We start from the raw sequence: 60,948 nt of genomic DNA, 5'->3' as shown, positions 1-60,948 counted from the left end.
TCTCTACGCAAGCCAGCAAAAAAATAAAAATAAAAAATAAAAAAGGATGAGTAGTGTCCAAAACCGTTCAGTGCTGGAAATCTCAAGCTTCCCCAAGATGACTGGTCAAAATAATTCCCGAGCCTTGGATATTGGCCACAATATTTGGCTATGAAGCCAATAATTTCATTTTAACCCCATACCAATAAATTTTTCCCCTACAAAGTGTACATTCTACCGAGGAGGAAAAGGCAACCCATGGAGAATTGTCTCCGAACATTCTCGCAAAGCAAGCTATTAGAGAGATTCCTCACATGGAGTATCAACTCTATTCTAGCGCTACCAAAGACTGGCGGTCTAAGTCCAATCACAAATTTGAAAAACTTGAACAAATTTGTAAGATACGAACACTTCAGAGTGGAACAGTTTCGCTTGATTACGGCCTTAATTTTGCCCCTCCAAAGGGTGCATATTTATCCGTATCCGTTCACCTTGTTCATCAAGCATAGTCTTTCGAATGGAAATACTACACTGTAAGTAGTATTTCACTGCATTCCTTCAGTGCCTTCCATCTGGCCTTAATTCGACCCCACAGAATTTCCTTAAAGTTACGAAACCTGTCTTTGCCTCGGTGAGTAGTGGCATTAGAACAATCACCTATTTCGATGATATCCATATTCTTTCTCACACCAGAGAAGAGTGTCTTGACAAAGCCAATGATCAACTTGTCACCCTTAAAGAGTTTCAGTAAGGATTTCGACAAATCCAGTTTTAACCCAAAGCACGTCGAGACCTTCCTTGGTTCTCATATTAATTCCCAGCAAATTTCGGGACTTTAATGCCTTCCACAAAGAAATTTACATTCTCGTCACTTGGACTAGAAAAAAAAAATAAATCAACTAATGCTCTGCGTAAATCAGAGATGACATCGACACGAAGTTTGGTGTCGTTATCTAGTCATGCGATACAAAACATTCTTTTGTGGTGGCTGTCTCGCAAGACAAAGAATTATTTCCACCTTCATTAGCATGATAATTTCAAGCGATGCTTGCATCTCAGTATGGAGAGTAGTTAATTCTGAACAATGACAATTCCTTTGCTCAGAGAGTCTGGAGTGCCAAACAGAATTCCCCGCATAGCAATGTGTGTGAACCTCTTGCAATTCAGAACGGTCTTGAAGCCCTGTGTGGCTCGTGTACAAAAAATGTGCTTATTCATAATTCGGTCAGACATTTCTACAGCTAGTAGTAGTAGCATACCTGACCCGAACGAATTCACGGCCAACATTGGGATTGGTGTCTAGCAATTGGATATCAGCTTCACATTCAACAGATGTAGATAATCCTGAAGTTTTCTGCTTGTCTCGCAGAGACATGAACAACTAATTACTATTTTACATGTTTTTCACCACACAATCCACAAACTCTACATATGGATTAGCAACACTCCTCATGTCAAATGGAAGCCAAGCCTTATTGCCCTGAATTTTGATGCCTTTTTTCTTACCCTAGAACGTGTTCAGTCCTCCACAAGCTTCAACTGAACAAGGTGACCTGAGCAATCCTCACTGCCCCAATGGTGGCGGCAGCCATGGGTCTCATTATCGCTCAAAATGCGAATAGCCCCACCTCTATTACTCCAAGAGAAAATTCTTGCCCCACACCCTCACCCACCGACGAGCCTCCAGCTCACACTAGCCGCCTGCATGGGTGCTCTCTGCTAGCGATGACAAATGGCAGACACATCGCAGCACATTGCAAAGCTTCTTTCATCATCATGGCGAGACAATACCAATAAACAAAACAAATGAGGGTGCTTGAAGACAGTAGCAATGTCTGTATTCTGAACAATCTTGTGATCCTTTTTAACCCGTCTACAGAACACGTTGTCAACATCTAAGCCTATAGATAGCATAGCTTTTCAACAAAGCCCACTCCACATTTTTTTTTTACTCATAGACCTGCTCGGTCTTCCATACTACCTGAAACCGAGAGCTATGACATAGGCAAACAGCCCCTATAGTCAGACTTATGAAGGGCGTATCTAACTCCGACCCTCGCAAGCCTAAATACAACAACACTTGGGATGTTTCAATTGTTTTGAATCACTTTTTATCGTTTCAAGATACCTATTAACTATAGATTCCTTCAGTGCCTTGAGCCAAAAACAAATTTCCTAGCTCGTTTCGGCAAAACGTACACAAATGCTGAGACATCTAGTTCTTATGACATTACCGGAAGATGATGCCACGTTTGCACATTAGAGATATGGAAGGTATATCTCTAACCAGGTAATTAAAGTGCCTTCTTTTACCTCCAACCCTAAACTCTGTGTTCCGATCAACTCTTCATGAGTATATTAAATGCACAGAACATCTCCAACGAGCAAGTTCAGAAAGCAAACCCATAATTTCTCCAAAACATCCCAACAAATCGGTGACGACAAGCATCTTGGAGCGGAGGCTGAAAGCCAGTCCCTCGCAGCTGCTTGTATAAACACTTAAAATATAACTAATATACTGTCAATATAGCTGTACGTATACATCCCTGTACACTGTACTGACTGCTGCATACAATTAGGTATGAATGTATTGTTGCTATGGGAACATGTACCGAGTTTGTTCTGTCTTCGAGATCAGTATAAAAGGGTACCACAGGACGTACCTCGTGTTCATATACATAAGGATTTGGGAGCACAGTCATCCCGCGTTCATCCCAGACTCTGGTCTGGTAAGACATCCACGGATGCTAATATGAAAGTTGTATCACATTCTCAGCTCATAGCTACAGAAGCGCCGCAACTTCTAAACTTTCGCGCATGAAGTATAAAGGTCATAATGAAATCTTGTCCACAACTGACTGGACGAACGCTGGTACATTTTGAACCTGCTACCTTCTAACAATTGATTCCACATTAGTTCAACAATTCTAAGTTCTGCTGAGTTAGAAAGATACATGTAAATTGTGATAGTATGTGTATACCTGTATATTAGTATCTCAGTTAAGAACAATGTCATAATACGAGTCAGATAAGACACAAGACCATAAATCACGTTACGTTGTGCATTGGAAAATGGCGACACATTATTCGGCCACTCATTTAGGAGATTCGGTCCACCAAACTGATGAATTTAAACTCTAATATCAACCCAAAATGCAATGGACTTGCCTCTAATTATTGCTGCAATATTACTATGCCGAGTATGAACTGGTTAATGTCTAATTCTTCCTTCAAATGTACATGAATATTAAGGAACATGATTAGGATTATGTATTGATTGGAAAATCGGTACAAGAGGTCCATTGTATTTGATTAATTTGTCTGTGCGCTATCATGCTTAATCCTGCTCCAGTTAAAGCACGCAAGATATCAAAATGATATCGTACTCAAAACCTATGCCTTGCGCCTTATACTAGTAGGTTCTCAAGCAAACTTTGCTCGAGTTCTTCTCTTGTTTGCGACAATGTGTGTCACCATCGATAGACATTCTCTATGCATGAGGAGTCATGACCAAAGTTTCAACCTTGTTGTGAAAACTGTCCATCATCCTTCTTGTCCTCTTGCCCTCACTCATGCCACTAGACTGACTTCTGTATGGAACTTTGAACATGCTAACCTCTGAAGACTTATACGAGTATTACGTAATAGAATTCCTAAATTATACAAGTAATAAGAAGTATAATTAGAATTCTATTAGTAATAATGAAGTATAAGTCGAAGAGGTTCCCACCCAGCATCTCATTTGATCGATACTCTTCAGTTCTGAACCCTCCCTTTACAACACTGTACAGAAGTCAAAACTGGTGGGCCCTTATACTGTATGCTGATGTTCTGCTTAATTGCTTGACTTGAGATGTCCATACGTATAAGAATGCTCCGTGCCTTTGGAACAGCAATGATTGTGCCTTATTTATTGCTTGTCTGTATAGGACCAGTGAGCTAATTGTCTGCATTGCACCCAATACTGCATGGTGTTGCTGGTCTGTCTATTTAAAGCCGTATTCTCTTTGAAAAGATGCTTACTGCTCACTGACACGGGTATTTATAGCCAACTGGGACTGCCTGGAATTTTTACTTACTTTTAATTTCATTATGTGACTTCACTGCCTTAAACACCTGGGAAATGCTAACCTCTTCGACTTATACTTCATTATTACTAATAGAATTCTAATTATACTTCTTATTACTTGTATAATTTGGGAATTATTGTGTTCTGTTTTCAAAGACGTTGTATTTGACTCATGCACAATACATTTTATCGGCTCCTGAGGAGCAGGATTACGAACAGTTATATACGTATAGCTAGAGTGTAAGCATACATTATACTGAAGAAGAAAAAACATGCATGTATTCATGCACACACGCTAACACATACACAGGCAACGTGTTAACAATATTGTGAAGAAGAGCAATGGATTTGGAAGACTGTCCTGATTTCATTATGTCCGCACGTGTTCACCAGGTCCTGTGGATACAAGATCCATAGTAAAACTTTTTACATTGACATCAAGAAGCGATGTCAATACTCTCCCAAAGTTGTAAGAATGTTAACAAAGATTTATATTATCATTGAGTCATGAATTTGTATCGTGCATTTTGTACAATTATCTGATTTTGATTTTAAAGCAATTTTCGAATTACTTCTGATGAGACGAATATTGTTTTAAAAACAACAACCAAAAATACAATACGTCATAGACCCTTGATGGAGATGAAGAACGAAGACGTGACACAAAGATGATTATATTACATTGCACATGGCGTTTTAGCACAACATTCGTTTGGCACATAAAAAATAGGAATATAAAATCATCATTCTACTCCAGTCAAAGCCGACTCATGACTGATATTCGTCTTATCAACATTAGTGCATACCGGTAAGTAGATTATTTTGAAATTTGCTTGTCACATTTGTTATATTTAATTTAATTCAATTTCTCATAGTTTAATGGACTGACATTGAACTACATGTATTGTGATTGATATTTGGTTATGATACATTTTGTGGACGACACTTCTACATGTAGAGACATTTGTAATTGAGCTACCTATGATGCATGTATATAGAAAAAAAAAATTGTTGGTTATATACGACCTAATACTGCGTGTACAGTATAATTACGTAAATAAATGTTTATTGTAAGAATATTAATTTACAGTTCTCGGAGAAATTTCATACAAAGTGTCTTGCAATGTGACTCTTCATTATCATTGTATATAACTCATAGGATATTGTCGCTTTTTGTCTATTTCCGCAATCATTTTTTATCAGTTTATATACTTATATGTATACTTACACTCATGTATTTGATGGAGCCTGTCTACGTTGTCGAGGATCATAAGGATGGTTTCCGTTGTGATGAGCTGCTAGTCCTGCTTCGGGATTAGACTCGCTCTTTAAAGAGTGGGCTGACACTACTATATCAAAAACTGTGACTTGTATGAACTCGAATCGAATCGAATTGAATCAACCTGATCATATCTACATGGGTCACGGAACACGATTCACTGAACACTCCGGCATTGTGCAGTCTGCTCGAGCAGTGGAATTGGGGTTACATACACACCCTGATCGAGAAATGATATTGAGTTGGCACCTTTCTCGCTTCATGAATTTGAGTTTTGGGCCTTGGCCTACTAATGAAATTAGGTTTGCACCCTGCTTGGAAAATGAATGAGTTTGAGCCTTTATCGGATATCTGGATAATATTCCCCTAGTGAAAAATAATTCTTATACCCGTCAATCATAGAATATTAAAATACACAATCTTGATAATATCTCAGTACTGCAGTTATATACGGTTCACCATTCCGATCAGAATACAGTAATACATTCTACATTATGCGTTGTTTGATTAAGCTTTGAATAACTTGTTTCGAGAATGCCTGCTATGGAATGTCCACGTTTCTTGAATTTACCGTTGGCGCGATGGTTATCGTAAGTTTGTCAATTTTGTATAGTGTTGTTGTTTAAAATGTAGAGGAAATAAAAATTCATGTAGACGTTTTATGTACGCGTGTATGTCTGTTATATAATGGGATTTGTATGATTTTCATGACAGCCTGTAAACTTTTATCACATGCAAAATTTTCATTGTCCCTTATTTTGTTGCTACAATCGTATTTCCGGATGTAACGTTGTCTCTCTTCAATGTATTTCCGAAATTCCTTAATTTTCATTTTCTTCTGCATATCCAAAAGCACACTGCACAACTACTTCCCGACTAACATCAGCCTGTACATTTTTATCACATGCAAAATTTACAGTGTCCCTTATTTTGTTGCTACAATCGTATTCCCGAATGTAGCGTTGTCTCTCTTCAATGAATTTTCGAAATTCCTTGATTTTCCTTTTCTTCGACTGCACAACTACTTCCCGATATTTGCAGGTCACTGTTTCCATATATACCTACCCCTCCCCCGCTCTCCCTCCCTCATTGTTTCCACGTAAATACGCCATGCCTTTAATCTGACCAACAGCAAGCTATGTCAATCTTTGGTCAAAATCTAGGTTGTGCCATGTTAGAGCAGAAATTATTGTTCTTTTTAATGAATTGCAAGACAATACCAAAAAGCTACCCATGAGTTATCAGAATGATTGTGCAGAGACCCAACCCCAAGCACCTTCTGATCTGGAGATTCTCCCGCCCGAAACCCCTAGCAAATGGGAGACTCCATGTTGATGTGTGCGAAGCGCGAAGTTCCTAGGGTTCTAGATATGTATTGTTCTCTGGTGCTATCTAAGGCTTATTTTTTCAACATACGATAGCAATAAGTAAAAAATCCTTTCCACCGGGAGACACAGAGCCAGGGCGGGAGAAATCAAATCTCAAGCGAGAGAACGGGAGATTTTGCAAAAATGGGCTTTCGGCATTAGATCTCCCGTCGAAAAGGGGAGAGTTGGAGTCTCCGATTGTGTGATGTATTGATATTGTCAATACACTTTCGATCTGAAGAGGCAGTACGTGATGTATTAATGTTGTCAATATACTTTCGATCTGAAAAGGCAGTATACCAAGTTGTTGTTGAATGAATGATTCCAAAAGGGATATGCGCCCTCTCGTGTTGACAATAGGACAACTGAAGAGTACATGCATTGTGTACTATGATTTTGGTGGAAGGACTCAAAACATAAGATTTGACCTTGTGGTTAGAATGCTTGGCTCTGTGTGATTTGTGGAAAAATGTTCCTATTACAGAATTGATCGGTGTTTACAGTATCTTAATCAGTGTTGATATGTGTAATCATTTACTGTTCAGAATAAGAGACAACTGGGTGGGGGGAATCAAAATGATACCAAAAAAAAAAAATCGAAGTCAAGTTTTGATAAAGTGGAGGCCATTATGGTACAAAATAATGTGAAAAGGCATTATTCTCATATAAAACACTAAATAATTCATGATTATGTCTACTTCTTTCTATTTTTCTTTTGATTTTATTTGTTTATTTATTAGTTTGTTCTTTCTCTATTAATCTATTTATTTGTCAGAATTCAAACATTCAGCAACTTACCTACCTTTCTGTGTATCTATTTATTTGTCTACCCATTATCTATTCATCTATCTATTCTTTCATTCATTTACATTAATCAAGTCCTGAAAAACATTTTGTGTCAGTAAAAGATAACATTGACTATGACTTTGTGTTACCTGCATGTTATGAATTCTACTAGCATAACTCACATAATGTACGTGAAGCAACTGTTAAAACTGTGATTCTTTCTTTCTTCTTCTTTCTGGTTCATCAGATGTCACTCTTGCTATTGAAGCCAACTTGAGCATGGTACAAAATTAGTTCAGTTATCAATCAAAATAAAAGAAAGGAAATGTAATTTGAGGGAAAATTTATTGAAGCAATTTCGCTCACTGTTTTATTGCTTTGTTTTTGTTTCGTTTTTTTTTTTTCATTGTTTCAGGAACAACCTAACTTTAGATAGGGTAGAGAGGGAAGAAGTCGGACAAAACTTTTGATTTCATGAATTTCCTCCTATAAAGTTATAGGAGGAAATTCATGAAATGATATTTAGAATGGGGCTCGCATGTCTTGGACCCAAATACTAATGATGATAGGCCACATGATGGGTTGTTACTTTTTTCCTAAGAGTCTCATAGCATTTATGGTATAAGACCTATTGACGGAAAAAAGGGAGGGGGCTTCTGATCGGTGTGAAGTGGGACAGTGGTCGGGTGAAGTGGGACAAACAGTCAATGACAGTGGATAGGCTACTGTATTCTAGACGATTATACAAGCACTATCATAATAATGTGTGTGCGTGTGCGCGTGTGTGTGTGTGTGTGTGTGTGCGCGTAGGTCCCATGTTTGTTTGAATATTCATACATGGAGAGTTTCATCGCAAAACATGATATAATATCCATTTATGATCCATCAGAGAGAGTTCCGTTAAAAGCACCCAGATTTTAGGGAAAATAATGACAAAATCTTTGATATTTTTATCATAACTTTAAATAGGCCTACAGGGAGAAGTGGGACAGTGATGCTGATCCAGTTCACCCCAGCACCCCAAAAATTTTAAAATGGGGGCTAACATCACAAGTTTATTTAATTGTTGCAAACTGTTTCAATGCAAATTATTTGAAGTCATAAGGCTTACAGAGGCATATAGCATGCTAAGTGACTACTAAAGAAACACGATGAATTCAGAAAGCACTTCACAACAAATGCTAAAAAAAAAAAAAATAATACATCAGGGATGCCAAGTTCAAAAAATTTCTATGAGTGAGATTTTCGATCATGACTCGGCATCTAAGCGTGCGAATGTGCGTGCGAGCGAGGGTACCTCCCACGGTATTCAGCTTTTTCAATTTTTAGCTCTTATGGTGCGATCAGGAAGTGACTTTTTTAACTTATTTTGAAAGACAAAAGGGAAGTATACCTTCAATTGCAACTATCACTTTAATCCTTTGGGCTATGCTCATTATGATAGGCCCAAATTGCAGACTTTGCCCAATGCGTGAGAAGAATGGATGCCATGTGTGAGATCGTGAGATGTCCCCTAAATGCTTGAGTCTCACTCAGAATGCGTGAGACTTGGTAGCTCTGCAAAATAAGTGTCCGAAAAAATTAATTCAAAATTAACTTTCCAGCAGCAGAGTTGTTGCAGAGCAATTACTATATTATGCTTGTGCTCTGATGCCAAACGCCTAACAGGTGATAAGACTTGAAGCTGATTAGTTGAAAACTTTCTGAGATATGAGAGGTGTCCCACTTCTCCCACTTCCTAGTTCATCCCCACTCTCCCCTAAAATGAAGAGGAAGGCTAATACTTTCTGCATGATGTGCATTAGGCCTATACGAAGAGTATAGAATTAAAAAAAAAATAGACTAAAAAAAGTAGGGTCAAAGTCCATCATCAGATAGAGCGAAATATTACTTTTCCAGTGATGCCTCACTTAGAACATAACAAGAACTATTTTAAAAGTTGTGATTAGAAAATGTCCCACATTTTGAGTTTTTTACAATTATTTCTCTTTTTGTCAGCAGCTTTAATTGGAAATGTCCCATTAAAACTCTTTGAATAAATCATGAATATGAATCGGAAGAAAAAAAAATGATAGGTTTATTATGGCTGATCATGAGGCTAAGTTTTGAAGGAAATACATGTGTAGTATTTTTTTTTTCATTCCTCTTTTGCGTCAGATGATTTGCAATTTCATAGGAGAAACAGTGCAATTTTTGTACTTTGTATTTCAAAGAGAGAGATACGATGTATTTTCATCGATGAACCCAGGTTCAAGATACAACTTTGTATTTGACAAGACAGGACACGCCCATAGCGTTCACTTCCATAATTATGACAACAATATTCCTGTTCGTGTTCGTGCAATGGAACCGAAGTGTTGTTATCCGCGGGTACGAGGCGGTGGTATCGACACACAGACGCCGGCTTTCGCTGGCGCCGTGAGGATTGTATTCTTGTATCGCGATGGACGCGTATTCGCGCGGGCATGGACCGCTGCGTCTTAAAATAATTTTATTAGGAGATGCCGGCACTGGAAAAACATCATTATTGAAGAAATACGCAAAGATGAATTCGAATGGAAACGGTGGATATGAAAATGCCTCGGACACCGTCATATGCAGCGTTCAACGAGATGATCAGCGAATAAACTTGGATATTCGAGACACAGCTGGTAGGTCTCTCAGTCCCACTTATCGAAATTTGTGTTTGTCTCTATGCACATGATCTTAGACGTCACTTTGCTCACAAGTCACAGCAATTTACTAGCAATTTGTAGAATTGTATGACGTTATGATTGCTTTATGGTAGCTTTGACACGCGCCATAAAAAAAAAAGAGTATTATAATCATTGTTGCATGACTAGGTCTAGATATTTTCTCAGTCAAGACTAGTTCTATCTAGCTAACGTTAGCTAAGTTAGATCTACAATCGTAGATAGGCGCAAATATTCATTATGAAATTATCTGAATGACGCGCCTTAAATACAAAAACAACAAAACAACGACTTTTCTAACGTTGGATTATACCCCGTTTATGCTAAGGAAAGAGGGGATTCTGAAGCCTACCATAGCAGCCTCGAGCCGCCTTTCAGCTCAGTATGTTATAAACAGACAGAATTCAGAAAAGGAGATCTGATCAGGTCGGGTTCTGAAACCACCTACGCAAGGGGAGGTTTCAGAGGCGGCTATGTAGGGTTGGGCCTGGGGGTACCACCTATCGTCACCCTAAGGATCTGTAGCTTGTTTATTCTAAAAATATAACACAAATTCGTCTAATTCTTACCTCAAATGTGCCATAAATACGGCAGTTTTGAATGTCGTGACCGTCTCGTTGATTATGAGTCTCCATTTTAAAATAGCGCAATTTTAGTGCGTGCGTTCCATTTTCTTCACGCAGCTAAAAAGGGTACCTTGCGATCGGCACCCCCTCCCCTCCATAGGAATACACGTGAATTTCACAGCATAGGTAATACACGTGAATTTCACCGCATATACACATGAATTTCACAGCCATGCGTCGTTACTGAGCGGATGTGTAATTTTTAGCTTGGTTTGTTTGAGTTTGATTTTCGTTTCTTTGTTTTTATTGTCTTTATAGCTAATGACACTTAATCCCACGCGTACCTTTTCGTTCTATACGCAAACAGCCATGATACGCTGGGTGCCGATGGGAAGGTGCCCTGCCGATAGGTGGTGTCCCAACCATACATTGTATAGCCGCCTCAAGGAGGTTCGACTGCAGTATAAACGCATAGGGGGTTCGAGAAGCTGCTTTTTGGCAGACCTGGAGGTAATTGCTGAAGGTCATCGCCTGCTTACATAAACAACCCAGCCATCTCAACCAATCCCCGCTGCAGAAAAAGCCTTTCAACTTGCACACTGTCACTCAAAAGCCCGCGCCATAAATCAGAGAGGAGGAGAAGGTTGGGCCTGCGCCTGCTAGGGCCTGCTATGGTCTACTTTTGGCGAGCAGTATAAACAGATGAGAGGCTGCTTTTTCAGAGTGGGCTTTCGAACCTCCACGAGGAGGCTCTGAAACCCGCTAGCAGTATAAACGGGGTAGGCCCTATTAGATTTAGAAAATTCTACTCCCTTTCCAACTTTTAAAGTGACTCGTTCGAAAAGTTAAATTAACTTATATTTTGCTTCCACACCATCAAAAACTGCAACATTGTAGCTCAGGGCCAGGGACAGGGTGTGGTTCATCCAAAATGATGTGAGAACAAATGAAATGATATCCTACACAGGGGCAGATCCAGGAATTCTGAAAAGGTTAGTCGCCTTTACAAAATGAAAGGGATTGAACGCCCCCCCCCCCCCCATTTTTTCCTTTTATTTATTTTGTTTTCACCAAAAAAAAAAAGAAAATAGAGGGAGTGCTACATCACCCTTGCTACTGGGCAGGGAAAAAAAAGAAAAAAGGTCTGATATTGGAGGAATGGCAAAATGCCTGACTTACAGAGCCCAGTGTAAAGAGAGCTCGAGAGTGCAGGAAGTTTCCTTGAAAAACAGTATGATCATGATGATGGGGATATGAAGTGCATCGTACTAGTTAACCAAAATAGCAATAAGATTAAGAGTGAACAGAAAGAGACTTTGACTCTATCAGGCTTAATTTTGTTTATTTAATTTCAATGCTTTTCTGGAATGTATATGTCTGAGAAGCAGCAAATAACCATTTGACTAGCCTACTGTAATTTGGAAGTTTTGGAGCTCTGTTAGTATGCAGGAAAACTTCAACTATCTTTAATTGCAATAAATAATTGCTTTTGCACAATTTGAAAAGAAAACAAAAATAGAAATCCTTGAATATGAATGTTTGATTTTCTTGGCATGATATTTTTAGGTGATTTCGATGTAATGCAGACAAATTATTGAAAATTGAAACAAACAAACAAAACACACACACAGCAAGGGCAGTCAGTACACATGTGCACTGTATGTAGTGCAGTAAAGCTAGCTACAATGTAGCATAGTTGTATGACGTCATTTTTTTTTCAAGGCTACCCAACCAAGCTGTGTACCAATCGTGTTATCATAGACATCAAATACTCTTCAGCCATCTGGTGACTACTGATGATGACTCACATGTTTGATATGATCAGTAGTGACGTCAATCCATTCTTTGAGCACATGGGATTGTACTACGTATTCTGTTTTGTAATTGATGAGAAAAAAATAAGAGTCAAATTTGTCGCCTGTGTCATGGCTTATATTTGGCACAGCCAATGAGCTGAAGTTGTTCTTTTTCTTTTAAATTCAGTACAAGTTCCCAGGCAGTAATAAACTGTAATCATCGCATCGCAGCACATCATCTAGTCAATCATGTTGAACAATCTTTAGGTTTCCATTAAAACAATTAAATGATGAGTACCATAATTCATGATAAATAACTATATCAATGGTACAAAGATTGCTATGGTGATCAAGGGTAACTTGAGAATTCATGGTGTAGATTATTATAAATTGAGAAGGAGCCTGCCCTCCACTCATGAGTAAAGAAGTACATTGTACATGTAGTCTCTCAATTTCAAGAGCCAGTTTATTACATGTAATCCAATGAAATAGCAATTGGGTTTTAAGACAACTTGTGTGTGTGTGCAGTGGCAGATCCAGAGGGGGCTAACCCTAACCCTAACCCTAACCCCCCCTTTTTTTTTCATTAAAACAAAAGAAAAAAATGAAATGAAACCTGGAAGTAGCACCAGAAATATTAGTTCCCCCCCCCCCCTTTTAGTAGAGCAGATAAGCCGAAGAATTGTGCAAAATTTGACTAAAGCATGAAACTTTCACCATTGTTAGTACATGCTATAAGATTAATTTTAAGATCGGGAGGTAAGTCTGAATTGACCTCTGATGACCTCTAGAGGTCAATGACCTCAAAATCTAAGAAAATTGATATTTTGCGTCATTGGTTAATGATAAACACAGTAATGATGTACTAAAACTTAATTTTTGTCACAGTGAAATTGTCTTTATGTTCCAAAGAGCCCTGACAGGTTTCTACCTTTGACCTCTGATGACCTCCAGAGGTCAATGACCTCAAAATGTCAGAAAATTGATATTTTGCATCATTGGTTAATGATAAAACACAGTAATGATGTACTAAAACTTAATTTTTGTCACAGTGAAATTGTCTTTATATTCCACAGAGCCCTGTCAGGTTTCTATCTTTGACCTCTGATGACCTCCAGAGGTCAATGACCTCAAAATGTCAGAAATTGATATTTTAATGCGTCACTCATAACTGAAACACGATAATTATGTACTAAAAACTAATTTTTGTAAGAGGAATTGCCTCAATGTTCAACTGAGCCTTTCGAGTCAGATTTCTACCTTTGACCTCTGATGACCTCAGATGACCTATGATGAGGCCAATGACCTCAAAATGTCAGAACATTGATATTTGGTGCAATTGGTTGATGACAAACATGATTTAGATGTTATATTCATTTGTATTACAATTGAATTGTTTTCCTATTCCACAGAGCAAGAGAAATTACTCACGTGTCTCTACCTTTGACCTCTGAGGAAGGTGACAGGTCAATGACCTCAAAATATCAGAATATTGATATTCTATGTATAGTCAATGGTCAACTTTGTAATACCCGATGTACAATCATTTATGCTATAATAGAAGAATCTTGTCATTCCATGGAACATTGGTCATTAGCCTGTGCATTATATCCAACTTTGACCTCTCAGGACAATGAGAGGTCACTGAGGTCACATGTGTAGGCTTACCTGTATTGATGTTTGGCTTCATTGGTGTAATCGTAAATGCTTAATCATGTACAAATCACGCATTGACGTTTTGATCAAAGTATGTATGCATATTCCACAGAGCATTGGTTTATAGTAACAGGTCTCTGGAATGTGAGAGGTCAATTACTTCAGAAATAAAACTTAAGTTTCTTGAGTGATGGCAGTGACTTCAAATATAACTGTTATGTTTGGGTTAGTTATGTAGACTAGCAAATATAGGCAAATATGGCCATTATCTCGACACTCGAGGAAAACAAGGCCCACGAGACTGATATACAGAGTGTTTAATCTATTCAGTGTAAGTCTCATAGATCTTTTCCCCCATTTGTCGGACTCATTATGGGACTGGTTTGCCTAAGTGTCAAGCTCATGGGCAATATTTGCATAGTTTCCAGCTGGTGGGCCTGTATTGGCCAGTGTAAAGCTGGTGGGTTGTTACAGTATGACTGCGATGAATGACTCATGGTCCTGGAGTATACAGTCCACAGCTGCGACATCATGGACCATCTTGAAAATTTCGACATACTGTGAGGCCCAACATGCATTCCACATGAAGCAATCCTGTGTATTGCAACTAGCTATTGCCATCCGAGACCTACCCAGGGAATAGATAAGCATTCATGGCAAACCATGGAGAAAGCGGATTGTGCAAAATATTTTGGAGTTCCAATAGGAGGCTCAGCTGGAATCAAATCGCCACAGCAGCTTAAAAAGGTTATACTTCAACCAAAGACTCTCTCCAGACGAAGATACGAGTATCATAAAGTTCAGGTGTTTTGCTACTCCATGCCGCTCAGGACTGTCCTGGAATATGCATGCATCATCTGGGATCCATTCACCCAGGTGAAACATCATGAAGTTTGGAATGATCCAGAGAAGATATGCACTCTTTAGCTGCAATGACCATCATATGCAAAACAAGCAGTGTTACAGCCACACTTGGAAAACAAAACAAAGCAAAACAAAACAAAACTACAATGGCAATCCCTGTAAGAAAGTACAGCAAGGCAAATTCAGCGATGATGTTCTGCATCAAGAACCCCACAATATCCACTCCGCAGGAAGTTGTGGCTCTATTGCTGCATTCTTCAAAAAGGGCAAATGACCAAAAATGTCAGGCATCATTTGCAAGAACACAAAGTAGGCCTACTCCCAAAAAAGGTGACGGCTACTCTCGGCCACTGTCTCTTGTATCTCTTTGAAACACTTCAGGAGAGAGATACTCAATATTCAGCTCTGTTATCAAAGATACATAATTATGTCTCTCTTTTTGTTTTGCATTTGTTTGTTGTTTTTTGCTTCATATAGCTCTTTGGATACCTTCTTTAACCAATTAAGAAAAGGCTCCATGGCAGAATATTACAAGATTACACAGTATAATGAAGAAGAAGAAGAAGAAGAAGAAGAAGAAGAAGAAGAAGGAGAATAGGAAACGAGATCTGCTGTCAATGATGCAGAGCCAATACCAATCAGTTCCATGGCAGATCTTAGTCGGCACTGCAAAGGTTTGGATGTCTCTCTCTCTGTTGACAAAGGATATTCTAAAGCTCCAAGTAAGTCCATGGGGTGGTTTACATTGTCTGGGCATAGAGGGTTGGGTTGGGTATATGAGGATATGATGCTTTGTTATAACATGTAGGTCTGAGATATCTGTTTTTTTATGTTTGTTTTGACCATCCCGCATGGATCTCCAACGAAAAGGAAAGATAATGTGTTAGACCCAGCCGCCACCGCGTTTTTTCAATAGATTTTGATATTACAGTGTAGTTGAGAAAAAAAGTAACCGCTCATTGTCCTAGATGGAAGTCAAAATTGAACTGTGTGTAGAATACTCTGCATACAATTTTGGACACACACACACACACAAAATGCATTTTTTTAAATATAATTATTATTTCATAAGCAGCTGGCCATTACAAACCAATGAGACCAGACATCAATATTCTTACATTTTGATGCATATCTTTCAATATCCTCCAGAGGTCAGAGGATCATCGCTAATGTTCATGTGAAATGAGTACACGCCTTTTGAATTGCTCACTTTTATTGCTATAGAAATACACAATATGTGCATCATGTCAATCATTAAATATTGTATCAGTTTCATTTTCAGTCTTGGATTATTTTTTCTATGTACAAATAAAATCGTGGCAAAGTAAACAACTTTCACATCAATATATAAACGAGAATACTAAAAAAGAAATAGATGTAATAACGTGCAAGGCAAACGTCTTAAGGTATACAGGTGAAGGAAATCACCTTATTGATAAACAATTTACTTGACTGGGATAGCGACCACTGAACAATATTGTTTCTTAAAACTCTCTCTTCTTTTCAACAAGTGGAATAAAACACATGCACATGCCGGGGCATCAGTTTGGAGGGGTGGGGTGGTGGCAGGGATAGTTGACCCCCACCCCATTAAATTCTGAGATGTGGACTATGTTTTGTTGTTGTTTTTTGCTTTTTGCTTTTTAGACAGAAAAGTGCTCAAGTTTTTCACTTTAAGTGTGCATCGGATTGTTAAAATTTAATTCTGAAATGCAAAATCTCCCTTCTGTGAGAGGGGATATCTCCTTTCGATAGACTCCTTCCCCCTGCTTGGTTTCTTCCACAGATATAACATACTTTGGGGAATGATAATTTCCCTTGTTCTATGAAAAATGTTTTTAAGAGATATTTTTATTTGAATTCCAAAGATGAAAAGGCTTTCCTATGTATGCACGATTGTTCATTTTGGAGGGCAAGAGGCATTTACCCCGCCTCCCGAGAAATATGGGAGGGGGAATGGTGGGGACATAAAACTTTGCCTCCAAGAATTTCCTGAGATGGAGATTTTTTTCTTCACTTTTTTGACAGAAAATGAATTGTCACTGAACATTTCAGCTATAGTATGCACCAGATTAAAAGGCAGAATCTCCTTTTCATACCCCCTCCCCCACACTATCTTTCGTTATGTCCCCTTCCATATACGCTCAGTGCTTTTGTCCCATTTTTGTTCTATATCATCACAAAGTATGTACTAGATCTTTAATTTCAGTTCCGACATATTAAAGAAAATCCCTCTTGTTGGAGGGGGTAGTGTATCTTTCAATTAACAATCCCTCCTCGGTTTCTACCCTTAGATTTGGTACACTCCTTTTACTGATAATTTCCCAAATATTCCATCATAAATGTGTATACTAGATTTTTTTTTTTTTTACATTTCTATTCTTACTGCAAAGGCTCCCTCGCATGGGAAGGATTGGGGGACAGCCCCTTTCATACCCTCCTCTCGCTGTATCAACCTCTCCTCCATGCATTGATTATGGCTACACATTTGGGTATGGACTTTTTTTTTTCAAAATGGTAGTTCAACCAAGAGTGGCACGAGATCACTGAATTGCAAACAAAAGAATGCAAAAGCTCCATAATGTGGGAGGGGGATACCTCCACCCACATCCTTCTGTCGATTGGTCTCCCTCCATAGATGGCTGACTTACTACACCTTTTTGATACACATTTCGAGGTATTCCTTCAAAAGTGCCTGTGTGCCAGGTCGTTGAATCTCATTTCTCAAAATACAAGAGCTCTCTCGAATGGGAGTGGAATACCCTACCCTCGCCAACGCTGCGCTTGCTGGGTTCCCCTCCATATAGACTTGGTACACCTTGGTGATCCATAATTTTCCAAATATTCCCCAAAACGTATGCATCAGATACTTAAAAAAAAAAAACAACAACTTTGTCTTTGGGAGGAGGGTAGGTGAGATGCGCCCACACCCCATCATCTTCCGTATAAGTGATGACGCACACATTAAACAAGAGCTACACTGAATCACTGATTTCAGGTCTAAACCTGCAAAAATCCAATCCCCCACCCACATCCCCCTCCCCCTCCGCTTCATTCCTTTGCACCATGAACTTATGCTTTTACATATTTTCCAAGTTCCCCCCCCCCCCACGTGAAAACAGATCGACACCCCTTGCTCTGTGCACATACCCGACTTAGATAATTACCTGAAAAGTTCTGTGGAATGAGTAGCCACTTTTTTGGTAACAGAAATGCATGGTTTGTAAGCCCTACATCATAAACAATTATTAACTATTAACTATCGCAATATCAATATTAACATCCTCACATTTCATTCGAGGTATTTGACCTTGTGTGATTTTTCATAGGTGAACGGTAATGGCTCGTTAATAAACAGGGCCTACGAGTGCTCTCTAGAGCATCATCATGTTTACCATTGATGATGCCAAACTATTCTGATACTTTGAGGTCATTGACCTCTCGAGATCATCAGAGGGCAAAGGCAGAAACTCGTCTGTGTGCCTTGGAATATGAAGACGATGTCATTGTACACAGATATGCTTGTTTTGTACATCTTTACCATATTTGACCTTTCACCAATGATGTCATACTTCAATATTCTGATATTCTGAGGTCATTGACCTCTCAAGGTCATCAGAGGTCAAAGGTAGAAACCTGTCTGCTCTGTAGAATATGAAGACAATTTCATTGTAAGACAGATATGCTTGTTTTGTACATCTTAACAATGGTTACCATTAACCAATGACATCACAGATCAATATATTTTGAGGACATTGACCTCCAAAGGTCATCAGAGGTCAAAGGTTAAACCTGTCAATGGTCTGTGGAATCAGGAAATGGTTTCCCTGAAGTATAGAAGCATGTTTAGTGAATCATAACCACATATATCATTCACAAATGTCTAAAAACATCGATATTTTGATATTTAAAGTTCATTGACCTCTGGAGGTCATCGGAGGTCAAAGGTAAAAACCTGTCAGTGCTCTGTTGAATCTGGAAATGATTTCTCTGTGGTATAAATGCATGTTTAGTGCAACATAACCACATACATCATTCGCAAATGTCTAAAAACATCGATTTTCTGATATCTAAAGTACATTGACCTCTGGAGGTCATCAGAGGTCAAATCAGACTTACCTCCCGATCTTAAAATAAATCTTATGGTATGTACTAACACTGGTGAAAGTTTCATGCTTTAGTCAAATTTTGCACAATTCACGTGATTTTGAGGGCTTATCTGCTCTACTATTTACAGAATTCCTGGATCTGCCCCTGGTGTGTGTGTGTGTGTGTGTGTGTGTGTGTGTGTGTGTGTGTGTTAGAGATACAAGTCAATCTATACTTGGAAGCATATAGGCCTACAGTAACTTTATTTTATATACAATAGAATGTGTACAGACAGAATATTTGCTTTTGATGTGACGAGCAGAGGGCTGTTTTATGTTGTACATGTACACTTTCCTTTGTACATGTATTCCAGTGCATCATGTCACCAGAAAGTGACTTTGCTCCCAAAATATGCATGAACACTGTAATTTGATGAGCAGGGTAGGGTCATACAATTATTGTACATGTATTGTACATAATGTACACGTATGTGGATATAATAATATACCCTGCCAAAGCAAATTTATGACCCACTATAGTACACTGTACTTAGAATTACAAGTGTCTTAATGGCAACTTCATCATTTCTGTGCAATATTCAGTTTGCACATGTATTATCCGTTGTCACAGAGTGCTTTCTTTACCAATTTGCAGAGATGTGTGGTGTAAACTTACAGCCAATGAATGAATAGAGTGTACCGGTAATCACACCTAATCCTCCTAAATCCCCATTGTGCCATTTGGCTTGAAGTCTTGTGGATTGAGTTGTTAGCTGTACATACATGTATGCTCACACAATAACTTGTAGACATGTTCCATAGCAAATTATCAATACCAGTGCATATTATGTATTGTTCATGTAGCCTTGTAGCTTCCACTGTAGACAGGTGAAATTGCTCTTAGACTACATGAAGGAGCTTGTTTACTTGATGTACATGTACAAGACCTGTACTTTAAAGGTAGGGAATCCCATTTGCATGCCTTAAATGAAGAGTTGTATAAATACAGTGGTATGTTGAAGAGAGTATCATTTTAGAAACTCCCATAAAGTATTGAAAGTGGAAGGTAACATTTAGTACATTTTTATTGACCGTTAGATTTTGAATTAAATTTTTTTCGGGGCTCACTGTAAATTCCAGTACATTACTAGGCTACCTTTGCAGACCCATGCACTGCATGTGTGTCCATCATGTATATTTTGTGAAGAAAGTTCATCAAAACTTACAAACATTTCACATTCTTGCCACACACTCTATATGTTAAATCTATCAGCTCTCATACTTTTAGATTTGTGTTTATAGATAAAAAAATACAGAAGACTGCAACAAAAAGGCTTAAGTGTGGCTAACACACAGAACTACTGAGTAGTTGAGTTTTGTGCATCATTCAATGTAGGTAACTGTTGACTTCCAAATTTCTCAGCAGTGGCCTAAACAAGTCCCCTGAGGTTCATATTTAATGTTTTGCTGCATTTTGGGAGGTCTGTATTAGGTATCCCCTACCTTTAAGTCCATTGGGTCACCATTTCATGAAAGTTGTCAACTCGGACAACCTGTCAGTCTCTGACAATTTCAGTAAAATCGTTGGTTTTGATTGGCTGAGATGCTCTGGTTACTGACTGTTACTATGGTTATTGTCAGAGAATGATAATTTTTGGGGGCTGACTACTTTCATGAAATGGTTTCAGTGGCATTCCGCATTTGTGCAAGGTAATTGTTCATGAATTTTTTAAAGTGAGAATAGTAGAATATGCAGATATTGTAGACTTTTGTTGATTCCTTCAATCCTCTCTCAGGGTATGAGAGTTCCTTAAAAACATCTTCATAGAATATGTGACCGTGCACCTCAAAACAAACATAAAGTCGCACACACTGATTTTGCGTGAGGACTGAAAATAAGTGAAATGGGTCAACCTAGCCGAACTTGACTTTTTCATATTTTCTGAAAGAGCGGGTCTTCTTTTACATTATGCTAAAATTTGGTATCATAAAATGGGCAGGAAAGTGTGTTTTTTTTAGCAGTTTATCTCGAACATTTTTGGTAGAATAGTGTGATTAGGTGTGTCTTTAGAATCCCTTTTTCATTTCTAAAAAAACCTTGTCCACACTCTTCACTTTCAACTCTAATAACTTTTGAAAGGATAGGGCTACTGATTTGAAAGTTGGCATTGATTATGGACAGAATGTGTTAATGAGGCATGCTTAATTTCAGTTTAATCTGATAATCCCTTCATTGTTGTTACTCTGGTGGTTTACATCCTGTTTATTGTCCCTTTCATCGCACAGCCAGCACGGTTTGGTAAAGATTAAGCGCTTGAATAGACACTGTACTTCAGAGCCTCTTTCCTCAGTTCACACTTTTCCTGAGTTTGTGCTTTCTTTCCAATATTTAGATAGGTTAGGAGAGTCCATTTGATTTGAGTTAGACATCAGAATATGGTCTTAACTAAAAATTCATGTCTGGCGACTTTTTGTTTGTTTTGAGGTGCAGGGTCACATATGAATAATCGGGTTCATAATACACACAATAGTTATTGGCATTTAGATCGTGCCTCAAAATTTAATTTTATTTGCTGCTATTCACACATTGCACCCAAACACCCAAAACTTGGAGTAAAGTCACTTGGGTCTCCACTATCTCACTCATCATCATCATCATATCTGTGGGCCAAGGTGTTGTAACTTCTGCTTGCATGGAAAACATTGTCCTTCAGGTCAAAGCAATGAGATGGGGGTGGGGTGGGGGAGGGGGAAGAGGCCAGAATTGTGCACATAAATACACTCTTTTATGCTCAGAAGGCTGTTGGCCCATATGAAAACGTGACTCATATTGTAAACAGATTTCAGCATCCAGTGCCCATGGCCAAAATGCTATTGTATGTGTATCTGGTTGATTGCAGCCAGCTTATTCCTTGTATTGAAAACAAATCTGGATTTGCAGCATTTCACAATCCACTATTTGTATAATCACTATCAACTTTCATATGTACAGTATTTGCAACATTTCACAATTCACAAAGCCTGCCATACACATGAGGCAGTACCACTCAATGGTGAATACATTGTAGATCGCCCTGTACACACTAAAACCAAAGGGTACATTGCAAAGCAAATTGGAGACTTGTGAATTAAACCACTAATTCCTGTTTTCTCTTTGCCCTCGCGTTGGCCTCTAGGTATGGAGAGGTATCGAAGCCTGACCAAGTCGCACTACCACGGGGCCTCGGGAGCGCTCATCCTCTTTGATCTGACAGATGAGAAGTCCTTCAACAATGTAATTCACTGGTAGGTATACTTTCAAGACATAGGCCTAGCTCTTGAGTGAACACTGTTACATTGTCACAGCCACAACAGCATCTTGAGATATGGACAGTGATGATAGGAAGGTGTATAAAGATAGCAGAGGTGTTTTGTTCTGTTGTTGTTGTTGTTTTGTTTTTTTCTTAGCTCAACGTACAGTCAATAATAATGTAATATGGACTGGCTTTGAGGGGGATACGGCATTTATTGCCCGAACTAGAAATGTACATTTACAATTACAAATACAATTGTAGTGAGGGCAATCAATGTAGTATCCCCCAAAAGTAGACAGTCCATATTATTATTATTATTGCCCATTTCAGGCATCTTCGAGCAGTAGATTAAATCATTACAATGTAAACTTCCCGATTTACGGTAACAAAATCCACTCGGCGCCAGGTCGAACCCTATATACACCACTGCGCTCAACTACACCCACATGCTTGCACACAACCCCTATGCACAGTAAGGTACTTGGCGTGCTCACACAGTCGCAGCGATCGTCCCCTTTTTTTTACATGCTAACGTTTGGGAATTCGCCCCAGTCGCAAAACTTGGGTATGCTGTGCGAGTAACAGCCAGCGCACACAGTCAGACACACGCCTACATGCGGTGCAGCGATGGTCTTGTAATTTTACGTGCTGACGTGTGGGAATCTACCCTTCATCGCGAAACCTCTCGTGGAGAAACTCTCACAACAGTGAATTTTCATCACCGGGAGCTCAAGCACCGGGATACTAGCGGTTTTCGATATTTTCTGTTGGTGATTGACCGGAGTGTTTACGTGTAAAGTTAATGGCCAAACCCGGAAGAAGGAAAATTCCCAATAATGTTGCTCGCTGTCTTTGATGACCAGTCAAAATAACAAGTAAAATTGCCTGGCAAAACTACCTCATATGGGTAATAATTTGTGTTGTAGCTTGTGTTGGAGAGTGGCACCAGGAACAAAGAAGGGAAAAGGGATCTTTTCCGTTGAAAGAAGGAAAGAAAATGTGAAGAAACGTTTGAAAAACAATCTAACTATTTAAAATTAAAATTGACATAATCAATGATGGAATTAGACAACAACGTACATTGCACAAATTTTCCAAGTGGGAACATTTAACAAATTTGTATTTGGGGTGATAGTGTAAGTACCTCTGCATCCTACTGAGAAAATTTGGAAGTAGTCTCTGAACAGTACAATTGTGTGGTTTTTTTTTCTTCTTGTAAAAGAGCATACTGCATATACGGATGCTTTGCAATAAACACCAAACATACATGTAGAAAGAAAAGAGACCAACATCTTTTAAGGATGTTTTAGCAATTGATGTGTTATTTATTTATTCTTTTTTTGTCTTGATAATTATTGAATGTCATAATTAATTCTACCTACACTGTACACGTACATCATGCATGTATTGCTGTTGATCACATTTCATTATGTTTTGATGGCAGTATTGTATCAGCTCCTATAATACATGTAGAGATGATAAATGGGCAACAGTGATTCCACTACTGTATAATAACCTGTTCCATCTCTGATTCATTCATTTCGTTTACCAATTTGTGCGGCTGTATCGTTTCCCAATGGGCGTCTGAATTGCATTTTTAAGGTTTATGATCTTGAACATTGTACCCTACTAGATAATTATTGGTTCTGACCAGATAACATGGGCCTCTCTAGGCCAAATACATACTTTAATGGTTACGCCATCCAAAGATACTATTAAATACAATCTAACTGGAAAAGAAATATAATTCATAGAAATTAAGATCACATGATGTGAGCTTGATAAGAACTACTACATGTCTAAATAGCTGTGGTATTGTAGATACATTGCAAATTTACATACAAGTAATGTATGACCTCTTTGATCTACAAGGTCAATCACATCTGGAGGCTTGATACATTTTAATGTATTGTACTGTGCTTTCCTTCAAAGTTTACCAGTAGTCTAGTGTGCATTTGCATGGGGGAAATTCCCATCCAAGTTTCTGAGTTAAGTAAACATTTTGCAGCATATTTGTATGTGCCATGATAACTTATAAATCTGACATGATCTCTGAAAGTTTTATGAAAGGAAAGGATGCCATTTGCTGGCATTGTAAAATTCTTCATATTATAGAGCTGTAGTTGATCTCTGAAACTCTGATAATTTCATTTATACTCTGTATGTTGTCAGTATATAAATGCAAAGCACTTTCATTAAACATAAAAAGTACCATTTTATCTTTTTGACTTTCCTTCATAATTATGATACCTTTCACACGAGTCGATTAGAGCCCCCCCCCCCCCCCCAATCAAGAAGAAATTGTACACTGTACTTCGACTCCATGCATATGCCATAGCAAGTGTGTGTTTATCATTGTGTGCTACTATAGTACTTTGTAAGCTATCAATTGTGACTCTCCGAACATTGCATACTTATACAACTTGTAGTCATCTATAGAAAGAACAATCTTCAACCCCATATAACATGTACAATTGTACTTGTATATGCTTTGGCAAGTTATAATCATTGTGTGCTGCGATGGTATTCTTTGCAACCCATTGCTAATTGTGACTTTCCAAACATAGAATGCTGGTAATTGTGGAAAGGGCAAGCACCCTTACATATTAGCTCTATTAAGATTGCAGAAATAAAGCCTACACATCTATAGGTAGCTGATTCTACTGTTTTCATACAGAAGTATGAAGCAAACTTGGAATCAGAGTACAATAATACAGAAGACTACACAACAGATCTGCGTTGAACTACAGTTCTTAAATCTGTGGAGTACCATGCACACACAATGAATACTGTAAAACGAGGAATGTTCGCGTGCATTTTAATTTTGTGAATTTCGCATGCGCCAATATTCGTGAAATTAAAATGCATGCAAAATTTCTTATCTACACTATATGCATTGAACGCAAGTGGCAATTCCCGAAAATTTCTTGTCACGAAAAAGGCCGTCGGCTCCAATTCGCGAAAACTTTGTGCCGCGAATATATCATGTTTTACAGTATACTGTACGAGCTGAAATTTTCGCGTACAGATATTTTCGCGAATTGGTACTTCGAGGACATTTTCGCGTGTTGTTAATTTCGCGGTTGCGAGGGTCTAACCGAACTTACTTATTTGCGCATTGTTATTTTCGCGATTCAAAGGCGATTCGCGAAATTCGCGAAAATAAAACCACCGCGAAAATTTCAGCTCGTACAGTACTGTATTGTAGATTGAACACGATGTACAAGGTACAGTGAACATGGTGGACATTTTCTTAATTGAAGCTAGCTGGCTTTAAATTGTTTCCATGTGCCACGTTCGCACGTCCGACTCAGTCGACCGCATGCCAACTTCGCATCATATACAAATGTATTCTGCTCAAACCCACAAATTCGCCCAAACCGATTGATAAATCGCTAAATGCCACAGTACAACGAAAGCTTTTCTCAAGCTTCTGTTCATCTCACAAGATATACAACGTACACTGTAGCTTGCATTTTATGTGGTGACTGACTATCAAGCAATGTTCCTTTATAGGTTTGCGTGTAAATTCTTAGTTTCTTTCACTGTTTTGTGTGCAAGAGTCATGCCTTTACTGTAATGTAGCTAATACTGGTCATTTCAAAGAGGACAGTGATCAATCTGTCATGACATTTTTATCAAAGCAAAGCTTGGTATTTTCTCTACATCTTCACTCACTACTTGTACATGTCCAACTGAACAGAAATCTATAGAAGTTACAAGGATTTGAAAAACAGAAAATGTTTTCTCAAAGTATGACTACTTTGGCATCTCAAAATAATGTGGCATACAGGGGGTTCCTACTGTTACATAGAGTTAGGCAATTCTCCATTACCTAACTATGTAATATAGTTTCCATTCGTGCTTTAGTCCTTTCCCTTATAGTTCAATAACCCCCTGCTATAACACAGTAACCCCAACACCTGTCCATCACCCATCATGTCAATAGGAGTCTTTATGTCAGACCACCAAGGTTAGTTTCCTTCTAACAACACTCCCATTGTGGTCAGAAAGTTATCACCCCTTGTCCAGTTCCCTTCCTGCAAATCCATCTCCCATTACCCTCAACACTGTTCCTTTGTTTCAGGCCCCAAAATGAGTAAGACCACACCCTACGTTTCCATGCCTACGCTGAACTGACCAATCATATTGTGTATGGACCATGTGCTTTTCAGGATGAGATTTCCCCCAAGTTTTAGAGATAGTTTCTAAAAGTATAATTGAGACACTTCTACTCCAGGCCTCAGCCAGATGAGTTAGCATTTCATCTGCTCCTTAAACATGTTGTGATTTATCTGTGTTACCGGCATTGGAGATACTTGTAACTCTTGCAACTCCTATGTTACACGTTTACTCTTTTGCTGTCTGAGTTTCGGGACTCAGAAATAAACACTTCAACTGCATATTATTGGACTCCACATCTCCTTTATTTCGTCGATGACTTCAGCGTATTAAATTGCATGTTTGAATCTGTACCTCTCCACAATATCATAACAACTGGCAACTTAAACGATCCCAAATGGCGCCTAGCGCGCCAATACACAACATGGCGGAGAACCCGGCTTAATTGGGACAGCTCTGACATCTGTAGCCGACGAAAACAAAAATATCTTCCTTGTCTCCTAAGAAGTCTTGGCAGCAGAACTGAGAGTTTGTTACATCTGACTGCATGATAAACTATGCCATACAACACCGTCTATTCATGCCATCAATGTCTTTATGGGACATCGGATGATAATGTGTTTTGACTGATGTGTTCTCCTCTGGCCCGACCGAACCAAGATGACTGATACCGACGACCTCGATGACGAACTACCATAAGAAGATCGACAGACTGATCACCCCACGGGCACCACTGACGACAACTGTCTGACATGGACACCGCCAACCAGCATTGCATCGACATTGACATACACCTGTAATCAACTCAACCCCAACAACGGACGACGACTATTTAGTGCAACCCACAGAAATTTCATAGAGGACATAGACACTTGGAATTGATGATTAATCCCTGGAACTGATTTTCTGAACGGTGACACTTTGATTCGAACACACTTATTTTTTTCCCTTCTTTTTTGCGTGAATGCTACCTTGTTTCGGCAAATCCTTGGCATGTTATCATGGTTATGTATCAACATTAATTTGTGAAACCCTGGGCTTCATCGTTGACCGGTAAGTGAAACACACTTGTCATTGTTCCAATTTGAAAGAGAGCGAGCATGAGAGTGGAATATGGAGTACATTATCTAGAATTTGGCTATGTTATTGGCAGTCTGCACTAACTTTTAAGATAGGCTATACCATTGGATGCTGCAATCACTAGAGATAAACTCAATGGTATAATAACTTTTTTACTCTTTTTTTCAACAATCAAGAGTTTTTCATTCTGTTATTATAAAAAAAAAAAAAAATCACTACCAGCATGGTTCAACAACATGCACAACTAATATCCTTTCATTTTCACTATGTAACAATGACAACAAAAATTCACTTTTCTATAGAATCATGAAAGAGCAATGGACCAACCTCTTTCAGAAAGCAGGGAGAATAATTGCTACCCTTAACATATGTCAATATCAAGTTGATGGAATTTGTAATTTTCATGAAAAATGGATTTTTGTAGAATTTTCTTTATATTTTCTTGGTATTGTTGTCCACTCATACGTCATAACCTCTAGTAGTCTCCTCATCCAGCGGTTCCAACACCAAAACTTTAAAAATTCATAACTTTTGCATCGATTGTCCGATTTTCTTCAAACTGTCACTGATGTGTTCTACTAATGTTGCTGCTTTCACTCAATCCACATTGCTCTTGGGGTTTATCTTCCCTTTAAACATGTTGTGATTTATCTGTGTTACCGGCATTGGAGATACTTGTAACTCTTGCAACTCCTATGTTACACGTTTACTCTTTTGCTGTCTGAGTTTCGGGACTCAGAAATAAACACTTCAACTGCATATTATTGGACTCCACATCTCCTTTATTTCGTCGATGACTTCAGCGTATTAAATTGCATGTTTGAATCTGTACCTCTCCACAATATCATAACAACTGGCAACTTAAACGATCCCAAATGGCGCCTAGCGCGCCAATACACAACACTACCATGGCACATAAAGAGTTAAAATAGCTCAGAACTTTTGAAGGAACAATACTGTCCAGTTTAATAGGTAGATCCTCTGATATGTATGTACGTATATCAGTACTATAGCTAATTCATGAAAGATCAGTACTCTGCATGCATCTCATAGTTAAACATACTGTACATGTAATCCAGATGCCAAACTCTCACTCAAGTTTTGAAGCCCTGTGCTAATCACAATTAATTCATGTAGAGTACTCCTGTAATGATGCAAAGAGCATTGCCATCAACAACCAGAAAAGATACTTGTGCCCAATGCTTGCCCAATAGAGCAACAATTTATTATTCATAAAAGCTGTGCAGACTCTATATGTTCTGGAATATTAAACCATGCTAGGAGAGGTGAGGTGAACAGTAAAAAATACAGTGTATTGTAGTCTGTAGGTACATGTACAATGTGTACGTGAAACACAATGAATTAGATATTATGGTAAAGAATATTGATAATGACTGTTATAGACGTTGCATCAAAATTATACCCTGCAGGATCCTGCAAGGTATAATTTCGATGCAACGCCTTTAGAATGTTACATTATTTTGTGTGTATGTCCTGTGAAAGAGGATCTTCCATCAAATTCAAACTGCCATCCAAGATCCCCCCCCAAAAAAAAACAAAACAAAAACAAAACAAAACAAAACAAACAAAACAAACAAAAACAGTCTGATTCAGGAACAATACATTACATGCCAAACATGCTGTCTCTTCTTTAGAACTTTGATGCATTCTTCCCCTTTTCAAACTCTGTTTCATTGGCAATTTCATAACATGCTGTCTAGAAAACTTGTACAGTCTCACATTTTCTGCTGGGCTTTGACAGCAACCCATGACTGCACACAAATTTTGTAGCTCGAGGGGAAACAACAAACTTGAAAGAACTGAAGGTAAAATCTGTGCTCCAATTGTTACATGCAATGCAGTCAGGCTGTGAACAACTACAGGTAGCTTTTTGTGCAGTATGTTTGTAAGCCATACTTCGTAGTCACATGAACACTGGCTGACAGCAAACTGGAGCGTGGACAATGCTAGAGAAAGATCCTGCTGTGCACAATACATGAATGTACATGTGGCCCATTCTCAGTAAAAGCGTTCAAATACGGAATTTTGGTGTCGCCGACATTCCATGAGAGTTTAGGGTTCCCTGAAACCTATTAGATACTATTTAAATGTTTATAATATATCACGAGGACTTTATTTGTTAAAAATAAACACGATCAAATGCGGTTGTCTGCCTTTTTGTATAAAATTTTGCTGTTAAACTTCGTTAAGACCCCCAAAACGCAGTGTCGCCGGCTATTTCAGAATTATGTTTTATTGCTCCTCTCCGTCCACAAACACACTTTCCAAATATCATTTTCATGGACGATGAGCATATCATATGTGCTAATCACAATACTCAAAAAGTTCCAAAATTTTTATTGACTTTTTTTTTATAGCCTTTTGAAACCTGTCGCCAAATTCACCGCCAGATACGTTACCAGTTTCTTTAGTGTTACAGCATTGCGAAAATAACAAGACTATGCAATGACCCTGTGTATATGAAACCCTGAGGGGCAATTCTGCAGTTAGGTGGACATGACATGGATAAAAGAAATGTGCCTCTTTATCTTACCCTTTGATCTAGGTATCAACTAATGCCATGGATGTTCACCACTCATTAGGGTCTTTCAAATTCAGTAGATTTTATTTTTCGTATTTATTGATTTTGCGAGATCTAAAACCATCATTTAAAATGTACATGTGGGACTGGGGACGCTGAAATTCACTTAAATGCAAATTACAGTGGGTTCCTTTGAAATTTTTTCCTCAAAGTTTTGCTAAAGGGTAAAAGATGAATACATTTAAATACTCCAGAAGTCATGTGACATTTTGTCAATTACAAAAGGGTGAAATGACCTGCGGAATTACTCCGGACAAATGTAACGTTACTAACCGTAACGTTACTAACCATGCTTTTGGGGGTCTAGCTAAAAAATTATCAGTCGAACTGCTAAAAAAATTTGCATGAACATTTGTCATGATGCAATAATTGAAATTAATGCAACACTTTGTTTGAAGTAACTTGAATTTTTGCACACTTTTTGTTACAAGACATTGATTTTTTTGTCATGTCCTTTTTTCGTAACGTTACTAACCAGCCCTTTAAGTTGCTATAGCTTTTCTAATATTTCTTGGATTGTGTTCATTCTTTTCTGTATCATAAACCTGGGAAGGATGAACATGTTTTTGACATAATTTTGACTTGAAATGAATAAATGGTAATTTAGTGGTAAAAACAAATATCTAAATTTGTTCAAATGTAACGTTACTAACCGCGGAATTGCCCTGAGGATATACTTCATACACTGCAAGTACTTTTTTTTGTGCAACAGCTCTCTATTGAGAATACTGTACAATGTTTGAAATATCGGTTTTCTACACTTTTATTTGGACAGATACGTTACATACTTTTCACGCCACCCACTGCGACAGATATTGCAATGTCAGACAAATTGTATATTATACATTACTCCTCGGAATGACGCATCGATTCAACATTAAAGTTTAGTACAAGTGAGAAATATTTGGTAGATATCGCTCTCATAATAATATGATCGACCATATACGTTACCACAGATACGTTACCCAAGATACGTGACCGAATTTTGCTCATTGGTCTTGTGCTTTCTGGGGATCAAATCTAGTCAAAATTCATCCCTACACATTACATGCTTCGTTTTATTGGACCTCAGGATTATATTCTTACACCAAAAGGACAGAGAGGTGAAAAAGAGCAACACTTCCACATGATTTTTCTTTGTGCGTCAGTGTCTCACAACTTAATGCCAAGTTTTCCAACAGATACGTTACCACATAATCAAAATGCTGAAAAGAAATTGTAAATGTTTTTACAAACAAATCGTTGTGTGCTCATAAACTCCAAAGTTCTATTCTATAAAACCCAGCCACTTTCATACTTCTATGCAACAACTTTGAACGTTTATTTTACAAGACGAAGCTAAGATTCAGCATATCAGTTTTTTGCTTTTCAGATTTAGCAGATACGTTACGTATAATTCAGGGCACCCACGGTGACAAATAATGTTATGTAAAACAAAGTGTTCATAAAACAATTGTGCATAGAATGACGCTTCCATAAAAGATTAAAGTTATGTTCAAATGAAGAATATTCAGTAGAAATTGCTCTGTAACTTCACTGACAGATTCATTTACAGTACGCCAGATACGTTACCAAACTTTGAAAGAGTAAAAAGTAGTTTATGAAACGCTTCCGAGAAAAGTTTCAGTGTTCTGTTTCATATTTATTCTAGTGTTTTTCAACATATGAAGAACTACTCAAGATTCATTGATAAGTTGAACAATTATTTATTCATTTTCATTAAAAGGGATGAGCCAAATACGTTACCGTAGATCAAACAACTGTTTAGCATATCAAGTTCATAGAGACTGTACCTACTTCCTTCTAAGTGCCTGCAAAAATATATTTTTAAACCTTGTTTGCATTATCCATCAAAACTTAATGAATATTTATAGTCAGATGGATGAATACAATCACACGCAAGATGAGAATATTCTGTGAATGAAGAACTCAGCTTTCACATTTAGGGCTCTTTTCCACTACATTTCATAGTTTAAATATTACGTACAATGTTTAAAATGGTTAATTTGGGCTTACATCATTCATTTTTACATCAGTTCATGAGGTAAATAATTAAACAGGTGATATTTATCAGTTCATACACAACTAAAATTATTACTTATATTCTACCAGATACGTTACCATAGGTGATTCGGTGTGTTTCAATAGTTATTTCCCCAGGAAAGCAATTCATATTTGTTTCCTGTGGAAATTCCAGATCGGATCGTTCCCTTTGTATGATTTGTGGGATTCGAAACTTTATTTGTAAGCGAAATTTGTTAAAAATACAAAGTGAATCTTAAGTTATATTTCATTCCAGCAAAAAGCATATTTCAACCTACCACACAGAAATAATTTCTACCAATTAGCAAGGGATGACAACATCTTTACCTCTTGAAAAACCCCAATATCTTTAGGGGGGAGAGATGTCTTTTCCTGAACAGAAATTGGATCAAAACAATAAATTTAATTCAGAGTTAGGAGTTCATTTCAACATGTAAATTTGCGGTAACGTATCTGATTGGTGATCAAAAATCATATATGATGCTCTATTTCAATTCATTTTTACTCAATGAATGGCCATCATTTAGAATGTTCCACTTTTTGTTTCGTATTTGACCGGTTTTGAAGTTTCCGAAAACACATCTTTGAATGTATTACTTTGTGGTTGATTTTTCGGTTTTACTCACATGGAATTGAACACTTAATCTGAGAATGGCCCATGTACTTTGTCTATAATGTAGAGGGCATTAGAGTACAATTCCACTCTGTGTTCAAAATGGCTGTGAATCAAGTAGAATAGAACCAGGCACACAGAATAGTGGAGTTTTGTTTTGTTTTTGTGTTTTTTTTTCAATATCAGACATAAGATTAGAGAAAGTTAGGGTATGTTTATAGAATTTGTCATCTACACACAAATCTTGACTATTAAAGCTTAGCTAAGTGAATTTCCTCATTAAAAAATGAATCAAAAGGAAAAAAATATTATGATTGTGTACACTTTGCATTAAATTAGTCAATAATGACTCTTCAAAGGGGTTCAATTTTCTACGGATGATTACCCAAAAACATAATGAACATTTTGTTTTTTTGTATCTTATTTTTGTTAGAAACCAGCTGGAATGTAGTGGGACCATGACATAATTGCCATCTAATTTGCATTAAATACCTGGTTGCATACATCTGCAACATCACTATAACATTCCATGAGCAACATAAAAGTTCTTTTATGGCTCTCATGTTTTATTACCCATTGTGATGAAACATTCACCATTATTTTTGTTTGGTTTGACTGTGTTCATCAAAGTCATCTTTAGCATACTGACATTAGGCTCCTTCATACACATTTACAAAAGTGCAATTCAAATCGTAATTCAAATCACATCGTTCTTTTGTGTTCCAGTGTACATGTACAAAAAATGTACACAGGCAAGAAGTAAAAAATCTCAATATCTGACTGCATGGGTTCATACAGAAAAGTCACTATTCAAATCACACCGGTTCAAGCGAGGCCCAAGAGCGGATGGATGAGTCTAAGAGTTTGACTGGGCTTTGATTTGACTGCTCCGCGCACCTTGCATCATGGGACATAAAATACTGCAATGCAATCTTATGAAACATTAATACACACTTTGCACCACAAAAAAAAAAAAAAAAGATTACAACTGTTAACCCGTTGAGGACGGTTTGATTTTGCTACAACACGCATTTCCCCGTAGACACCTGCCCGAGTATACTCGGGACTCGTCCTCAATGGGTTAAAAAGAAAGCGTGACTATTAATAGAAATATCAGACTTTTAGTGGTGTGCAGACTGTGATTTCGTGAATCTTAACTAGTTGCAACTATTACTGTAACTAAATGTGTACATACATTGAAAAAAAAAATCAAATCACGACAAATGATTGCAACTATTGGTGGCTGTTTAAATGGGCTTTATATTGCATCCTAAAGTGGAAAATTAGCTTCAATTGTGAAAGGAAGCAGAGAAATTAGAACAGGGCAGAGAAATTAGAACAGGGCAAATGGAAGGTGAGTGCACATATCATGCTACGTCTTGGGAGTACCCATTTTACAATTTATTGTTTGAAACTTCCAAAATCAAAACTTAAATATTTTTTATAGGAATTTGATCAAACTTTCACTTTCTTGCTCCTTTCATTTTCTTTTTCTGCTTTTATTCACACAAACTAATTTTCAGAGTGAACTTCCCCTTTAAATGTCAGGATCATCTTGACGTAACATGCCACCATTGCAGCCTTTTTTAACTTTAGTGGATATGAAGTCTTGAGAGTTTAAAAATAGAATCTTACATGATTCTTTGAAAAGCTACAAAGTGTTTGCAGATCAAACATGTCTTTCCAGACTCAGGGCGGTGCAACTTTATAGGAGTATCTTCCAAAATATTTACTTTGCTCTTGTGGGTATCCTACTTGTCAATGCCATACGGCCAATTAATGATTCTATTTCACCATTTCGCCCACTTGGAATTCAGTAGATGGCAAACAAGTGTACACATATTTACAAGGTATTAAGTCCCTACCGAGGACTCTTGGAAAAGAAGAATACAAATGTGGGGGATTTTTTGTGCTTGGCTAATGTACTGGGGGTCAAATGGGTTCATTTCTTAAATCTACATGTACTTCCGCATCCTGACATGCCTACATGGTACATTTACATTATATTGGATGGCAATTAATGGGATGCCAGGGCATTTTGGCCCAAATGATTGCAAAATTCCCTGCCCTAGTATTCCATGGATTAAAGCCATCCATATGTAATTACTATCATGTGTAATCATAGAAATGGTATAAGCTGTATATAAAAGTACCATACATGTACTTCTACTAGTATTTGAAGTTGACTCTGCACTGAAAAAGGAGCGACTCACACTTATTAGTTGCTACAATATGCAACTGCCTGTATACAATGTAGCAAAGTTCTACTGTAGAAATTTATATTTTCGCAGTGTTGAAGAATGCATTTTGTGCAGCCAGAAGTTGCAAGATTTGTAGTACGAAAATAAAAGCACATAAATATTTTTGCTTGCCGTAATTATGATCCAGTCCTTACTTAACTTACTTACGTAAGATACTGTCTTCAATCTGCTTTCTGCAGGTATTTCATCAAAGTCGTTTTCCCTACTTACTTTTAAGACAATGGTACAGCAAATCCAGAATATTTGCAGCATCAAATTTTTTGCGAATTTCGGCCGACGGCCTTTCTTTGTAGTATGAAATTTTAGCAAATTTCCACCTGCATCCAATGCATATCATGTAGACAAGAGCTTTATTTGGGGGAAACTTGGCTCTAACGAAATTCCCAAAAATTTAATGCACACTAAAATTTCTGGTTTTACAGTACAAAGTACGGTTACATGTAGATGACAGATTGTTCTGTGTATGTTTGGAAGAGAGCAATTTGCTGTCTGTGAGAGGTGTGGGTGTAGTGAAACATTTCATGAATACTGGCATGGTGAATGTAATGGTAAGGTCAAGCAAGCTGTTTCAGTTTTGTTGTTTGTTTTTTCTTCCCTTTTTGTGTCTCCTCCTAATGTGGTTTCAGGATGGACGATTTGAGCCGATACTCGGACTGCGCCGTGCAGACGCTCATCGTCGGAACACGGTGCCACAGGCCGGACCAGCGAGCGGTCAGCGCTGACCGGCTGGCGACCTTCACAGAGAACCTCGAAGTGGGATCCATCGAGGTCAGCGTGGAGGAAGGCACGAACGTGATGCAGGCCTTTGACCTCCTCCTGGACCGCATCCTAGAGGCGCGCCCGCAGCTCCTGCATGGCGAGCAGCCGCACTTCCAGTCAGCGCCCCGCGTGACGGAGCTGGAGCCACAGCAGGACCTGTACGCCAACTGCTCCCAGTGCTGCCCGCTGGGAAACAAGCCGAAGCAGACGGCGGGCGTACGATGACGACAACTATCTATGATCCATTCCACATCAATAAACTGTTAGTACCCCATGGGTAGAGACGGCCCGGATGTATGTACATCTGTGAATAGTAATGAAGCACGTCAAAAGGGAAACGGATGCCAGTGGAAGCATCACAGGATGGCTGTGAGGTGTAGCCAAGACTTTCGATGCTGGTGATAGTGTCTTTGAGCTCTGCAGCGATTCTGTACCTCACACAATTCAGGACCCAGATACAATACCTGTATGTTGGATGGTTAATAGCTATCAAGGAGTTTTGGTTACCCCCACTGGAATCCCACCCAGGGAGCTGACCATGCTGCTCTAGGTAGCTCTCTGCCCCATTAGAGGAAAAAATAATCAGCTCGACTGATATGCATTTAGTCTCAGACAGACTTCTGAGAGACATGGCCACTTCAGCTTTTTATCTTCTTATTTGATGTTCTTCCTTGGATATTTATGGCTCTTTCATTCTTTTCATGACCACTGGTAGTCATCTACAATGCATAGGGTGGACCAATCTTGGATGTTTTTACCCTAATTGTTTTATTGGAAGAGGTGTGGTGTCTCCTTCGAGGCGGAGAACATGGCTGTGTTTGACACTCAGTCCTGATTTTCATCTCTTGTGAAACCAATCATTCATTCGTTATTTTCAAATGTGATTATATATAATTACTGTTCTTTGTAAAAGTGTCTTCAGCACTGAAAGGAATATTCTCCATTTAGCTCGGATTATTCTTTATCAATCTTTATATCATTATTCTCTATCAATCTTTATATCATTATTTATTATCTGATGAAGTAGTGAAGTGCAATGGATTGGAAATGGTGATTGTGATAAGCAGACTCTTTTTAAACCATACATGCACATGGGTTATTCTTGCTTGCTATTGCAGCAACTCTTGGCTGTTTGTATCTTTTTGTATGCGTGCACAAGCCTACCGCATGTTGAAGATTTGCCATTAGCTATTGCGCCACGATTTGATGAACATCTTATCGAACCCAGTAGTGCCACAGTATGCAGCGTGCACCTGTCGTGCCATCGATGTGGTCAAGTGCGTAATTCCAGCTCAAATCTGAAGAGTGTACACAGAGACTCCAACTTTCCCGCTTTCGACAGTACGTAGATCTCCTGCTGAAAGCCCATTTCCGCATTTCTTGAGATATAATTTCTCCTGCCCTGACTCTGTGTCTCCTGCTTTCTCTCGCTTGAAGTGATCTTCTTGCTACCCAAACACCTTTATGAAATGAAGTTTTATTAAGCCAAAATAATGTGATTTTTAGTGTCATCGTATGTTGAAAAATAAGCCTGAGATAGCACGAGAGAGAGCATCTACAATGTAGAACCTACTGTAGCTTCTAGGGCCTTTAAGCGAGCCCTGGACCACAGCCTTCGCGCTTGTGATGTGCGCTTCCGCACATCAAGTGGGAGTCTCCAGTTTGCGAGAGGTTTCAGGTGGGAGAATCTCCAGATTAGAAGGTGCTTGGGGTTGGAGTCTCTGTGTGCATCATGTGCATCTGAGAAGATGCCAGCCAGATTTGTTCTCATACATTTGAAATACTTGAGTGACTGCCTAAAAAGTTGTGGTACGCACTGTACAGTACCTTTATTCTAATGTAAGGGAAACATGCATGATTTTGTTGTGAATCTTTGACTGTGCGTATTCCTTCATCTTCTCTAGTAATATGCTAGTGACTGTAATTTGCTAGTAATTTGCTAGTGACTGTGTATGAAATAAATAACCAGCAGAGATTCGAGTATGTGGGCAAGAGCATTTCCTTTGCCTAAAGAAAATTAATAGCTAGATGACGCCAGCAGACATACATGTTTGCTGTAGTCTTTCGTGAAATCATTGGAGAAAATGATGTATCGTAATATTTCTGCTTTAATTTCTGACTTCCCAAAATGATGCTCAGGCTTAACGTTTCAGGTAGTGAAGCTTTGTTTTGCCTGTATGATAAGACGTTTTAGTACTCTCTGTTGAAATTATAGATCAGTGAATTGTTAGCTACAAAAACTTCTTCTTCCGCAATATCCGAGGTACATTGTAAACTTCCATTTTCTTATGCCACCTGTAGCTGTCTGTATTTTGTTAAATGAAGGAGGATTCTTATAATTTTGCAACTAATTGACTTGTGTCGTGAAGTGGTGTGGTTGTAGAAATTTTGTGCCACACCTTTTTGCATGACTGAGTAATCTCGCTGGGCTAACACTGCAACAGAGGGACCAAGTCTCCCTCTCAACATTCTGCAGGATTGCAGGAGGCTCTCTAAAAAAAACGATAGAAATGCCAGATATTTTGAACTAGTGGACTTTCTTTTGTAGTGACTGCAGTTGTATTTAAATAGCCCCATGTACATTGTGTGTGTTTGGGGGGGGGGGGTAGCCCTTTACATATGGTTCCACTGAGCTATGAAAAAAGGAGAAGAACTCGTAAAAAACAAGAATGCGATTGTGGTGTTCAGTAGACAACCTGTTCAGATGAAAAAAAAAAAAAAATGCCACAGTCCCACACAAAGGCTATTGTGTTGTGCAAGGGCTTTAGAAGATCACCCCAGCATGTAATCCCACAAATGTCATGGAGAGTTGCTTGTGGGACGTCTTTGCTAATTGGCAAAGAAAGTAGGACATTATATATGTTGATCAACCTAAAGAGGTGCAGATGGGGTGAGAATTATCTATAAAGGGGGTGTTGCTGAGGATTTCTGGGTTCTGTTGACTCTGTCTCAGTTTAAAGTGAATAGCATGTAAGCAAACCAGTCCAGTTCAATATAGCCTAATCAAGGGACCATTCTGTCTACCAGTTACTTGATTGAAGATCCTTGTAACAAAGATCTTTGTCTGAAGTTTTAAGTGTGATAACTGGTAGTGATTTGATGTTGCTTGTGTCATATAACTCTTCTACTTCATGACAATTGTGATTTTTTTTTTTTTACTTTGTATGGGTTTACCCTATTGCAATTATTTCATGAGGCAATTTTATATTCAACGTAATGCGGGCCATCAAAGATATTCAGAGATGAAAATATCAACCCCTAAAGATAATTGTTCAAAGTCCAGAAAGTTGTTGAACCACACTCTACGTACATACTTAGAAGCCTTCAAGTGTCATATTTATCAAGAGATGTTGACAAATTGTGTTTGGGTGGCCCCATCGTTTAGCTTGTGATGAGTCATACCGTCACTACACCTCCATGCAGTCCTTAAGACCACTAGTCGTGACATTTCAGCGCATTGTGAAATGTCAGCCTTGCAGTCTTGATAATGCACTCACTTCTGTTACACAATTACTGTCAGCAATTATAGACATACTCCATTGCACATTACGACAAGTTGAGTATCAGCATGAAAAAAAAAAAACATTAATATTATGTATAAACTTGTGGATAGAGATCCATTTGCCTTTGTCTGTTTCTTTTGAAGCTTGACTGATTGCGCATTGCTGATTGTACTAGATTTCTTAGCATTTGTACTGTGTGTACTAAAATATGGATTCACTCATGCGTAGCAGAAAGCAAGTAGGCTCCAAAGAAACATTCTTGCCACAACATAGTATGACAATCTTGGGGTGAGGAGGTTTCTGTTACAACCAGAAGAAGAGTCAGAATGATCACATCCACTTCAAATACCCTGTTTGGTCTGAGAAAGATGCATTATTAAAGTGTACTCAGAAGAAGTTTTGAGTGTGGCACACTGCCAGAGACATGAATATTCCATTGCGCACTGGCAGAAATACCTGTAATACTGCAAAGCTTGACAGCTTGCCAGAGAGCGTTGAACCCCAAACATACTTTGATAGGAACTTCTGTGGCCGAGTACACAAACACACAGGCACACACACACACACACACACACACATGATGGAACCCTTCTCTGTCCACATCCTTATCTAAGAACTATCACATGTCAAGTGTGTGTCATAAAGCAACACTTTCATTTGATGTATATCCTTCATATAAGTGACACATTGGCTTGCATTCTTGGTAATTTTTTTTTTCCCCATCCACTTGTGTGAATGAAAGCACTCAATGGTTGGATGATTTTTATAGCCTTGTGGGTTTACTAGGAGACCCATCATCTCTTTCATCATAGGTTCTTACAGGTCATGGTTGGTGGCAATCATTATACAAGTCATTCCCTTGAATATCATTGATGTATTCCAGTAATATATTGTTTTCCTAGCAAAGCCAAGTCCTGCTATTTTAAAAGCTAATTACACTAAATCTTTGTAGAATTTTTTCCCTGCCTAGTTTTCACCAGATTGTTCATAACGTGTTACTCTGACAAAGTCACATCTTACATTAATTTCTTTAAACTGTATATATACATTTATGTAGTATGAAATACAACTTTAATGCATTTGTATTGCTGAGCAAGAGAAATTTGAAAAGTATGTAAAAAGTTAGCAAATGAAACATGTATATTTTGCTCCTTTGCTGTGATCATTTAAAATGCAGATGTTTACAAGCTCTATTTTTGTGGAACCATACTTTTATGCATCTAAATCATGTACATGTATTATAACTTATGTAGATGATATTATTGTGTCTTTGCAATGTACAGTTATACAGAGAATTGTTTTATTATAGTTGACTTGCAAACTGTATGCTAAATCCATTCTTTTTAATGCTCTTTGAATATGCTTATGCTTCCAACTGTATCCAGAAATCTCATTATTGTTTGCAAGTGAAAATAGGACTTCCAAAAATGGGCAGCTTACATTTGTTTGTTTGTTGTTCTTTTTCTTTCAGAAGTATACTTTTTTACTTTTTTATTTGTTTGTTTGTTTGTTTGTTTGTTTTCAGTCAAAGTAGGAAGTTGGGTGTTAGCTTGCCCATTGGCGGTGCCGGCTAAATGTAGCTGAGCATTGTGTTTTGAAAGTGGTCAAACTTTGGTATTACAGGAGTGGTCAATTAAACACCAGTGGTCTGTGCATCATGTTTCGAATCCAGGCTCCATGATTTTGTCACATAGTTCATGGAACCCACCCTGGCCACATACTGTACGAGCTGACATTTTTGTGGAGGTTTTATTTTCGCGAATTTCGCGAATCGCCTTTGAAACGTGAAAATAACAACATGCGAAAATAACGATGAGCAAATAACTATAGTTCAGTTAGACCCTCGCAACCGCGAAATTAACAACACGTGAAAATGTCCTCCAAGTAGCAATTCGCAAAAATATCTGTACGCGAAAATTTCAGCTCGTACAGTAGTAGCTTAAATATATTCTCAAGAGCAGACATATGCGCTTGTTGTTCTAAAGTCTAAAATTTGTTTTGTTTTGTTTGTTTTCAATTTCCAAGTGTTTGGAGCATTTTAGCTGGCTTTTTTTTTTCTATACCAAATACTGAGAGTTATCATAACTACACTGGTACACTGTATTATCGTCAAATTTCATGTCTACAAGAATCACAAGACTTATAACAAGTATCAGTACTGTATATTCTACACCAAAAACATATTTCACAGAACAGTTTTTGTTTTTGTGTGTGTTTGTTTGTTTTTTACCAGAATTTGGTGTGTATTCAATGAATCAAAATATAATCCTAATATTTCTTAGCATAGCAGTTGGCAGTCAGGTGGTCTACAGTAGTACTAGACTGTTTGGGAGTTGAGCATATTTCTGAGTAATCTGCTTTCAAGAGCACTGTATGTGCCATATATTTCTCAGGGGTTTTATTTCTGCAAATTTTGTGAGTCGAGTGCTATTTGTGCATTTAACAACATGCAAAAATGTGAACTCTAACCCTGATGCAAATGTGTCATTTTTGTGTTCATTGCTGTACTCAATGATCGCGAATTTATCCACTTGTGAAATTATTGGGAAGTCCTGATTCGTAAAAAATTAGACTCCCTAAATATATGGCATATAAAGTAACAGTCGTTGATCTATACAAATCATCATTCTTTGACTATTTTCAAACTGTATCACTTTAATATCTAATCTATATCTGACCCTCAAATTTGCAACACATTTCAAGAAATGTGTGTCTTCTAATCCTCTCTCAAATTGGCTTTTTCACATTTTTTCTGACTTATGTAAATCTAATGAATGTAATCAGTTCAATATAATTTTTATAAGAATTATGAATGATATAAATATTTAAGAATGGTCTCCATGTAGGGATATGCAGTGGACTTGAGGGTTGCCAATTTGACAAGATGACAATTTTCCCAAAAACTTTATTGGTTTTGAAAATAATTATTTACATTATTTTTCTCATTCTTTAGTAATCAAATACATGAGGATAATATATTCTTAAACTACCTCATTCATTAAAGGTAAACCCTGTAGAATGCAATTATGATGCCATGTAAAAAAAAAGAAATAAAATGGATTAAATTCATTTTTGTCCAGAGCCAGAATGGTCGTTAATACTGTACAAAATCTGTGGAGTCTATTTCTTGTTGGCTGACAATCAATGATTATATGCACCATAAAGGTGGAAGGTGTTGTGTGTGATATGTCTAGTTCCACCAAAGGGGAACTATGTACAGTGTACTTGAAATTGAAGGAATTAATATGCATGATTAAAATTCAACAACGTATATTGCTCAGCATAGTATCTTTGTTTTTGTTGCATTTTCTGTTGTGCTTTGTTGTCAATATGTATGGATTCTTTTTTTTTACACATTTTATCCATCTGCATACAGTGTGTAATTATTATACATGTATATGTATACATACATACAGATATATATTGTATGTGTGTGTAATACATATATATATAAACACACATCAAAGGTATATTATTTTGGGGGAGGGAGGTTATTAGCTTTATGCAGTACATTTTTTCATTTAAGTGATGTGTTTGGTGCCTGTATTGGAGAAGTGAATGCATTCATTTGATTACAAATAATACATTTTTTATTTTGTTTTTTTGTGTTAATTTTCTATATTTTTTTTATTTGATTTATGATTTTCAGATTTGACTGGTTTGATTTTTAACTTTTTATTATTTTTTTTACATGATATTGGTTGTTTCGTGGCGCTTGGCTAGCATGCAGTCAACCACTAACCTTGAACCATGTCGCAGAATATTCAAGTTGATATACAATCTGTAGCCAAGTAATGTTTGAAATCTAATAACTTCATGTACCATCAAGTCACAAGAGTTCATATTCAGTGATTTTGTTTGCTCTTTCATACCTTCCAACTGTGGTATTGTGACAATTTCCATTATTTAAGATATCATTTTTATATCAATCATCAAAATCTTCGTTTTTTTTTAAGAGCACAAAGAGAACAAAATTTATTGTTCCTCATTGTATTAAAAGAGCACAATAAATTGGTTTGCGTGCTTTGATAAACACAACCTTGCCTATATCGATTTTCCACAAGTTGAAAAATTAGCAAAGTAAAAAATAAAAAAAAAATGGACGTAAGCCTATGATAATTCTATTCTGTGAGTCAAAATTTGCGTATATTATACAAGTTTAAGGATTTTCTCCGTTCCCCTTTTGATTTGACAAAGGCTAGGTTGACTGTGTCTTTCTAGCAGAGGTCGAACACTTGACTCTGTTTGGTTGCTTTAAGCAGCATGAATTATTACTGCTCTGATGTGTGTATGGTATTAAGCAACCACAAGAAAGAGAAACACACTGTACAAGCCAGATCTACAAGTAAGTTCAAAGAGACTGTGCCCTATGCATGGGAATTGATTCTCACGTCACGGCAGGCTTGGTTACTCGTCCGCGGTATTACCTCGTCATCCCCCAGTGGTTTCCAGGGAGCCACCATCAGGATCACGAAATTCATTTGGCTTGTCACTGCAAGGTATGCACTGACGGCTGTTTTGACTCCGTTTCACATTTGTAAGTTTGCAAGTGGAAACTGAGCAAGGTAGAGTGCATGGTTAGATGAGAGAGGTGAGAGATAGCAAGGGAGATGGGGGGGGGGGGGAGATTCTCTAGTTGACAAAACATACCAACATTGCACAATGTACATGCATGCCTCTTGCGGTGTGTTTAATGTAACCACAACACTTGACATTATGTGATGTGCATTAAAGTGTACACTCAGACCTGAGCGGTAGATCAGTTCAGCATTATAATGTATTTGCACTGTGTCATCATTTCCTTCAAGTTGCCATGCAAAATTTGCCCAGGGCAAGCTTGCATGAGGTTAGGGACATCATGTTTTGGTTTTGGTTTTTCTTGGTGGAGGTAGGGGGTGGGGGAGGGGATTTCTATTTGGTGCTGCGGCAGGACTCAAAATGTAAAATGTCACTCAATTCTCCATTTTCACATTGACTTTAATAAATAGAGATAATATTGAACAGCACTGGTTAGGAAAGTTGTTTAATTTTTAGCTTTACATAGGACATAATAGCATTTAAGAGAGTTGGTGAGTTGAAAAGTTTTGGGCATAGATACAGATTAGATGAGGTTGGTAAAAATTTATGTTGGGCCACCACATTTATCTTTTGGTGGCCCGATTGGGCAACTATCAAGATTCAAAATGGATTGTTACTTTTGCTTTTATTCGGGCCACTATAGCACTACATATTTTCTTTTAACCCGTTGAGGACGGTTTGATTTTGCTATAACACGCATTTCCCATAGACGCTTGCCCGAGTATACTCGGGATTCGTCCTCAACGGGTTAATTGGGCCATCAATTTGAAGATTTCAGTGGCACAAACAGGCCACCGTGAGACAGAAAAGTCAGTGTCAAGCCTTGATAAATGTGTATGCACGTTCAAACAAATCTGGCTTGTGAGTTCTGAGTTGATTCTTTATATATTTTCATGTCTCACTGCGACTGCAGCTAGTAGTGAGTGTACTATTCATTTTTTTGGCAATGTAGTTCCACTATCTTAAAATACAATAAAATAATTGGGAAAATGGACGAAATACTGGCCCACTAACATTTTTTCAGTGAGATTCATTGAGGGCATTTCTTCATTTATATTCTTGGCTGCAAGGGATGAGCCACAAATGATGTCCGCACACTTTTAAGGGCATTATTTACCATTTTGCAGCTGAAACAAAAACCCAGCTTTAGTGCTTCAAAATAGCTCTATAGTGTGAGTTAGGATAGAAACAACCACTGTAAAAAATTTTAAGCAGTATACAGTGGCGGATCCAGAGGGGGGGACGCCCCCCTTTATTTTTCGTAAAAAACAAAAGAAATAAAAAGAAAAAAAATGAAATGAAACCCGGAAGTGGCACCAGAAAATAGCTGCCCCCCCCTTTACAGAATTCCAGGATCCGCCCCGGTATAATCAATGTTCAGTATTATTTGATATATAAAATGTGAACAATAATAAAAGTGCTTCTAGAATAAACCGTGTACCATTATGGTTTATTGAGAAAAATAGTGATATCTCCTTATATCTTTATAGGCTATATAGCAAAATTTGTTAATGGTAAGTTGTTTTTTTTCATACAACTGACCTAGTACATATATGCATCAAATGTGATACTGTAATAAAAACACGGTATTTTTGCAGCATTAAATTTTTGCGAATTGGAGCCGACGGCCTTTTTCGCGGCATGAAATTTTTGTGAGTTGCCTCTAACATTCTATGCATATAGTGTAGACAAGAACTTTACGTGCATTTTAATTTTGCAAATCTTGGCCTTTGTGAAATTCAAGAAATTAAAGGGTGTGTACAGTTCTGGTAGCTTTTAATGTTTTGCAAGATATTCAGAAACCACTCTATGAGATGTCACAGAGCATGCAATTCTAAGGGGTATCAAAAGTTTATTTGATGAAAATCGGTTTTGAAATGGCTGAGATATCCAAAAACAAGGTGAAACAAAGAGATCCTAATAAAAGGCGTGGCCTGTCGCCTTTTATTATTATCACTTTTTTTGATGTCTCAGCCATTTGAAAACCAATTTTCATCAAATAAACGTTGAATCCTTCTGAAAATTACATGCTCTTTCATATTTCATAAGAGGTTTCTCATTATCTCACTTAGGAATTTTCAAAACATGAATCCCCACCTCAACCAGTACTGTACATACAGTCCCTTTAAAATGCACACGAACATTCCTCGTTTTACAGTAACTCGAACATTTTTAAAATCACTTCCCCCAATGGTAGTGCCAAAACAGTACCTTAAGCATTCAAGTTTGCCTACCGACCAGAGTATACATTGCACCCACTGACCTTCGAATGAGGGCTGGTAAAGTCTGATAGTACTGTGTACATTTTGCTTGCGACTGAAAGGAAAGTCGAGATAGGCAGACAGAATGGGCACAAATCTATGTGCATCAAACAAACATAGGCCTTTAGGTCACTCTTGATGGGTTTGACAGCTGAAATATTTCCTATGATAGTAAAGACACAGTCCTGACAGCACGTAGGCCTGATTCCCCAGCAAAATAGCAATGCTCTATTGAATCATAAATCTATAATTCAAAATACTTGGATCACCTAACAATTGATTCTTGTGTTGAATTATTTTCATTTTGCAACTGATTGACAAATTGCCCTTCAAAAATAAATGCACACCAAATTGTTCAGTGCTTGTAAGTTAGCAAGGCCATAGATTGTGGGCATACATCATGTACTTAAGTGGGATTTGAACCCACGACCTTCTAATTGCTAGACAAGTGTCATATCCACCAGACTCCTGAGCTTCCACCTGACAACACATGTGACCCTGCACCTTAAAACCGACAAAAAGTCGCCAGACAGAGATTCTGAAAGAGTAGACTCTAAGCTTTAAAGTGATGTATAACTCAATTCAAATGGACTCTCCTAACCTATCTAAATATTTGAAAGAAAGCACACACTCTGGAAAAGTGTGAACTAAAAAAAGAGGCTCTGAAGTACAGGGTCTATTCAAGCGCTTACTCCTCAGTAAGCAGTGCTCCCTGCAGCAATGAATGGGTGCGTTCGAGCGCTCTCCTAAAGCGAACTGTACCGTACCGTACCCGCGCCAGAGGAGCATTCGAACGCTCCTAAAGTGTACCGTACCGTACTGTACCGAGCCAAAAGTGGACCACTTCCCGATGTGCTCCAAAAGCGTACCAAAGCGTACCAAAAGTTCGTTGTAAAGCATGCGCGTATCATGCGCATACGTCACAATGCAAAAACATCATTCTCTTTGTTCTGGACAGCTGTAAGTAGTTCAAGCGCCAGGGGTGAATGACATTCTTGCTACAAACAAGCGTGACCTTTCTAAAAATAAGTCGTGAGTACGCTTTCTCCACAGAGCGCTCGAACGCTCCAAAATTGGCATGGTACGGTACGGTACGCTTTAGTTCAGTTCGCTTTGGTTCGCTTTAGAGCGTTCGAACGCACCCAATGAGACAAAAAACAGGATGTAAACCACTGCAGCAACAACAATGAAGGGATTATCAGATTTAGCTGAAATTGAGCAGGCTCTATCAACACATTCTGTCCATGATTACTGCCAACTTTCAAAGCAGTAGCATTCATCTTTTCAAAAGTTATCAGAGTTGAAAGTGGAGAGTGTGCAAAGGATTTTTTTCAAGAAATAAAAAGAGGCCTCTAAGACATACCTGATCGCACTACTCTAACAAAAAGAGGTTGTAGAAAAACTGCTGAAAACCCATTTTCCCATTCATTTTATCATTCCAACTTCAAGAATAAGGTAGAAGAAGAATAGCTCTTTCAGAAAATGTGGAAAACTAAAAATTGACTTGGTCGACCCATTTCACCTTTTTTGAGTTCTCACATGTGTAAAATCAAGTGGTGTGACTTTTTGTTGGTTTTGTGATGCACGATCACATACATGATGGTTCTGATTCCCTTTGGCAGTGGGGTTCTACATACCACATGTGACCCTGCACCACAAAACAAACAAAAAGTCGCCAGACATGGATTTTTAGTTAGGGGCAGATTCTAAAAGAGCAGGCTCTAAGCTTTAAAATGATGTATAACTCAATTCAAATGGACTCTCCTAACCTATCTAAATGTTAATTGGAAAGAAAGCACACACTCTGGAAAAGTGTGAACTGAGCAAAGAGGCTGTGATGTATAAAGAGTCTATTCAAGCGCTTAATCTTTTCCAAGCCAAGCTAGCTGTGCCATGAAAGGGACAAAGAACAGGGTGTTAACCACCAGAGCGATAACAATGAAGGGATTATCAGATTATTAAATTAAGCGTGCTTCATTAACACATTTTGTCCATGATTAATGACAACTTTAAAAGCAGTTACCCTTTCAAAAGTTATTAGAGTTGAAAGTGAAGAGTGTGTACTGCAGGATTTTTAAGAAATGAAAAGTGGACTCTATTAGAAACATCTAATCACACTGTTCTACTATAAAGTGTTTGAGAAAAACTGCTAAAAACACAGTGTCCTCTTTGTCTTATGATCCCAAACTTTAACATAATGTAGAAGAAGACTTGCTCTTTCAGAAAATATGAAAAACTAAAGATTGGCTAGGTTGACCTATTTCACCTGTTTTCAGTCTTCACACAAATTCACTGTGTGCGACTTTTTGTTCGTGTTGTGATGCACGGTCACATAATTAATGGTACTCATTCACATTTACCGCTGATTCTTGCATTGAGTGGTTTTAATATACTGCAACTGATTGACAAATTGCCCTTCATGGACGTAAATGCACACATTGTAGGCCCTACTAACTATCAGTATTTGAGTGTATAGCCATGATGAAACCATGGGCATTCATACTCGGGTTGGATTTCTGATTGGGCAGAAGCTCATTAGTAGCCTTGTGGATACGATGGCCTGTCTAGCAATCAGGAGGTTGTGGATTCTACTATGCCCATAGATTTTACCATGGCCATTACTCAAAAATGCTGAATAATTGGTGTGTAATAGTTATATGGATAAAGGGCAATTTGTCAATAAGTTGCAATAAATCAAAAAATTGAATAACCATAACACATACCATTTTCTTTGAAACAAATGGCTGTTCCCAGGCACCAGGACAAAGTTGACTTTAATATGCAAGCAGAGTATAAAATAGCCCTAACACAAACAACTTCTTGTTAACCAATCAGAACTATCTAAACATGAGGTATATGACATTCTTTATGTGCGAGCTATCCTCTAATGATACATAAATTTATCTCGTTAATTGGGATGCCCCTAAAAAAAACAGAGCTGTATATGGTACACACTTTGGACTTGTTCTACCCCATTTTACTTTTCTGAATGCAACATAACTCTATATCTCTGTCTTTTATGGACCTAGATTACGAATGAAAGCCTTTATCATAACAATTATGTCGTAATGTATGTAGAGAATACTGTCGGTTCGTGACCTTCATTGTGCGAAATCAAATGATTTTATGATTTTTATGGTGGACAAAGTCAGACATGTTTCATGAACAATAGATGTACTGCACAGTCTATATTGTTTGTTCATTTGTGCAGAAACAATTTCTGTCGATGTTGACAGGTTATAAAATGAATCATCAGGCATCAATAGTTACTACCGTCCAAATGAAACCTACAGGACGATGTTTGTTATTGCAAAGGTTCGTCAATCAAAAATGAAATCAAGGTTCTTTATTCCAAAGGTTCATTATTTCAAAAAAACATACAAATTCCACATGCTTAGATGTCTCTTAGTCTGAAAATGAATTAGATTTGAATCCAAACATTTATGTCCTTATTTTAGGGGTTCGTTTTTCTCTATCTTCATTAATAAAATAAACAAAAAGAAGTGAAATAAGATTGAATTTGTCATACCAATTTTTGTTAATCCAAAAATGGAATGAGGTTTGTTTATATCAAATGAAACAAGGTTCATGATTCTGATGGTTTGATTGTTTGACAATGAAATAAGGTTCATTGTAAATGCAAAATTATTTTTAAAAAGTGCATACTAACAAACTTTTGGAAATATGAATCTTGTTTCGTTTCTGGACTAATGATCCTCAGAATAACGAGCCTTATTTCATTTCCTCATGCATAGTCCTGTTTTCATAGACTAGCCCTCAGAGTTACAAGGCAACAAACACACGACAGAACAAGACTTTACAGCATAGCATTCAGATATGAGCTTTTCCGTTTGCATTTAATGCATAAAAATAAAATATGACTCCGTGAAGTTTGATTCCAGACACCATAAAAGCAGTTAAAGGTAGCACTGATAACAACTGATCATCACTCAATGCGCAATGCTCGCTTTACAAGCGATCACTAAAGTCGCCACATATAGAACCATTGCTGAGGTCAAATGAAACAACACAGCTGTTGATGATTAGCGATTTACACGCACTCTTACAAATATTATCACACTCTTTGTCATACCAAACGATTATTTATTAAAATCGTGCTCATCATACATGCTGTAAAAACCTACACGAATCTATTATTTGACACACATACAATGTATACAATTATCAAGCTTTTTGATGGCTCCTTTCTCCCTAACATCAGAAATCAAAGATAACAGTAGCTACAATGTATCACTGTTGGATTCACATAGCATCGTCAATTCTGCTTTTAATATTTGATACCTATCACTGTGAGTTTTACTTTCATAAACTATATACCACACCAAATATTCTCTAAACCTACTCATCTCCATTTTGTCAGAGGAAATGAATTCAAATCACACCATTCAGCCAGTGCTGTACATAAAGAGAATCTGGACAACTGCTAGAAATTGGGCACCATGACGTTGCCCAGCGTAGTACACGTTTATAGAGGATTAGCATGTACGCTCATACGTAATAATGAAAGCAAACCAAATGCAGTGCACTCCCGTTATAACAAACGCGGGAATACAACAAAGTAAAAATTCGGGCCGCAGCCTTACCCACTCTATGTATTTTCATTGTTTATTTGTACGGTTATAACAAAATTTCGATATAACGAAAGAAAACTGCCGGTCCCGAGGACTTCGTTATAACGGGAATCCACTGTATGGGGTAGTGAACAATGAGCACCATGTATGAGCACAATTTGGTAACGACATGGCTCCACGAAGATCAAGGGACCTGTTTTGACCAATTACAGGCTTCAAAACTCAAGCCAAAAACCAGAGTTGGCCAGACTCTCTTTATATACGGCACTGCATTCAGCTACCCACACTGAACTGATAACATTTTGTAAATATCACAGATTCATGACCTTTAGTTACATAAAGACGCTTCTTGGGGGGTGTTTCATCAAGTCAGTCAGCGCTGACAAGTTGTCAGTCACTGACAATCACCATACCATAGTAACAGTCAGTGACCAGAGCATCTCAGCCAATCAAAACCAAGGATTTTGCTGAAATTGTCAGAGACTGACAACTTGTCAGCGCTGGCTAACTTGATGAAACACCCCCCAGGTCATAAAACAGAATGGAACTGTGACGAGGTAGAAATCCATTTGATTGGTAAATGCTATTCAGTGGACCTTGTGACCAAACTCCTTCAGTCTGTAATATCCAGGTTTGTGACATAAAACATGGGCAAGTACTGGTACATTATTCGACTCTTCTCTGAAATAAGCATCACGAATAGACAGTTTATTATCATCACTGTTGACATTTGACAACACTGAAATACCTCCACAGACATTTACCCATCAAATCATTCATTAACTTATGCTGGTGTGAAAGGGGAAGCGATCTATGGACTCTGTACAGTATGAACGGCCCCCTTCTGCTCCAAGATGAGCTGTAATTATGGTGAATCACCAATATATTGTAATAATAATAATAATAATAATGATAATAATAATTGCATTTATATGGCGCTTCATACTGGTGTTTCTAAGCGCAGAAATTGTTACAGAGATAACATGGCAGTATGAGTAGTGGGAAAGGTAACACAACATTGCATCTTTCACATGCTCCAATTTTCCACAGAATTATAAGAAAACAAAATTAGTCCAAATTATACGATCACTTTAAAGGGAAACCAATATGCAGTCATACAATATTGTATGTTGAGTCATGCTTAATGATGGGTGCTTATGTGCTCTGCCAGCTGTCATATTCAGTGGCTATCTACATTTTTTCTCTTTCTCTGATTAGCCATCAAACTACATTCAATTATTAAAAACATGAACTTGATCTCTCAGACCAATCTGCTCAAATCAACATAACCATATGGCATCAAAGCCATGTCTGTAGGACTACAGTGAACTAATACAAGTGACTATTGTGTCATCTACTTCATATTCCATTCAACCTCTACGTCTTATATCAACGAGCTGCTGTTTAATTGATATGCAGAAGTAATATTTTTCCTTACATTTCATTTCTTCCACTGTAAGTTAAACACACATAAAAAAAAATTTACATATCTGCATTCTTAACAATATAAATGTTGAAAACACAGTAATTACACTCCAATTACTACTCCAATTACATATACTTGACAAAATCTATGCATTGCATTGAAAGTATGACTTGATATAAAACCCACAATCAAACATGATACACACACTTACACACAATCAGACACACATACGCACACAAATTGCCTTGTATGGTGAAAAGACTAACTGAATATTGACAGGTTCAGTAAACTGTAAGCAGGGTTTAGAGAACATATTATATGTAGTCATCTGATTTTATATACATTTTCATATAGTATTACATGCATAATTCCGTGAAACTATTCCTTTGCTTTTAAATTCCAATCACCTATAAAAACTGACAACATATTCTTTGTAAACACTCTATGAGCTCATGTGTTTTTATTCTCGGCTCGCCGTTCAAGAGGAAATTATGACTTGAAATCAAAGTGAAATTCCATTTCATGTTGAAGCTAATTATGATTGAGGACAATCGAATACAAATAGAAGCCATCATACTCACAAACCAGAAGAAAATGTCTACCAATCTTGCTCATTTTTACTCAACTGATAAAAAGTCCACTTTTTAGTCTACAAGCTTGTTTGATGTGGACTATGTAGCCCAGTTTGATGGAACTCTCTACATAGACCCCGTTTACAGTGCGGGGCTGGGCCGACCCACGGCTGAGCCCAGCCTCAATTGCGAGGCCGAGACCCGCAATTTTGTCCGTTTACACTGCCGGGCTCGGCCGCGCTTTTGATTCAAACCTTTCAATATTTTGTTGTAGTGGCGCTCTGCTTATAAACAAACACAATTTGGTATTGTCTGGTTTTCAGACCCTTTGCCAACTGAATTCCGTGGCAAAGAAGTCACCATTCGGGCAAAGGCCTTTGCCGAAAGAAAAAATCCTTTGCAGGACACAACCACCTTAATCTACACTAGTTTTCGACATTGAGGGGGTTAATATCCTGAATAGCGAAATAGTACAGGCAGAGGGTTTGGAAGCCAGACTAAAATTGGCCGCGCATTTGGCCCAGTTTGCGTTTACACTGAGACCACCTCCAGAGCGTGGCCAAATGCGAGGCCAATTTTGGCCTCGTATTTGGCCTTTTGCGCGTTTACACTGAAATGAAGGTGGGCTCGGCTGTGGCTCGGCCGCGGCCGAGCCTCGCACTGTAAACGGGGTCCTACAGAAAAATATGGAAATTACCTTCATTTGCATTCATAATGACTGTTCTAAAGACCCACCTGTTTTCACAACGTACATTGTAGAATGCTGGTAGAAATTTCCTGTCATTTGAAAATACTGTTATGAAATTCATTTCATATATTTATTTATTCCAAAGCAGTGATTTTTTTTTAACATATTTTAATTACTAATTGAATTTAAAGCACAAAGAGAACCAAATAATGATTATCATGCACTATATAAATCACAATTATCACAGATTATGTTATTCATGTCACCATGATGTAACATGATATAACAATCACACAATACAGTGTTTTTATGCCAAAACTAATATATTTTTACTGGTTTGACAGCAACATGTCAAGTCAAAAACCAATCAGATGTACAAATGTACACACTGTGTGTGTGCATGTGCATGCGTGTATACAGTATGTGTGTGTGCATGTGTGTACATGTAGAGATTTGGTTCTAAATCAGGATTTTAGATTATGCAATGTGATTTGCTAATACCATCATTAATCATTTCTTTGGATATTTTGTGGGACAATTCATTGTATTCTTTAATTGGAAGTATTGGTAAAGTAATTGCAACTTATTTTAGCTTTACACTTTTGTAAGTCTTAACCCAATATAAAACGATTCTACTATGAAAATGACATGGTAGCAGCATAACATGTATGAGTATGTATAACACATACACACTATAGAAGTTGTGCAGATGTCATGACATTTGAAACTCATTCTGCCCTGGCGTGAATTCTTCATCAGGATTTTACCAGATTTTTTTCATCCTACCAGATGACAGATTTTAACATCAAGCCAAGTATATTTTCAGAGAAGAATGCAACAATTTCTTTAGTTTGACACACCAGAACATGGATGACAACTGATTACTCATGGGTAAAAACAAAAACAAACAAACAAATAAACAAATTATACACAATAATACAGTGTGTTTATAGCTATAATATAAATGATGCATTTATAAGGTACCATGACTGATCATGATTGCACATCCAAAATATTAATTGAGTTGATGAAAGTTTGTTGCAAAAGACGAAATTAGTACAGTCATAATATTTACTTAAAAGAGTCTACATGTATATTTCTTCCATCTATGGTACAGGAACAACCTGAAGCAGTATTCCAAACAGATTATACACAAACACTAAAAAACATAAATATATATACTACATGAATATTTAAATATAAAAAGTGTTTTACAAATCACAAGCACATATAAAGTTCTACAGTGATCATTTTTCAAACATGAAGTAAAGGGTTGGGAGTATACTGAAATCAAAAATGCTTGAAACAAAGTGAGATTTAAAAAAAAAAAAAAACTTTTATCCTTCCGTTTTTGTGAATGGCAATGAAATAATCACCTTTTATCTAACTGGTATATGTGGGTGTGATCAATGTCACGTTTTCCTCAAACGCATAAATATGAAACTTCAAAGTCCCATTAAACTTTGTATCATTTGTCTGATTTCAATGAAGCTATTCCTATTCCCTTCAACTGTTCCATCTCACCCCCCTCAAAAGCCGGGCACACATACACAACCCGCGGCCCGCGCACTGAAAAATTGGCAAATTTTGGCCACTGCGTTGTCTTTTGCTGGGTGTGCGTCAGCTTTTTGCGACTTGCTCGTCGAGCATTCTGGATCGTTGCTATGCATCCGTTGCCACTCGCTCTGGGATTTTTGTTCATGGATTTTACAAAAAAGTGTTTGGAGCTTGACGCATGAATGAGGATGTACTCACCAAAAGGACACAAGTCATAGTGTAATATGCAGAGCTGCATGCTGGACCAATGCAAGACACACAAGTGAAACAAAAGATGGGTATTTGTTGTATGTGTGGAAAGGAGGGGTCAAATAAATGGACTCTACATTCTTGCCTGTTTAAGTACTTTTTAATATATCACCAAAAATATGAAATAAACAGGGACTAACTGCATACTGTACTTAGATTCTCATTCATTTAAATTCTCTTTCAATCTTTCAGTGTGTGTGTGTGGTTTTCTTTTTATTCTTTGGACAAGGAGAGGTAGAGAGTTAACACTGCTTGGGTATCATGGATCACATTTACATTTTCTAGATTACAAGTACATCATCATGACACTTTAGGGCAGTGGGAGTAACCGTGGCTAGTCCATGCTAGCAAACAAAATCGAAAAGCTCACATTGTGGCAAATCTAGCTTGCTGGCAGTTTAGAATTTAAGTATGCAGTGTATGAGGTTACAATCAGGCATCATGTACAAACATTCAACAATGACAGTTTCAGAGTAATACATTGTATGACATGACAGTACAGTTAGTTGTCTCAACTACGCTTAATGTTTTTTTGCTGACCCCCAAGTTTGCTGGCATATGTTTCTTTGTAGATTAGCAGAGAACTCCTGAGACAAACTATCCATAGATTGGGAGCAGCTAATTTGACTGGGCTTAACCCTTTGCTTCCTTAGTGTGTAGATTGGCACATAGATCCCCATACACGTACATGTACGCACTGCCCAAAGTCCCTGGCACAAAAATACAACCACTGCCAAATCTAGGGAGGAGTGAAACATATTGAATGCCATTAGACTGGCTTGGCAAGTTACATTAAAGGTTAGAAAAAAAAATGCATCCCTACAGCAAAAGTAAGGACCATCATCACATGACTGGTAAAAAGAGAGAGAGAGAGAGAGAGAGAGAGAGAAGACAAAAAATCACTTCACAGAAATAGTTGATATGTGATAGAATAATTGATGTTAATTGAAAAAAAAAAATATCGGTCTGGATTTAGCACATATATCTAAGTAAGATGTTAACCTTGCAGGTAATTCTATCATTCACATGATTATTGCTCTCATGTAGACAAAGCAAGTTAGGCTCAATGATGACATCTGCTCTCATGCTCTCATCTCAAACACTGTGTATAATGATCTAGACTATGATTTCTCGAGATATCTGACCACTACCAACAGTTCGATTCCATCATGTGGAAAAAAAAGATATGTGTGACCCGCTGCAACAAAAGGATCCGAAAGTCGGGGGAGGACAATTTTCCTGAAAATGACATGCCTTTATTCCCTTACTTTTCCACTTTAATGTTATATATAACATGACTTGTAAAAGAACTCTCGTTGTGGAGATATTGATGATTTTATTAGCACATGTCGAGTGATTTAGGATATCAGGGTTTCGAGAAAACCGCCTTCAAAGTTTTCCTTCCGACACTATCATGATCAAGGGGAAGCAAGACAGTTTTCAACGTTTGACAATAGACGGTACGCTCCTAGCAACCTCCGCGATGTTCATTCAAGCTTAGCGCCAGTGGTTTATGCACGACCAATCAGTAACCAGGATGCCACGCACTGACCAATGAGATCACTCCCTCGTTGCTAGGGGCGGAGTCTAGCTGCGGCGCTAAATCCAAATCTTCGGACACATTTCTGTTCCGTTGAAAGTCGGAAAATTATGACCAGGAAAACGCTATTTTCTTGCCTTTCCTTTGATCATTTAGCTTTGAAATTTCGGCAGATGATAGAAGATACATTAGACTCCAAAATTATGTCAAAAATAGAAATCCGAACATTTTGACGGATTTTGATGATCTGACTTCAAACTCAATTTTCTCGGCTCACCCGTCAGCGACTTTAGGATCCTTTTGTTGTAGCGGGTCACATATGTAAATACAGAGAAAATCATTTGCCTTTTTGCAATTCATATATCCACCACACTTGTCTCCAATGCAAGCACTGAATCAGATGTTATTTCACTCCTACACTGTAAGCATGAAATGAAAAATATGAAGTGAACTACCAACAGAAAAAGCTCAACACACATCCAGCACGATTCAACATTATAAAGCCATCGTCAAAATGCAACACTTTTCACAAACATGTACATCTGAAGCACTTCATGAATCAAGAATAAAGAAAAATAAAAGGCACTTTTAACAGAATATAGAATTCTAGGAAAATCATTCAGCCATACATCATGCATATCATAGTTTCGTTGAATGATAACAACTTAATGAATAACCAAAAATACGCAATTGTTCTGTAATTCTTAACTAAACACTATGTTCTAAATGGATGTGTACTACATACAATTTTATCAAAACCCAAACGATGAAAGCATCATAAATAAAATACTGCATAAATTTTCGTTACTCACAATCTATATTGCATACATTATCATCACAGTGACTCACACCTCTTCTTGTGACTGCTGACCTTTGTACAGAAGTAAACATATGTGACTTCTACATAATATTGTAATTTCACTGCACCATAAATACACAAGACATTGTGACCCATGTAATAAAACAATTCACATTATGTACAACATAGTTTTACATTCACACAATTTGAAGCTACCATACACTTTTATATGTACTTCAACTGTACTAGAATCACGATATTGTGCGCCTTGTCAGATCTTAACCCGTTGAAGACAAGTCCCGAGTATACTTGGGCAAGTGCCTATTGGAAATGTGTGTTGTAGCAAAATCAGCCCTTAAGGCTCTATAAAAAAACAAAAAACAAATACAAAAACATCTCACAGGGAACAAGAGGTAAAGAATGCACTGTCTATTGGTATCAGCCCAGTAAAACGATTCTGTATCTGAGAAACCAGGTTATTATAAAGCCTCACATTCATTAAAAATTCATAGTACGACTCCGACCGTGGAATACTTTGTAGTTACGCTGTGTGATATAGAACAAGGACAAGTGTGCAATGTTTAGGTCAATAACTATGTTTTTACGCACAATGCAATCTTTTTACGTATCTCAAATTCCCCAGCTTTGCATTCAAAGCATCCAATACTGGAAATCTAGTACTTCAATATTTCCATATCTGTAAAATGTTGGCACTACATTAATATGAAAGAGATTATAAATCTGTTAACCACACTCCCAATATTTAACATGGAGGGGGAGGGCAGGTTATAATTAAAGTCATTTCCCATTGTGTCATGCCATACAAAGACACTATCAGAGACTGCAAAGATGTCACACAAAAACAAACTTTTCTTCGAAGTCAACTCACCTGACGAAAAAAAAAAAAATTAAAAATAATGAATTCAACTTAACCTTCGAAGTCTCAAAGGTTAAGTTTAATACACACATAGCCTCTTGTACTCATATGAGTAATGCCGGAATGATGCAATCTGATTATATTCACAAAGGAAGGGTTAAAAGGTGTATTAATAGAAATAAGCAGGTGCATATCTGATAAATTCATAAGAGATCAGAATCAAATCTGGCTGATGTCAATCTTCATTCCGACTTGTGTTAAGTATAGAACGTACATGTACATACATGTAGTTTTATCGGACATGCTTGTGTGCGCAAACAAGTCTTCGTTGCAACCATGAATGTTTGATCTACATGTGCGTGACTTCAAGCATGAGTTTATGAATGCCCATAGGATATTACTGGCTCTGCCTGAAGGAGGGTACTTTGTGTTGTGTTGAAAACCCACACACCTCGTCCTCAATCACTCTGCATGACTTCTGGATGCAGCTGTTCCACAATCCCCGTGATCCATTCAGGATAGAAAGAGGTCTTTGGATGTGTTCAACACACAAGGATATTGTGTTGAAGAGCTTTCAGCTGCACTTGCTTCCTTTTTTTCTTCCCAATTCAAAATAATGCCACTCTCAAATTCTGTCATAAAATCAAACTTCTAAAAAGACTATTGTACAACAGATGACGATTTGCAAAACACCCTAAATGCTATGGCAGTCCGCCTATTTTACAGCAGCAGTGACAGAGCGCTATCAATGATACCGAAAGTAGATAAGGTACCAAATTTTGGATGCACTGTAACATAAATATCATATTTCCACATATTTGGCTGGATTACTTTATCTTGCAATTATCTTGACTATAATGGCTTTGACTCTATAAGATGACGATGAATCACAAATCATCTAGTACGAGTGTGTTACCCCAGCACTTGCAAAAACACACTAAGTCATTGTTGTCTTGTTTGCAGTGACATCGCATAAATCTTGAAAATATTAAGGAAAAAGAAGGAGTTACATTCATAGTTCTTTCAGTGAAAGTTCAACCTGAATGTGGTCCGTATCAAAATTTCAGAAGCTTTCAGTGACTCTTCAATGACTTCATTTCAGATGCAGCTTCCTTACAGCCATAACACGTACATTGTATTTCAATGCCACCTGCTATCAATAAAGTAGCATTTCAGAAAACACTACACAACAGAAATCACACAAGTTGTTGTGAGTTACGCACCACGCGTCACTTAAGTACCTTGAGTTGACTTGTTGACCGGCTCAACCAACAAGTGTGTCTGCACAAGATGAATGGTGTAGGATCACTAGCTCTCAACATGGAAACAAAGAAGTTATCCATTTGGGTGTAGCAATGATGGATAAAGCGTCAATGCAAGCACTACGACACAAGTTTCATATTCTTGAGTCTCCCACCATGTATACAAGTAGCACTGGTTTTCTTCTTGATAAAATTTTTAACAAAGACTCTAAAATGCATTCACACACACACGATTATCTTGAAGGTGTGTACTTCCCCGCATGTACAATCGTCAATTGGGCCCTCATTCACTTCAAACCACATAGAATGCCCTTAGACCACTTGCATACTGCTCTTATTTGATGACTGAACACACAAGTTTTCATCAATCAAGCACAATGAGCACAACTCGCAATCAAATAATACTTGTAGAGAATGATTACTGAACAAGTGGAGATGTATGAATTTGGACCTCAAGAAATTTATGTACAACCCCAAAAATCAACCTTTTTGCAAATGGCACTTAGTTAAGCAGTATTGCCTATGCTGTATCTGAGTGCCTCCAAATGGACTGTACTTAAACATCCGAGACCAACGCCTGGATAATTTTCTCGCACCTTTTACAGATCTCTGTTCTAACATTCTGATGAAGCATGCAGGCAGCCATGCTGGTTTCCTCTTGGCAGCAAATATGCTAAATTGCTCTTGCATAACTACAAAGCATCACAGGTGATCTGTTTCAAGCACAATGCAACCTTGATAGTTATTTGTGATTCTACACACACATTGTACTTGTAGCTCTTTATGCATAGGATCTCATATCACGCAAAGGTAACATCTGACAGTCACTGTTTCTTTGACTTGCGTGTGAATGAATGTAGTGTGTCTACAGGTAAACTCTTAACGCAACAAGGCTCTAGTCACATTTATGATGACTTTACGGCATAGCATTTAAGAGATGGTATAAAAATAGCGATACATAAATTATGTACACTTCTAGTTATGAATGAATGCAAATAAATAGCTGCTTGGCAGTTACATGTGCAGGTGGACAATGTCTGACGCCACAGGGGAGCCATACCTCACCGCTCGTCTCTGGACAATAGGTTGTCTTGGTCTTCCTCTGTCCTAGAGAGACTGGGTTCCTCC

At 37.8% G+C, this 60,948-nt stretch overlaps 2 protein-coding genes across 2 annotated transcripts in view; one reads left to right on the top strand and one right to left on the bottom strand.

The window, feature by feature from the left end:
- The first annotated feature begins 9,934 nt into the window (after window positions 1-9,934).
- Window positions 9,935-36,141, top strand: LOC140227225 (ras-related protein Rab-3A-like). Its single transcript, XM_072307653.1, has 3 exons — window positions 9,935-10,131; window positions 22,320-22,428; window positions 35,784-36,141. Exons 1-3 carry the CDS (start codon window positions 10,026-10,028, stop codon window positions 36,139-36,141), a joined length of 573 nt encoding a protein of 190 aa, XP_072163754.1. The 5' UTR covers window positions 9,935-10,025.
- A 24,740-nt stretch (window positions 36,142-60,881) lies between these two features.
- The window catches only part of LOC140227836 (two pore channel protein 1-like), a 56,182-nt gene continuing 56,115 nt past the window's right edge, over window positions 60,882-60,948 (bottom strand). The window contains 1 exon segment of the mRNA XM_072308229.1: window positions 60,882-60,948. This exon segment is cut by the window's right edge and continues 269 nt beyond it. Within this exon segment, the coding sequence (XP_072164330.1) occupies window positions 60,882-60,948 (67 nt within the window).

Source organism: Diadema setosum, chromosome 4 (genome assembly GCF_964275005.1).
Source record: "Diadema setosum chromosome 4, eeDiaSeto1, whole genome shotgun sequence".
Classification (NCBI taxonomy): domain Eukaryota; kingdom Metazoa; phylum Echinodermata; class Echinoidea; order Diadematoida; family Diadematidae; genus Diadema; species Diadema setosum.
This window is presented reverse-complemented; position numbering and strand designations above follow the sequence as displayed.

Excerpts from the sequence above, each read along its gene's own strand:
- LOC140227225 (XM_072307653.1), top strand. The coding sequence starts at position 10,026 with ATGAATTCGAATGGAAACGGTGGATATGAAAATGCCTCGGACACCGTC. Across the intron at positions 10,132-22,319 it reads GGATATTCGAGACACAGCTG|GTATGGAGAGGTATCGAAGC; the intron begins GTAGGTCTCTCA and ends GTTGGCCTCTAG. Across the intron at positions 22,429-35,783 it reads TTCAACAATGTAATTCACTG|GATGGACGATTTGAGCCGAT; the intron begins GTAGGTATACTT and ends ATGTGGTTTCAG.